This window comes from Lactuca virosa, chromosome 9, assembly GCF_052849685.1.
Source record: "Lactuca virosa cultivar CGN04683 chromosome 9, Lactuca_virosa_CGN04683_v6, whole genome shotgun sequence".
In the NCBI taxonomy this organism is placed as follows: domain Eukaryota; kingdom Viridiplantae; phylum Streptophyta; class Magnoliopsida; order Asterales; family Asteraceae; genus Lactuca; species Lactuca virosa.
In genome coordinates, this window is record NC_136434.1 from 179,796,988 (window position 1) to 179,869,076 (window position 72,089).

Consider the following 72,089-nt stretch of genomic DNA (forward strand, 5'->3'; position numbering starts at 1 on the left):
TTTATTATAACCATAATCACGAGACAAGGTTAGTGACAAATCCAAACCCATATGGATTGAACTTGTTCAATCTTAATTTCTTGCCACCTGGAAGTACAAGGGCCTACCATTGCTTCCAAGTTCTTATGCAAACAATTGAGCACTCATAGAACTCACATGCATAGTCAACTTTAACTGGAATGGGCACAGAAACAAGAATATGTCAACACGATAGGTTACAAACCTCAAGTCGTGTGCTAGTGATTAACAATCGGTTTATTCTTGATTAGTTCTTGAAGCTTTTCAAGATATTTAAGACTCCTACTTACCTCTTGACATATAAGACTCTCTTTGTCAATAAACATTACTTGACAAAAAAATATTCAAGAGTTAGTGCGGTTTCTTATCAAGACAAAACACTTCACACAATTGGTCTTAGTTGGTCTTTGTCTTATCCAAGACATCACAATTTACGAATTTCAAATGTACAAGAGTAAGAAACATTTTACTCTACATTTGATAAGTGTTATAAACCTTTCTTAAGATTATGTCACTCAAGTTACAATCTTGGAGTATGACTCTAAGACTTGATTTTGGAACGAAGTATGATTCACCTTAATTGATTTAACCATTTCAACAATTCCTGATTCATCTTCTTAGCCATCCAAGTGCACTAAGGCGTCCTTAGAGGATCAATTGTGTGACATCCCCATTTTCACGGCCAGAAAAGACCGATTTTGTTTATGCTTTATAAAAATCAGAGTACCCCTTTTAATAAAAATGTTGCGGAATTTGTTCCCAGTAAAACATGATAAATACGTTATCAAAGCATTTCCGAAGAAAAGTATTTTTATTCATTTTAAAACATTTGGGATGTCATCGTCAATACAGAAACATAAGCATAAACAGAACTTACATTCATTATCACTAGTGATTTATATCTCCTTAATCTCTCAGTGTAATGTGACTTCATATCAACACCTGTGATATAAATAGTCGGTCAGGTTGGGAAACCTGGTGAGTACATAGGGTTTTCAACCCACAATAAATAAGTTTATTAACTTTATCAAACCAAACAAACCCGATTACCCGTTCCCGTTATCCTCACTTTACGTCCCTAAAACATCTAACACAAGGGACCTAGTCTAAAGACTTTCATCGGGGTGACAACACATGCTTCGGGGGTTCCTCAACAATTCATGTCAAATAAGGCAACCGTGTGGGGGATGGAGTACTGCTGGTGAGCACACAATTCAAATAAACACCTACAGGTTGCGAGCTTGCTAGCGTTCCACTGGACTGTCTAGAATAGTCCGTGGTCGTCATCTATACTCCGCTAGATGACTAGATCATCAATAACATCTATATCGAGGCCTCTCATTATTTTATTTTGTCACACAGCAACTATTCATCTACCCATTTTTTACCCAACACATTTTGTAGATATAAAATACATATACAATTTAAATCATTTAAAACGTGTATAAAATCGTTCATCCAGCATAGATAGCAAGTATACAGATAATATGCACACACAACACGTAATTTATATAAAATACTTCATATCTATGTGTAAGCTGAAAGGGACCATGCACTCACTTGAAAAGGTGGTGATTCCGAACTCAGACAGCGCTTCGCTTCTTAAAAATAATTTCCTTCGATGAAACCTAGTATTATTACCACTAGAGTTTAGTCTATTATTCGCCGAGACTAATTAACAGTCTAGCTATTATTACTATTATATAAGCGTTAAACAATACTTATATAACCCATAATAATAGCCCAAGTACTTATTATAAGTTCCTAATAACGTTACTATAATTAAATAAAAGCTATATTAAAAATAGCGTAGGCGTAGCTCACTTACAGCGGGTTTTATAGAAAACCGGGCTTTGCTTGGAGCAGCGTTCCCGAGCCGAAAAGCTCTTATTCTCGGAGCCGTCGAGCACTCCGGGGCTTCCGCCTCGTGCTAGGGAGGTTCCCTAGGCTTTTCGGGGGGTTTCGGGGCTAGAGAGAGGTTCTAGAGAGAGAGTAAAGAGAAGAAAGAATGGGAAAGGTGTGAAGAAAATGAGGGTGGCAGAGGTTCTATTTATAGGGTGAAAAATGGCTGAACTTGGTGTCACATGTCACCATCTAGTGGCAAGACTTGGGGGGAAAGCAATGACCAAGATTGTGCCACATCACCCATTTTCGCACAGCACACTTCCGACTTCTAAAATCCGTAACTTTCACATACGACCTCCGTTTTTGACGTTCTTTATATCCACACGTAGGTAAAAATAAGATCTACAACTTTCATTTTGACTCCGTCGGCTAATTCTCGACCGATCTTAAATTCAACAGTACGAGGAGATTATACTGTTAAATGTCCGCGTAAAATTCATAACTTCTACATACATACTCTGTTTTCGTCTGTCTTTTTACCGTTGAGTTCCTATTAATGAGATCTTCAATTCTCATTTAGGTCGCGTAGGCCAAAAACCGCTCGATCTAAAATTCGAGTTTCGGGCTGTGCACTGCTAAGCCAAATCTTAGAAAATTTATAACTTCCTCATACGAAGTCAGATTTGGGCGTTCTTTTTTTTTTGTATGTTCTCGGTTTAACGTATACTACAAATTTTGTTTAGATTTCTAAGGCTAAAAAGTTATCCATCGTAAATTCACTATTTACGTCTCCCGGTGTCGTGCCGGTTTTGCCGTAAAACTTCGACGGACCATAACTTCTTCGTTATAACTCGAATTTCAACGTTCTTTATATGTATGGAACCCTTGAGACGTATTCTACAACTTGGTTAAGACTATTTATTCTAAATAATCTTTTGTCAAAAAGTCGTTTTCGACCCCTATTATCTCTAAATTGACTAGCCCGGATCTACGGGCGTTACAATTATCTCCCCCTTAGGATGATTATGTCCCGGAATCATCAACGAAACAGGGCTCACATGATGACTCCATACGTTATCTCTTCATCCTAAGTAATAACCGTAACTTTGATGTTTCTTCGAACGAATATCTAACTCTAAGACTTTCTGATTGCAGGAAGTGCTCGATCTTGCACTTGCTCCCTATCTCACGTTAGACTCCAAATTATGACCTTCAAGTCACAATCTCGATCCTTACTGGAGACTGCTTCTTATTCTTAACAAACTTAAGATAAGTTATTTTATTACTAAAATGGACCGATGTGTCATATTCTAATGACTTATCATCGTATGTTCCCACGCTTAGACTCAGGTCTCTTAGAGTCTTCCAGAATAGAGTATACATTTCTTCATGTTCTAATCACATCTTAAAAGGTAGCATTTCTAGCTACAAGCAACTATCGCGATACCTCTACCAATCACTTTGATTGTCTTTTATTTCAATATTCCGACTTAAGTCAGATGCTACATCAAACTTGGTTCTCTGAACCACGTAACATACTTATCGTAGTCGGACTCAATTCGATATGACCACTAGGGTTGGAATAACAATCATCCTCTTAGTCATTACCGAAACGATGGTAACGACATATTTGAATAAAACGGTATCAATTACTAGCTTCTTGGTAACCTTGTGACTTTCCCTGATCCAAGCGTGAGTCCTGTGCTTCCGGTAGTATAGGCCTCTACTACCTTTCACACCTACTCATACTCGTCACAAGTATTGTCTCGCAGTTCACCCAAGTCACCATACAAGAAAATCACATAACAACTTGACACATTAGATAACAAAACGAAGGTTTTATATTATTCCTTGAAACGATTACATAGGTGTTCAAGTTCAACCTATACTATGCCTCTAATAGGCTACACCACGTGGTACTACTTACACGAATACTTCATACATCCGCATTCCTTATCCATTTCATTTCCATCTTCTTCGTCAAGGATCATATGGAACGCTCTTGCCTTCGGTTTCGGTGGAATGTTTGGTCTTGCCGCCTCTTTCTTCTTCGGGTAATCCTTAGCAACATACCCTTCTTCACGGCATTCATAACACACCCTTTTGCTGGCGGTGCACTCGTTGGCGTAATGTCCGGTCTTCCCACACTTGTAGCAAGTCACTTCCTCGCTACATTTCCCAAAGTGCTTCTTCTTGCACTTCTCGCACCATTTCACTTTGTTTCCTCCTCCGCTAAACTCCTTTGAACCAGACTTGATCTTCTTATTGGGCCTCGTAGACCCCTCAAACTTCCTCTTTTCGCCAACCTCAATCTTGTTGGCAGCTCTTCCCTTAATCATTTCCTCCACAGACTTGGCAGCCCAGATAGCTGCCTCCAGAGTAGGTGCCTAACGCACTGGCACCGCGTACTCCCATGGAAGTCCCTTTGCGTACTTGTCGATTTTCGTCAGCTCATCCGGAACAAGACGCAAGGCGAACTTCATCTTCTCTGTGAAGTTGTTGGTGTATTCATCAATTGACATGCTTCCTTTCTTCAAGGTCAGGAACTGGTTCTCTAGCTCGAGCAGGTTTTGGGCTGAGCAGTACTTGCGTTTGAACTGCACCAAAAACTCTGCCCATGTCAGTTGCAGGGGCTCATTGGGGCTCACAGTCTTCCCCAGGGTATTCCACCAGTGCACAACACCTCCTCGGAATTGACGTACTGCAAAGGTGGTCTGTAACTTGCCTCTGCAACCACAAGTCATGAAAGCTAACTCCATCTCCGAGATCCAATCCATGACTCCGATCGGATCTTCCTTTCCAGTGAAAGTCGATGGCTTGCAAGTCAGAAAATCCTTGTACTTGCATCCATTCCTCTCGACTCCGTCATATTGGTTGTTTTGTCGAACTATTGGTGGGTTGGCTTGACCAACGGTCCCACTGTAGTTCCCTCCTTCTGACTGCCCATCGTTCAATTCGGGCTGTTCAACTGGCATTGTAGGTTCGTCCCTATTTTCATGCAACATTTGCCTCATCTCTTCCCGTTGTTCAGCCAACATAGCCCGTATCATGGCTTGTACTCCGGCCATTGTAATTGGCTCAGGAGCATCTGATACAACAGGTATTTGTTCAATCACTGGTGGTTGATTCCTGTTCCCATTTGCATTCCCGGCTCCACTACGGGTTCTTGCCATTTCGATCTATATACCAAATCAGACGTTTGGTGTGCAATGACGAGAATTAAGATAGGAAAGATTTTATTTACGATCAACGTGTAATTCTCCCTATTTCTCCGAAAATTTATATGCCAGTTCTAATACCGTAATTAAACGTTTAGAAATCTGAACACATAAAGTTTCTAGATCCGGTCGGCAACAGACCATAGATCCGATCATACAATGCATATCATGAATCATTTAGCACATAAAAGCATGTTAGGCATTTTCCCTAAATTAGCTAGTGCTTGTGTCTATTCAGGTGCTTTACCTAAATTTTATTAGTGACACTCCTCACAATCCTTGCTTACATTCTAAGTTTAAGTCTAGAAATAAATCCATATTCCTAGTTCGCTTAAACTAATGCTCTGATACCAACTGTGACATCCCCATTTTCACGGCCAGAAAAGACCGATTTTGTTTATGCTTTATAAAAATCAGAGTACCCCTTTTAATAAAAATGTTGCGGAATTTGTTCCCAGTAAAACATGATAAATACGTTATCAAAGCATTTCCGAAGAAAAGTATTTTTATTCATTTTAAAACATTTGGGATGTCATCGTCAATACAGAAACATAAGCATAAACAGAACTTACATTCATTATCACTAGTGATTTATATCTCCTTAATCTCTCAGTGTAATGTGACTTCATATCAACACCTGTGATATAAATAGTCGGTTAGGTTGGGAAACCTGGTGAGTACATAGGGTTTTCAACCCACAATAAATAAGTTTATTAACTTTATCAAACCAAACAAACCCGATTACCCGTTCCCGTTATCCTCACTTTACGTCCCTAAAACATCTAACACAAGGGACCTAGTCTAAGGACTTTCATCGGGGTGACAACACATGCTTCGGGGGTTCCTCAACAATTCATGTCAAATAAGGCAACCGTGTGGGGGATGGAGTACTGCTGGTGAGCACACAATTCAAATAAACACCTACAGGTTGCGAGCTTGCTAGCGTTCCACTGGACTGTCTAGAATAGTCCGTGGTCGTCATCTATACTCCGCTAGATGACTAGATCATCAATAACATCTATATCGAGGCCTCTCATTATTTTATTTTGTCACACAGCAACTATTCATCTACCCATTTTTTACCCAACACATTTTGTAGATATAAAATACATATACAATTTAAATCATTTAAAACGTGTATAAAATCGTTCATCCAGCATAGATAGCAAGTATACAGATAATATGCACACACAACACGTAATTTATATAAAATACTTCATATCTATGTGTAAGCTGAAAGGGACCATGCACTCACTTGAAAAGGTGGTGATTCCGAACTCAGACAGCGCTTCGCTTCTTAAAAATAATTTCCTTCGATGAAACCTAGTATTATTACCACTAAAGTTTAGTCTATTATTCGCCGAGACTAATTAATAGTCTAGCTATTATTACTATTATATAAGCGTTAAACAATACTTATATAACCCATAATAATAGCCCAAGTACTTATTATAAGTTCCTAATAACGTTACTATAATTAAATAAAAGCTATATTAAAAATAGCGTAGGCGTAGCTCACTTACAGCGGGTTTTATAGAAAACCGGGCTTTGCTTGGAGCAGCGTTCCCGAGCCGAAAAGCTCTTATTCTCGGAGCCGTCGAGCACTCCGGGGCTTCCGCCTCGTGCTAGGGAGGTTCCCTAGGCTTTTCGGGGGGTTTCGGGGCTAGAGAGAGGTTCTAGAGAGAGAGTAAAGAGAAGAAAGAATGGGAAAGGTGTGAAGAAAATGAGGGTGGGAGAGGTTCTATTTATAGGGTGAAAAATGGCTGAACTTGGTGTCACATGTCACCATCTAGTGGCAAGACTTGGGGAGAAAGCAATGGCCAAGATTGTGCCACATCACCCATTTTCGCACAGCACACTTCCGACTTCTAAAATCCGTAACTTTCACATACGACCTCCGTTTTTGACGTTCTTTATATCCACACGTAGGTAAAAATAAGATCTACAACTTTCATTTTGACTCCGTCGGCTAATTCTCGACCGATCTTAAATTCAACAGTACGAGGAGATTATACTGTTAAATGTCCGCGTAAAATTCATAACTTCTACATACAGACTCTGTTTTCGTCTGTCTTTTTACCGTTGAGTTCCTATTAATGAGATCTTCAATTCTCATTTAGGTCGCGTAGGCCAAAAACCGCTCGATCTAAAATTCGAGTTTCGGGCTGTGCACTGCTAAGCCAAATCTTAGAAAATTTATAACTTCCTCATACGAAGTCAGATTTGGGCGTTCTTTTTTTTTTTGTATGTTCTCGGTTTAACGTATACTACAAATTTTGTTTAGATTTCTAAGTCTAAAAAGTTATCCATCGTAAATTCACTATTTACGTCTCCCGGTGTCGTGCCGGTTTTGCCGTAAAACTTCGACGGACCATAACTTATTCGTTATAACTCGGATTTCAACGTTCTTTATATGTACGGAACCCTTGAGACGTATTCTACAACTTGGTTAAGATTATTTATTCTAAATAATCTTTTGTCAAAAAGTCGTTTTCGACCCCTATTATCTCTAAATTGACTAGCCCGGATCTACGGGCGTTACAAATTGTGATATGGTTTTCATAATCATTAAGATGATCATAAAACACGATACAAAAGTGCTCTCCTTTCCTCTTAGATTGGAGAAACTTTTATCTCTCTGCCTAATTGATTCTTCTTATTCGTTTTGTTATACATTGAAACTTTTCAATGATTCAGAATTACACTTAATCTTGTAAGTATAACCATATTTACTAAACTTTAGTAAATCATGACGAATAGTCTTATCGTTCTTTGTGGTGGACCTGACCAGCGCACAACCAAGTGTACCCGATCCCCTAGTCCTTCACTTGACTCACATATACATATGAACAAGGAATCAGTCTTAATTTCCCAAAGACGAAGGTTCTCATCCATCACACAATACAAGTTGCACGATTCCAAGTTTCTGAACAATTGAAACTTGAGAGATGAGAATCTTTCCTTATTTGATAAATTATGACACTACCACAAACAAAAGAATCAAATCCATATTGCTAAAAATAGAAACATACAAACATCAATTTTCACAAATGCAATTGCAAGAAAATATAAATAACATATAATCAAAATTTCTCTTTATTTATAAAACGCGGAAAATCTTGTCCTTACAATGCAAGTACATATGAAAACTATGTTTCTAAATATTCCTAAGCAATCTATCATAACTCCTAGCATCATGTCAAAAATCCGATCATCAAACCATGCGATCGAAATCCGTCTCTTCGCGATCAGACTCAACATGCTTTTCCTTTAAGCTTCCTTTGATCCTAAAAAACATCAAAATGTAATCTTATCACATCATGTATTAAGAATCTACAAATAGGAACTTGATAGAGTTAGATAGTTGACTTACCTGAAGTAGAACCATACAATTTGATTATACCCTCTCTTAGATCTCTCAGGTAGTCAGGGCAGCTTCGCTTCCAATGTCCATTTTCTTGGCAATAGAAACAAACAGACTCCTTTGGAATGGTACACGGGACAATCTCAGACTTAGCCTTTCCCTTTCCCTTGGGAAGAGAAATCTTTTCTGGACTTCCAATGTTTCCATTGTCATTGTCCATGGAAGTTTGGGAAGTAGATATTCCAATCAAATTTGCTTTACTAGTGCGCCAAATCATTGCTGATTCGACAACAATTAGCAAATAGGTAAGATCGATAAGGGACATGTCGCGGTCTGTCATATAGTAATCTTTAATGAACTCACCATATGACTCAAGAAGTGATTGAAGAACCCATTCAATAGCCAACTTCCTCGAGACAACGACTCCTAACATTCTCAGCCTGTCAATGTGTGACTTCATCTCCAAGACATATGCACACACAGACATTCCATCTTGGTGTTTGCTAGCCAATAAGGCTTGAGTGACCTTGAACTTTTCAAGTCTTTGAACTTGTGGGCCAGGGAGAACTATTGGAGGAGGTGGAGGAAGTGAAGTTCCACTACAGCACGAAGAAGAGATTAATCTTTCACCTTGATTGTCTTGTGGAATATCATCTTCGTGAGGAAAGCTTTTTCCATAAGATTCGGGAAGACCATAGTTGTCTGACCTAGACATCTATAATGGGAGAAATTCAATTTGGTTGATTTAAGTCCTTAATATAACACCCAACATGAAATATTAAGGCTAGGACCCAACACAATATTCTACAATTCAGAAGAGGGATGTCGTAATCCAATTGTAAAATATTTGAAGGTAGGTAAATGATGATTTACCAATTTCCACCATGAAAAACGAAATTGATTATTAAGTTTTAAATGAATTGAAATTCTTAGATTATTTGGAGATTCATTGAGCTTTTCAATGGCATGTTTAATCTCGATTATGCCCTTCAAGTTTGTGACCGGGATGCCGAGGATCACAAACAAGGTGTGAATAACCATGAAAACTAGCTTGGTACAGTTAATGTTACAAAGCATCCAATCAATGTGCCGGTTAACCACACACGCTCCATTGATCCATGATTAACATCAAGCTACCCTTTGCCACACATTGTCAGTCCCAGATTAGTGTGCCGGTTAACCATACACACTCCACTAACGAATTAACAAGGTGCAAAGTGCAATTTTATGGGTTAGCACCAAATTCACATTTTTCCTAAGTAACTAAGATTGTGAATTTATAAGTGTTCAGTTACTTGGTATTTTCATTATATTTTTAATGAGAATTAATGTCTTATCCCACCCGTTCGGCTAACGACCCTCCACCAGTCAAGGAAGCGGTGGGTGAGAGTGGACACCCATTAAACCATCATTTTATAGGCAGTAACCTTATACCCCCTTATAGACCGACTTCGTGAATGAGGCCTAGTAACGGTAAGACTGACATTTTACTTATACATATAATATATTAAACTTTTTAATTTTATATAGTATAAGGGTGTATTTTACACATTCAAAATACTTGGTGGTTTAATTTATTAATAAATTATACTCTTAATTTAATTAATCTTAAACCATGTTATTATGGATTTATTAAACTTATCTTTTAATTAAACACTTTAATTAATTTAATAAAGTCCATAAGGTGTAATTGAACTATTAAAGGCGTCTAGGTTATTAAAAATTCAAAATTAAAACTATTTAATTAAATTTTAAGTTATGAACCCAAGAGATGCATCTTTTGAAACCTTTCAATTACTAGATGTTTTGCAATTCAATATTACAAATTAAAACCTTTTAATTAAACATTTCAAATTCCAAAACTTGAGGGAAAGTTTTGTAACTCTTGAAAACCTTTTCATTTCCATAACTTATGAGTTTAATGTCATTTTAATGGATGAGACATTTCATGTTCCATAACTTGAGGACAAGTTATGGAAGTCATTAAGAAACATTTAGATCAATTTTAACAAATAGAATTATCATATAATCTAGGATTGATCTAATTTAACTCATAAGGCAAGATAATTCATATCAACAGTTTACAAGTAACTTTGTTTATCATATAACCAACAATTATCTTAAAACTTTGACAATTATCTTTTCATTGGATGAGTCTAATCACTATCATATCAGAAAAAACAGATTTTATGATACAAAACAGTTTGTGGTAGTGATCCTAATCCAATACAAGCCAAAAAACCCGAAATTTTGCCATCTGCCAGTGCAACTCGTCGAGCCAGACTTTGGACTCGTCGAGTTCATCATGAACCCGTCGAGTTCATCAATGGACTCGGTGAGTTCAGCCTAGCAGAAGGCCTTTTTCAGTTTTTTCAACTTTGAACAATTTCCAAATGCAACTATATAACAGAAAACTACACATGGCTCTGATACAACTATTAGGTTTTGTGTACTATAACACTCCTATGGTGCACATACAACCCTAATAGATTTGGATCTAAGTTTTCTCTAGTTATACATGCAATAAAATTTCCAAAGCATGAAGCCTACAACTAGCATACAATTTTGGTACATGAATCATAAAACTAGTTAGAATAATACCTCTTTATTGTAGCTTGTAGTTTTGGCCTTTCAAGAGCTTAGCACCTCAAGTGTGATGCCTCAAATGGTTCACAAACACCATGAATAAAGGAATACTTTGAGAGAGAGGCTAGACTCACTAAAATCAGTTATGATTCTCTTAGAATGCATAGGTCAACCGATTTTGGCTAAGGGGTAACATATATATATATATATATATATATATATATATATATATATATATATATATATATATTGTAGGATTCCAAGAGTCATGGGTAAACCCTAATCCATACACTTGGGCTATGATCCATATCTCATTTGGGCTAACTCTTCATGGATACTTACATAAACTTAACCCATTATGGATCAATAACCCAAACAATATATATCACTGATTTACATAATCAGTCCTCGTTAATTTAATTAGTCTCTTTTGATCACTAAATTAATTCCAAATTAATTATTGATCAATACTAATTAAATATTATGATTTCTCAATTAATATATTATACTTATAATATATTAGCAAATCATAAATAGCCTCTTTCTCAAATATCCATCATATCAGATTGTTCTGGTGAAGACAACCCAAATGGACCATGCTACTCTCGGGTCAAGTACATACCAATTATAGTTATGGGCTTAGACACCTAATCCAACAGTATGCCAGCACCCAGTTAAGCTAGGCAGTATATGACTTATGTATTTATGAGCTAGCATGTTATATGGTAGAAGTAGGGGGTGAAATAGTCCCCGGTACCGGTCGAAAGGACCGAAGGGGTAGGCCAGCACCCAGATATGCTAGGAAGTAGGAGAATTGTATGTATATGCTATGATATTATGTGGTAGTGGTAGGGGTGAAATAGTCCCCAGATATCGGTTGAAAGAGATCGAAGGGGTAGGCCAGCACCCAGATATGCTTGACAGTTACTAGTTAAAAAGAGACCGAAGGGGTATGCCAGCTCCCAGATATGCTAGGCAGGTTACCAGTTGAAAGAGACCGAAGGGGTAGGTCGGCACCCATATATGTCTGACATTATGTGATTATATGGTATCCGGTATGATGGGGGAACTCACTAAGCTTTGTGCTTACAGTTTTCAGTTTTGGTTTCAGGTACTTCGTTTTCTAAGGAAAGGAGCCGGCGATCGTAGCACATCACACTATGTTTTCCGTACATGAGATCTTTGGGATTACACTTTGATATTGTTTTATGATAACATGTTTTGATTATTAACACTTTGGGTTTTGACACTAAATATTATTATGGATGTTTTTATACTGTTGGCTTTATAATAACTTAATTAAAAATGGAATTTTTGGTAATGAATTTTGGGATGTTACATTATGAACCTATAAACAAGATTTATCAATGATTCCAAGTCGTTATACTGATTGATCTACTTATGGGGATGATGTCTATGTTGTGATTTGGTGAGGTGTTTAAAGTGAGATTTCCAAACAGTATACTTCGTATACCAAACGGACCCTACCTCCGATATGATCCTACCTGGTTGTTCTTTACTTGATAGATCATGAAAGTAGACTTTGATTTAATGATGAATCTAGACTAATACTTAGTCGCAATAAATATTAGACTAATACTTAGCGATAATAATGCTAGATTACGTCAAAGGAAAATATAATTGCTAGAAGCGAAGCGCTGCTCGAATTTCGAGTCGTCACTTTAACAGGTGAGTGCATAGTTACTTTCATCTTACACGTAGATATAAAGTATGTAATATAAATTACGTGCTATGTGTGCATATTATCTGTGTTCTTGATATCTATGTTGGATGAACAAATTATACATGTTTTATTCAATTTAAAGTGTATACGTATTTTATACCTATAATTATGATGGGTAAAGATGGGTAGATTAGAGATGGGATGAGATGAGAGATGAAAGATGAGATATGAAAGATGATATAAATGATGAGTAGCCTTGACCCAAACGATGACCCAATCATCTAGCATCGTATAGATGACAACCACAAACTATTCTAGACAGTCCAGTGGAACACTAGCAGGCTCGCAACCTGTAGGTTAGGGCTGACAATTCTCGACACGACCCGCGACACGACAAAAAATAAATGGGTTTTGGTTGAGTTTTTCAACCCGCCAACCCGCTAACCCGCCAACCCGTTTATTAAACGGTAATATGTGGGTTTCTCAAAAAATAAACGGGTTGACCCGCCAACCCGTTTATATTTTTAATAAAAAAAATATTTTATTTTTAAATGTATTTATGTATCAAGTATTAATATTTAATAAGTATTATATAATATATACCATTGATTCGTAGACCATTTGATTGTTTTGACATTTTGACTCATGGTGGATGGCCTAAGGTCGTAAGTTGTAACCTGTAAGGCTAAGTCTGTAACATGTTTCTATGAATATTTTAAAATTTCATTTGGATGTTTAAGACTTAAATATCTAAAATTTGGATATGTTTGCATCAACCATCAAGAATTTATTCATGTTTAATTGTCAATTTTATTTATGGAATATGACCCACGAATCCAAATCTGACCCACGAACCCGTATAAATAAATGGGTTGGCGGGTCATATATGAGTTTATCTTCCAAACCCGCCAACCCGTGACCCCCCAACCTGTGACCTATATATTTAAATGGGTCGTGTTTGGGTTGGCATATTTTGACCCGCCAACCAGCCAAACCGCGACACGCCAACCCGAACACGACACGATTGGCAGGCCTACTGTAGGTGTTGTGAACGATGTGTTCACCAGATGTACTCTAAAAACCCTGACAACTATGGACTTAGTGTTTCATAAACAAACATTGGCAGCTATGGACTTGGCGCCTTAAAAATGAACGTTGGTAGCTATGGATTTGGTACCCTATAGATGAACATTGGCAGCTATGGACTTAGTGCCTAACAGATAACATCGACAACTATGGACTTAATGCATGTTAGATAAACCCTAGCAGCGATGGACTTCGTGCCTATTCCTTAGGATAATCCTTAGGAATAAATATTGAGGAATAGATGATTCTTAGGGAAGATACTTAAGAATAAAGAAGATAATGGGGATGGGTAATCGGGTTAATTGTTTGATGATTAAACATAATAATTATATTATTGTGGGTTGAAAACCCTATGTACTCACCAGGTTTCCCAATCTGACCCACTCAGTTTATTTGAATCAAAGGTGTCGATAGGAAGCTACATTACACTGAGAGATTAAAGGAGATGTAGATCACTAGTGTAAATGAATGTAAGGTTTGTTTATGCTTATGTTTCTGTATTGACGATGACATCCCAAAGTTTTAATATAAACAAAATACATTTATTCGGAAATGCTGTGATAATGTATTTATCATGTTTTTCTGAGAACAAATTCCACAACATTATTCTTTAAAAATGAATACTCTGATTTTCAAATAAGCATAAATAAAAATTTTAAAAAAATGACCGTGAGTTTGGGGATGTCACAATTTCTGCTGATATCTTCAAATTGTCATAACTTCCTCATCATATGTCCGTTTCCAACGAACCTTATATCCACAGAAAGGCGGCGAGAATCCATACGCTTCTAACAACACACCCAAGCTTTAAAACTTCCCGAACAAAACCCAAAATTCATAAAGGACCGAGTTATCAAATTAAGATTATACCCTTGGCATCCGAAGACACAATCGAACACTTGGATCACTTAAACCATAACACCCACATCCGAAAAGACCAAAACCTTTCTTCCCCAAGGCCCTAAACCTCATGACAACTGAAGATTGGGCCGCAACCCCAAATAATGAAACAAATCCGAAACCAAGTGTTACAATAATGATGTTTATATAGTGTCCACACTTGAAAATTAGGGTTTTCATTAAACCATGCGTACGCCCCGCGTACAAGGCTGTACGCCCGCGTATGCATCCGGAACCCCGTCCAAGCCTTCGCATGAGTACGCTAAACGTACCATTTGGTACGCCCCGCGTACTCGCTTTACAACTTGTAAGCTAAGCGTACCTTGTAGTACGCCCCGCGAACAACTCAAGGACTAAAATGCATAAATAAACTCAACAAGGATATAAGACTACCTTAAGAGCTTCACAACTTGGAAATTGACTCTACAACTTGAATACTTCACTAGTCTTTCTTCAATATCATTTTTTCTAAGTGTGAAATTTCTTTAACAACCTTATCAGATATCATGTTTTTATTTAAAACCAAATATATCTAGAACATCTAAACCATTTAGGCTTTGAAATAATTCAACATTGAATCATTATACCACCACTTACAAAGTTTGACACCAAAATATTTCTACACATCCATAAAATCTTGCGGATTGCCTTAACACATTAAAGCAAACTAGTTTCATAATTGTGAGATATCCATATCATAAATTCTCTTAAATTATAATCTACAGACACAACGCCAAATTCATTTTATCAATCATCGTGAAAGTCAATGAAATTGTGCATATACAAATAGACTAAACTATTTTCACGAATACCTTATGCAGATGTTTTAATGCATTCTTGTTGAAGTGTACAATTCCAACGGAATATTATTATAACCCATTACCCATGAATTCCACATAATAATCAAAATCCACGTATCTATTTCATAGAAGAAAAATTAAATATATATTTCTATTCATATATAGTGGACAACAACAATTCTTTCTTTTAATCTCGCATCTTAATTTTCACATTTGTATATAGGAAAAAAATAAAATGATACTTGAATTCTCTTCATAAAAAAATATGGATGTTATTCTTCATTTTCAATATGCTTATCTGGTTTATACCGTATATAGGAAGTTTTACTATTAAAATTTGAAAATCAAATCAAAGTTTAGGTCCGTGATTTGATTCAACTTCGAATCTAGGCCGGACATTTCTGCTCTCCGACTCTCGAAATTTCTCCAACTTTTGCCACCATTTCTCTAAAACCCTAAACCTCTTCATTCAAATCAATCGATTCAATTGCTTTCGTTTTCTCCAGTCTTCTTCCGTAATGTTTTCTCCAGGGACCAAGAAATCCAACTTCAGTTCTAGAAAGGATCGAACAGTTCGTGAGCATCCGCCTCCTGTAGGCAATGGTTCTCCGGTCACTCCTCCTATTGAGAATAGAAATCCGGTGACGGAAAATACTATTCCGGAGCGACCGAGTACCGGCACCCCCGCTCCCTGGGCATCTCGCTTGTCTGTACTTGCTAGGTAAACTTTTGAACTCAGTTGATTATATATTTGTGTAGATATTTTGGATGCTTTATCATCTGTAACTTTCGTAAGTTGCTAATTCCGCTTTGATCAAATATACACAAATAGAAGCCGATCGTAGAGAAACGACGCGCAATGCACTTCATGTGGAAACATTATGTTCGTTTTGGGATGACGTTGGATTGCTAGTTTTGGATAAATTGTGTCCATTCTCTTTGTTTACTCATTCGACTCACAATAGGTGACCTGATTTACTTCTAAGATTCTAGATCACTCTCTGATTTTGTGTTTTGCTTTGATAATAACGAATAGCTACATTAATCCTATTTTATGCATATATAATGGTAATTTTGGTGTCAAATCTGGATAGTTAGTGTGGAGGGAGTAATTTTATTAGCACACTGCATATTTATCTGAATCGAAGCTTGAGTACACCATGCATATGGAATTTGCTGCAATGAGTTTATATAACAAAAGCTTGTGAAGTAGAGCGAGATTTTACCTTGTTATACATCATATGCGAAATATAGGACTTAGGAGTCATGAAGTTTTCTGAATCATACTTAAATCTAGGGTTTAACGTACAAATACTTGATAGAGTTCATCTCTAAATGCTCTTTAAGCATCAATGTATATGCATGTAAATGGTTCACATAGTGTACCGATGTTTACACTGTTTTTGTGTTCAATTACTGTTAGTTATAGAATCCGTGTTGCACATATAGTTACTAGTCTTTGTTTTGGACATATTTAGTGAATGTGATGATATTGATGGATTTTATATCACTTAGAATCCCAACTGCGAAGAAAAGTGACAAAGTGGATGATGTGGACCCCATTCAACCTGTATATGCTGGAGAAGTTCCACAAGTAGTTCGTGATGAACAAGCTAAAATGTTGCAGAAACGTGCTTCTGGTTAGTAAACACTACACTTTGTTTCCACCTTCTTAAAAATCTATTATGTGGTTTCATAAGATATCATGTTCACCTCATTTTGACAGGTGATACAAACAACTATGGTGGAATGGACAAAGGAACCTCTCTAGCATGGATCATATGTGGAAGCAGGCTTTTCATCTGGAGCTACCTATCATCAGCAGCTTCAAGAAAGTGTATCACTCTGGAACTTCCTTCAAGCATTCTAGAAGATGGAGATATCAACAAGAATTTAACTAGTCCTTGGTTGCTTTGTTTTCTTGAGTGGGATCACACACAAAAGGTTCACCAACAAAGAACTTCTACTGGTGTTCTTTTATGCAATAGGAAAACTCGAGCCCTTATATATTGGCCCAACATTTATTCTTCCATTCCTTCAGTCATTCATATTGATCGATCGAACTCAAATTCCTACAACTCTTTGATTGCTTCAGCTATACTCGAGAAGCAAAATTCCTGCATTGCCCTTGCGTGTAGCTCTCAAGGTCTCTGTAAATTCATCTGCACGCCAGCTGGCATTCATTGTCAAGAAACCATAACTGTTGGACAAATTCCTAGTCCGAAAGGGTATCCTAGGTCATTAATATGGCATACACCCTATCTGAAAGAGTCAAAAAGGAGGCTCCTTTTGTTAACAGATCATGAAATACAGTGTTTTTCTGTGGATCTTTTTCAAGATTTTACTATGTCAAAGATGTGGGCCCATGAGATAGTAGGAGATGATGGTGATGTTGGTATACAAAAAGGGTTAGCAGGGCAAAAGAAAATCTGGCCACTTGACATGCAAATAGACAATAATGGGAAAGTCATAACTGTTCTTGTTGCCACTTTTTGTAAAGACAGAGCCACAAGTTCAAGCTACACAGAATACTCTCTTCTCACAATGCAATACAAATCCGGTTTTGAAACATATGAAAAAGTTTTGGAGAAAAGATCACCCATTGAAGTGATAATCCCAAAAGCAAGAGTAGAAGATGAAGACTTTTTATTCTCCATGAGGTTAAAAGTTGGTGGCAAACCTTCCGGATCTTCAGTTATACTTTCAGGTGATGGAACTGCAACAGTCACACGATACTCACGAAACACCAGCCGTCTTTACAAATTTGATTTGCCATATGATGCTGGGAAAGTTCTAGATGCTTCTGTCTTCCCTTCTGAAGATGGTGAAGATGGTGCTTGGGGTGTTCTCACCGCGACAGCTGGTGTGTGGGCCATCCCTGAAAAGGCTGTTTTGCTTGGTGGTGTTGAGCCACCTGAAAGAAGCTTATCGCGTAAAGGAAGCTCTAAAGAAGGTTCTACACACTTCTCAAATTTTGCTCCTAGAAGGGCGAGTTCCGAAGCACGGGACACCGGAGATAGACAGCGGGCGGCGGTGTTTGCCGGAGTTACTCACCGGACCGCCGAAGATGAAGAGTCTGAAGCTTTGTTGACTCAGTATTTTCATGGTTTTCTTCAATCTGGTAAAGTTGAAGGTGTGAATGATACACTTCAAAAGAAAGGTGTGTTTGAAAGAGATGGAGAGATAAATGTGTTTTCTAGGGTTAGCAAATCAATTGTTGACACATTGGCAAAACATTGGACAACTACTAGAGGGACAGAGATTGTGGCTTTAGGTGTTGTGTCTACACAGCTTTTAGATAAACAGAAAAAACATCAAAAGTTTCTTCAGTTTCTTGCTCTTTCTAAATGCCATGAAGGGTTATCTTCTCAACAGAGTATGATTCCTGAATCCTGAATCCTGAATCCTGAATCCTGATCATTTTTGGTTACTAATTAGTAATAACTATCACTCATCATTTTTAATTTCATCTTGTAACAGGGAAATCATTACAGATCATAATGGAACATGGTGAAAAGCTTGCTTCCATGATTCAACTCAGGGAGCTCCAGAACATGATTAGGAACCAGAGCTCAACCGGAATCATGTATTCTGATTCCGATTCCGGTTCCATCAACGAGCTTTCCGGTTCCATTTGGGATCTGATTCAGTTAGTCGGTGAGAAATCCCGCCAAAATACAGTTCTTTTAATGGATAGAGACAACGCAGAAGTGTTCTACAGTAAAGTGTCTGAATTAGAACAAGTATTCCATTGTTTGGAAACAAAATTAAGTCTTATAATAAATGAAGAGATGCCATTCCCTTTTCAAATCCAAAGAGCATGTGAATTGTCAACCATGTGTGTCACAATACTAACTACAGCAATGAACTATAAGGATGAGAATCACATATGGTACCCCTCACCAGAAGGATTAACCCCATGGTATTGTCAAACTGTTGTAAGATCCGGGATGTGGACTCTTGCATCTTTCATGCTTCATTTGTTAAATGACATGGGTACCCTTGATAGATCTTCAAAGCTGGAGTTCCATTCTCATTTTGAAGTGTTTGTTAAAGTTTTACTCGAGGCATATTCAGGTGCTGTTACAGCTAAAGTTGAACGTGAAGAAGAACATGGTGGTTTATTGGAAGAGTATTGGAATAGAAGAGACACACTTCTTAATTCACTTTATCAACAAGTCAAAGGCTTTACTCAGGTAAAAAGTTAGTCCAAATTATGGTTAATATTTGAAACAATCACTGATACTATTTGTGTTGTTAGGGTTTGGTGAAAGAACAAGAACAAGAACAAAACAATGAGATTTCTCAAAAACTTTCGTCTAATTTACTGGCGATTGCTAAAAGACATGAAGGATATCAGACTCTTTGGAATTTGTGCTTTGATCATAATGATTTGGAACTACTCAGATCTCTAATGGTATGTATGTAGACAAGTTAACTTAACACACGTTTTTATTTATTTGTTTAATTTGATTTTTTTTTTTTTTTTTTTTTTTTTTTTAAAATGCAGCATGATAGCATGGGTCCAAAAGGAGGGTTTAGTAACTTTGTATTCAAACAAATGTACAACAACAAACAGTTCTCCAAACTCATGAGACTTGGTGAAGAGTTTCCAGAAGAATTAACTATCTTTTTAAAAGATCATCAAGATCTCCTTTGGCTTCATGAAATATTCCTACATCAATTCCCTTCAGCTTCCGAAACCCTTCACGCCCTTTCACTTTCAAATATTGACAATTCCACCCCTGAAGTCAACCAACCAACTTTGACCGACAGAAGGCGTCTCCTTAACCTCTCAAAGATAGCTTCCATGGCAGGAAACAACGGTGATTATGATTACAACACAAAATTGAAACGGATTGATGCCGATTTAAGACTCCTGAAATTGCAGCAAGAAATACTGAAACTCCTTCCGGAAGAAAAAGACGAAATCGCCCATAAGCTTCTCCCATCGGCGGACCTCATCCACCTATGCCTCGGGATCCAAAACAAGGAGCTTGCGTTATACCCTTTTGAAGTATTCGCGTGGAGCAGCGTATCGTTTCTCAAGGGCAATACGGGTATTTTGGAAGAGTGTTGGAAAAATGCTGCGAATCAAGACGATTGGGAGGCTATAAATGAAATGTGTGTGACAAAGGGGTTGAGTGATGAGGAAGTAATGGAGGTTTTGAAAGATACGACGCTTTTTGAGGCGTCGCGAAAGTGTTATGGAAGTGAGAGTTGTTGTTTTGAAAGTGGAGGATTTGAAGATGTGATGCCTTTAAGACAAGATGGGGTTGAAGGGGCTTCTGTTGAAGGGATATTGATGCAACATAGGAGTTTTCCTGATGCGGATAAGTTGATGGTGATGGCGATTATGTTGGGGAGTGTTGTGGGTGAGAATGATGATGATGGTGGAGTGGGTGATGCAATGTGTGATTGATTGATTGATTGTTTAGAGAGTTAAAAAAGTTAGTTTGTTTTTTATACTGTTGGGTAAGATGTAATTTTGATTGATGGCGTTTTTTTTTTACTGTTGAAGGTGAAAAGTTGTAACAAAACGGTAAAATGACGTGGCTAATAGCAAAACGGAGTAGAATTTTAAAAGTAAATTTTTTTTTTCTTGCAATTTTGGTTTTTATTTCGGGGTAAAATGTACTTTAATAAAAAAATAAAAGGTATTTTGGGTAATATATATTTGTTAACTAAATGTTTTTAAATATAAGTATGGAGATAATTATAACGTTTCTTTGACACTAGAAAGGTTTTACGGTTCTATATATACATTCTTCGGAGGATGAGTTCTTTTGTCAGGATGCTACATGATTGTGGTAAATCTTTTGACACCTCTGTGTTACTATAACGTTGATGAACAAATTATGGTATGTAAAGAAATGATGACCGTGTGGATATGAATGAGGTGAAACAAGTGATTTTTCTTCATAGAAAAGATGATTCGAATGATGGAGTAAGACAACACAATTAGGGCTGTAAACGAACTGAACGTTCAGCGAACTGTTCATGAGCTGTTTGGCGGGAAGTTCGTTTATGTTCGTTTATTTAATAAACGAACGAACATGAACACAAATTATCGTTCGTTTAGTTAAACGAACGAACATGAACAATGGTCTCGTTCGTTCAATTATGTTCGTGAACGTTCGTTTATGTTCGTTCATATAAGTTCATTTTTTGTTCACATATGTTTAATTGTGTTTGATTATATTAGTGTATTATATGTTAATTTATGTTTATATATCTTCAATTATGTTTTTTTTATCTGTGTTCATTTATGTTTGTTTGTTTATGTTCGTTTAACATGTTCACGAACATAAACGAACGAACATGAACAATGTAATTTGTTAAATGAACGAACATGAACAAGAAAACTTGTTCGTTTGTCCGTTCGTGTTCGTTTATTTGTTCGACTAACTTAAACGAACGAACATGAACAAGCTCCGTTCGTGTTCGGTTCGTTTACAACCCTAAACACAATAGTTCTTGTTGATGAATCTTTGGTTAAAGAATGACATAGTCCATATGAAACTGTCCAAGAAAGGCCCGAATACCTGTCCAGCCCATTACGTGATGCTCGTGACATGATTCATGAACTCTATCTTATGGGATAAAATCAACATATAATAAAATCAACATATAATGCTGACTAGTGTTTATCTTTAGAAGAATTAAAATCCTATATAAATCCTAGTTCGTGACCTTCAGTGCCTTGATTCGAATCAATAAATGCTCTTTTCGCGAGTTGACAATCAAGTAAGGTTTACATATTTTTCTGTAAAAACTCGTCGTTGAAGATTAAACTTTAGTGGCGGATTACATATGCATAACATGTGACTTTGGTTGGGTAGCTTGATTCATTCAGCTTTTTGCGATTTTTGAAACAATTACTTAATACATGTTCTTTACATGTTATTGGATTTATGGATACATGAAACGACAAGATTTTTAGGGAGAGTCGTATGCGTTTGGAGCATATTTTTGATTTAGTTATTGCAATGTCTTTTCCTTGGGTTATGTCTCGGTGTACTACGTTTAAAGGTTTTTTGGTCGGATTGACTTAAAGAACCAAAGCTCATTCCATGTATCATATGAAGAGGCTCATTCATTGCTAGTCTTTATTATGATCACTAAAATATTTGGGTTGTTTCAAACAATAAAAAGAATATTAAGTTTATATTGCTGTAACATATCATTCAAATGAATTGGAAGATGTTATAATACATTGACAACTAAAAATAGCCTCTTAATTTCGCTTTTCTAAAAGTTGCATGATGTACGAAAAAGAAAATAAAAAATAAGAGAAAAATACAAATATAACCTTTTTTTAATAAATGATTTTGCAAGTTTAGCAAAAATTAACATTAGCCATCAAAATCACAAGTGATTATGGTCACCTGTTATTTCACCATTCTCACTGCGATTTCGGCCCTTTTTAAACCCAATAGTCTATAGGTATAAAAAGCTAAGTTTCAAGACCGGTCATTGTTGATATCACATATGACATAGAACGACCTGCGATTTCCTCCTACCCCTGTGATTTCATGTGCTTTTTAATTTTTTTTTTTTTTCATTTTTAGAATAAATTTCCCAATAAAAGTATGACATTTGACTATGATTTCAGATATTTTGACTACAATTTTGTACGATTTATATAAAATGTAGAGTATGAGTTCTATTGACTATAATTTCAATGTTTTTTTCTTTTGAACAAAAAATGTATGAATTCTAATGAGTATTGCGTTGTGGCTTGCACTGTGGGAAATGAAAGATTGTTAATCATCAACTGAGATTTTCATCAAATATTAATTTATTGAATTTTATATTTGGTGACAAAGAAGAGCGGGTTGCTAGATAAATAAGAAATTAGTTTGTTTTTCCAACATCTTAAAAAATAATGTAATAAACATAGTTGATGATGGTGATGTTAGTCACTTAATCAGTGTAATTCAAAATGTTGGAAGAAACCGTATGCATGTGTATCTGATTGAAGGTGATGGTGATAACCAATACAACAGAGTTCAATAATACTCATGAGAGCTGTCTATCAATGTTTAAGACTTTCTATTATGTTATTTCTTTTTATTATGTATAAGCAAGTTACTTTATGTAACCATTGTTAGTTTCTAATGTTTAAGACTTTATTATATATCATGATAGTATGTATAATGAAAAATGCACCTAATAAATAAAATTTCACAATAAAACGTTTAAAAATGTCATTACTTAAGATCTTGTACGCTTAATGAACTTTCTGTTAGTTTTGGGAACACACGTTGCCGAAACTTCGATGAAGCTTTTGTATAATATTAAAGAATTTTCTAATATCTTTTGATGTTTATGGATACCAACCGAAATAAAACCTCGTATTCAAACAGATTTCCTCTGCTCCATATCACGTCTTGTATATATCTACTTGAAAATTTAATCTTTTTTTTTATTGTGTCTAATTCTATTGTTTCATTGGGGCACATATGATGGAGGAACATTCCATGAAGAAGCAACTCGTTCCTTGTCACTATGGGTACGTTCAAAAAGTGTCCAACTGCAGTCGTCTGAAATAAATCACAACACACACCTTCTAATCTAGTTAAAGAAAAGTTTTTCCGAACCTTTAATGTTTACGGTTGTACTAACACTTTTGTTCAAATGCTAAAAAAATCTTATACTATATATCATGCTTTAAAAATATTGTAACAATATATCGAATATGACATGTCATTTATGATTGTACAAGGCACTAATGCATGTGGTATGCATTAATAACTTATACCGTTTTAAAGCAAATCATGGGTGAAGGAGATCACAAGTGTACAAGTCATAATGCACGAAATACAAGTAACTAAAGCACGGAATCGCATGTCACATTCCTCACTTGCGATTTCCTCACAAAATTTTCCTAAATGTGCTATTTTTTACGCAAAACTAATAAAACGCTTTTCCTACTCTGTTCCGAGTTCATTAAAGGAAATACAAATAAAATAAAAGGAGAGAAAAGAAACCAAAAGGGATGATCTTTTTCTTTCTTTACAATTTCTCCCAATTTGGCAGGACATTTTATAAAGAAGATTAATATAAATCTTCTTTTTCTTTCCACTAACTAAACTCCGCAGCAATAATTTATTTATAAATCCTCCCGTTCCTTTTATTTTTCCTCCTTAAATGAAACTCTGGAGCAATATGTAAATACATGAAATGATTGAAATCGAATAAAACAAGATAATTTACAAAGTTATTGGAGGGTAAACCTTTTCGAGTCATTAGAATGTTGGGTGTGGGCAACGGTTATGAAGTTAAATATTACCACCTCATATTTTAACATGTTATAACATAAAGTGAGGGTGATATTCCCATGTTATAACATGGTGTTAAAAGGAGAGAGAAAAAAAAAAGAAATAAATGATTTGATTGGATGTTGCTTCTCGTGCTTGTCACCACATTTCATAACACCACAACTCATAACTTGAGGCTCGGGTGGTGTTCCAGCCATTACCACAACATTGAGGTGCCTCCACGTAGGCAAAAACGTCGCTTCACGGCCCATACCGAATAATCTTACACAGAGTGACTGAAAGTATGAAAATTAGGGTAGATTTCTAATTTTAGGTTTTAAATACTATGTGACTATGTATCGAAATCACAACCCATTTTCTGAAATCAAAGGTGAGAGGCATGAAATCACACGTGGGTACCTATAATTTTGATGGCTATTTTTAAAAAATATTAACTTTTTGCTAAAACTTGAAAAGTCATTAGGCTAATTTTGTGATTTTTTCAAAAAATAATACAAGGTACAATGATTTGTTTCTATTACATTTTATCAGTTACTCCAAGATAGTTTGATATTGCAAATTATAGAATTTTTTTTTAGCATCTTTGCGAAATAATGAATTCATACGGAATATCATATGAAATGCAAGAGTTTCCCGACAAAACAGCTTCATCTTGTAATATTGCACAACAGTTATCGAATTTACAAAGGATTCAATTGCACTCATTTTCCGGGCACAAAGTTGGTAGCATAAGCCCAAGCATTGTTAGCAACCGGGTCAGCAAGATGGTCAAACAAATTCTCAATCGGACCCTTCCCTGTAACAATAGCTTGAACAAAAAACCCAAACATAGAAAACATCGCCAATCTTCCATTTTTAAGCTCTTTAACCTTCAATTCAGCAAAAGCTTCCGGGTCATCAGCCAACCCAAGCGGGTCAAAAGACCCACCCGGATAAATCTTGTCAAGCCCTTCACCAAGTGGGCCTCCACCAACCCGGTATCCTTCAATGAGTCCCATGAGGACAACTTGAGATGCCCAGATAGCAAGAATGCTCTGTGCATGGATCAAATTAGGGTTTCCAAGATAGTCAAGACCACCTTCTGAAAAGATTTGGGAACCCGCCTTGAACCAGACAGCTTCACCGAATGTGACACCGTTTTTGGAGAGAAGCTCGGGGAAGACGCACCCGAGTGCACCGAGCATGGCCCACCGAGAGTGAATCACTTCGAGCTCACGGTTCTTGGCAAATGTCTCCGGGTCAGCTGAGAGTCCAGCGGTGTCCCACCCGTAGTCACCGGGGAATTCACCGGTCAAGTATGATGGGGTTTGCTCGGAGAATGGGCCCAAATACTTTGGACGATCTGGTCCATACCTGTTTAAAGATGGTAATTACAGTTAGTTCTAGTAGCGATATATGAATTTGGAAACAAGAAGAACATCGATTTGTGAGTTTTACCAAATGCTTTGTGGCGCACTTTTGACTGTGCGGCGCATGGTGAAGCGACCACCATTGAAGCTGCCAGTCTTCCTGACGAGCTCGTTCTGTGGCTTCAAGGCCTGTTGGCCGGCGAATGCTGACTGTTGGATTGCGGTGGTTGCCATTTCTTTGAGGGGTATGAAGAGGATGTGTGTAGATGGTAGAGGATTGGAGCCTTGGAGGGTTATATATGGAATTTACAATACTGATGGATTAGGATGAGTACACGTCAGCATCGTTTTATTGGTGTAGTGGATTTGGTTTCTGATTTTGAGGGTGAAATGGTTTCTTCTTTTGCCACGTGGGTCTCGAAATTCTCGTGCGTTGATTTGAGCCACAAATTAAAACGAGAAATAATAAAGCAAATTACAAATATGACCTGTTTAGCTATTATTTATTAAGGTTTATTATTTTTTTTGCGAGATTTGGCATTATTTCATTGTTGTATATAATTTTTGGTCCTTATATCGTTAAATTTAAAAAGAGTAAACATTATGAAAGGTCATGCGTTTATGCAATTTTGTTAGTTTCAGCAACATTGAACTTGATTGAACTCTATACAAGTTAATGAATTACCACGTCATGAATTTTACTTTACATTCAACTTTATCATTCTTTCAACTATATAAAGTTTAATAAAACATATTTAAGAAAGTTCAATGATCGTTGAACTTCAAAAACGACATCCAAGAATTGCCAAGTTTAATAGAATGCAAACCAGGCATTTCCAGTTTATTCAACCTTTCTATTAAACCACTAGTTGTGACATCTATGTATTACACTGGTTAATTTGAAAAAAAAAATTTAAATATAAATGTCAAAATATTTGAGAACTTTGAATTTATAAAAAAATAAAAAAAAATAATGAATTATTATAATGCAAATGCATGTTTTTTACCTTTTAAATTTAAACAAATAATTTAAATAAAGAAAAGAAACTAATGAGCTTTAATTTTAGGAATTTTGAAATTAAAATGTAAGTTTATTAATGAAATTGATATCCATTTATTACTACATTTATTGCAATTATTACATTAAAATATTATGTGAAATTTAATAAAATAGAAAAACTAATAAAATGACATGTGAAAAAAAAATTACTTCAAAATAACCATAAAATGATATTTGGCAAATTGAATGAGAGTGTGACAAGTGACAAAAAAAACTTTCATTTATTAGAGAGGATGTATCATGGATGCTCTTAGTCAAAATAGAAATCTTAGGTCCCGTTTGATAGTTTCTGTCCGGAAAAGTGCTGTCTGGGAAAGTGTTGTATGAGAAAGTTTTCTGATTGACAATAAACAATGTTGTTTGATTGTACATCTGATTGACTGTGCTGAATGATGAAAAATGACAATGTTACCCTGCTGTTCTATATTGTGATGGATGAAGTTACTGAATAATTATAAAAACATGCAAATTGTCATATAAAATCAAAATTACACAATAATCATTTAAAAATCCAAATAGAATGTCGATTAAGTTGTTTTTATTTTATTGTTTTTCAAGTTGATGTTATGTTGTTATTCTTTCTAATCATTTTAGTTTTTTTTTTTATTTTTTTTTATAACTCAACGTGTGATTCTTGATCCGGTTTATGTCCGATAGTGGTGGGATGAATATAATTTTTTAGAATATATTAGGATGGTGGTGGTGTTGTCCAAACAAAATTAATCTAATAAAAATGAATTAAACAATTTAAGTATAAGAAATTAATAATCCAATAAAATAATATTTATTAATATATAATAATCTAATAAAAAATAATTAACCCATAAAAAGGAAATAAAAAAGAATTATTTAATAGAAATTAATATTCCAATAAAATAATATTAATTAATATATAAATATTATATATTAAAAAATAATATTTATTAATATATAATAATCCAATAAAAAATTAATAATCCAATAAAAAAGAAATTAAAAAAAATTATTTAAAAGAAATTAATAATACTAAAAAGAAAAAGACGGGGTTTGGGGCACAATTGTCTTTCCAACCTATTCAGCCAGAAAGATATGATTTTGTGGCTTTCTGGGAAAGACATATCTTAATGGGAAAGACCAATTTTTGTGTGCATATCAAACAATCTTTCCGGTCCATTCAGTCAGAAAGATCTGTTTGGACCTGGAAAGATGTCTATCAAACGGGGCCTTAGTCTAAGAAAGGTGCTTATTGTTAAGCTTCATTTCATGTTTGGTTCCTCCCATTAACCCTATTTAATTTTGGTTGTAAAGTGCCCCCACACAACATGCATGCTAGGGTAATTTTGTCATTGCACGTAAAACTCTCTTTTACTTTCCATTTTTGGTCCTCCGACTATAGTCTGCCTACCTTTATGTCTTCTCCGCCTCTTTCTTCTTCTTCCCAAAGCTTCTCCATATCATCATCAGCAATGACAATTTGTTCACGTGGTACAATTGACATAATATGAACATATCGTGGACTTCTTAACACCCACACAGGTGATTTTGTGGTTTCCTAAAAATGTATTCTATTTCATGTATCAAAACATATAAATCACAGACCCAAAAAACCTAATTTTCCTATATGCACTAATTTCAATCGAGGTTGATGCTGAATCTAGAAATTTGTTTGTATGTTGTAATGATTTTTTTTGTATACTTTACAAATTTACCTAAATGAGCTATAAAGATCAATTTCAACATGTTTTTTTAGTGGAACCTACGGTCTCACTTTTTTCCATGTTGTAGCAACCATTCTCCATAGCAAACTACTTTGCCCACTGCGCCATGGCGCCCATACACCACGCCGTGGAGCAAAGTACGTTGCCCACGACTTATGACGGAGAAACACCAAAATTACCGCCTCACTCACCGCGCCGTGGTGAGGCTAGAAATAACCTTTCCATTCCTTTCTTCAACCAACATAACACATTTGACAACTTCTAAACATATCATAAACCCATCTAGTACACATAATATCATCCTACAATTTTAAATATCATCAAAAGGACCAAAATGCCCTTGACATCAAAAATATCATTCTACAATATAAATATCTCAAAAATCTCGGTTCTTACGGTATCTCTAAGTCATTATTCCATATATTAGACAATATTTTTGCACAATCCATGATGCTAGTGTCTCAAGAGCAGTCAATGATATGGATTTCATAAGGATTTACTACTCTTAGATATGCCATAATTTGTCCCACCTAGGCTTTTGATAGTTCATCACCCTTTTAAGTTATATTCTGCTGAAAAGCATGTCTTAATTAGTGATGGGGGATAACCCGAGTGTTATGTAGAGGCCATGTACGATAATCATGATAAATAATGGGTTATAGTAAAGGACGAGACCAATACCTTTGGATCAGTGATGATTTTTAAAGGCAATATATTATTGAAGAACAAGTGGATCTCAAAGTAAAGATAGATTTATGGTCAAATTATGTGTTTAGTCAAAGAAAGGTGTTAGATGTATTTTGTCCATCATTCAACATATTTATTTCAATAATTTCATTGCATTTAAGTGTTACATTTCATGCATTGTATATTTTGGAAATTTTTTTGTAGATTGCAAGGAATATTCTTATTTACAAAAGATGTTTTTTCAGGGCACATTAAGACTGGTTTATTCTTGGAATATTATTAGGGAGTTGCATGTCAAGTTTTGGGAAGATCAAACCAGTAGCATAAAAGTTGAAAATATTGAAGAAAGTGGGCTGAGTGGGCATTCCTCTTAACCTCCACTATGTCGAGGTGATGGAAAATGTTGAATACTCATGTTGTTGTTGAAGACCACCTTGTCGAGTCGAATCACAATGCAAAATCCACTTGGAGGAGTTGACCCAAATGCATGTTTTTCGGGCCTAGAAATATCCCATTGGGTCCGATATGTAGTTTATCTTGACTTGAGACAAGTAACATCGATTTGGAGAAGACGAAATTTGAAGAACTCATTCATAGCATTGTTTTGTATTTTATTAGGTCAATTAACGGATTACGCTTGTAGAATTATAATTTTGATTGTTTGTTTTTTAGCCATGAACGGTTAAAACCCTTATTTTTCTAGTTTCTAGTTTGACTCTCATCTATGTGTGGTTAATTCTGTTGGATCGATGTTCTGATTCATTTTAATCTAGTAATTCTCGTTTTGTTTGATTTTTACTCTTATACTTTCACTTGGTTCATGATTCACCACTTTGATTAGTTTAATTCTAGCAAATTTATTAATTATTTTATGAATTTTGTAATTGTTTTATGAATTAAAACTTGTAACAAACAATGAGTTGGTTGTACGTTTGAATTAATTATCATTGCAAACTTGAATCATATAGTTTTACCTTTGTGAGAGTATGATAATTGTTTGAATATTGTTTTGGAATACTTAAAAAGCTTAGAGGAACTTTCAACTTTATCTAAAAGTTTGTTTAGGCTAAAAAACTATTTTTCATAACTTTAAAAGCTTAAAATCTAGTTTTTTTTAACAAATATAAAAATTAAAAATCCAACCTTACAAAACGATAAATGGAACAAACTTACAAATATAAAATACGACAAAAAGTATGACATGTCTAAAAATATATGACCAATTCACTATCGTATCGTCGTACGATATGAAGTGGAAGAAAGTAAAGAAAACTTAAATTAGATCATATATTGTCTATATATATTTTATATAAATATACAAGCGGGGCCCCCACAGGAGTACGTGACGAAAATACCTACTCCCGCCCCCGGTCCCGAAAATAAAACGGGGTTTAATCCCACTCCCGCCCTCGCCCCCGAATTTTTTAAAAAAATAATATCGTACGGAATCGGGGTCCCACAGAAGTTTTTGACATCCCTACTTGGAAAGAGACAAATCCTAAAACTAGAGACGATAATATTGTGGTTTCAGATGAAGATCTTGTGCATGTGAGTGCTAAACGTTCAAAGAACTCCAATATAGTTGCCATTGTTGCTCAAATTGTAGGTTTTTAAAGGTTTAATCCTTCTACTCTATCTATATAAAGCAAAAAAACGTAATCTCTCATCAACGTGACAGAAGCAGAAGGTCTAATCATTCTTTATTTCCCATAGAAAGGTTTAATCCCTCTTTATTTCCGTTATAGATAGCGTATCTTCTGGTAGCACTTCAAAAATCCAAGAAAATAGCGGTTTAACTTTAAATCGTTCAAGAATTGGGCCTAGAAGGATTATTGTGTCACCAAAATTTTGGCAAATAAACTAATAGTAGAACAGAGAGATTACAAGATACAAGTTCACCACTTTCAACAAGCCCAAAATCAAAACTCATAACCCCACAAAAACTTTCAATCTCTAAAACATTCTTGCCTAAAAGTAGTCCATTATCATTACCAAGAACAACGGCTTCCCCAAATCGAATGAGACCATCATCACTAAGTAAGTTGATAACACACTCAAAATCGCAATCGGATAAAAACAAATGCATCAGAAGTGGTTTCGGTTCCAGAATCGGAAACACTGAATCCCACTTAACGGAATCCGGAAACTTAATTATCTCCGTTCAAGTGCTTAAAAACGTAACCAAAAACTTGGTCAAGTAATAATCCATGTTAGGGATGTGCGTTTGGACCGAATATCCGAACCGAAACCGAACTGAAACCCAAACCGGACCGACCCGAATTAGGATTGAATAAGTTATTTGGGTCGGTTCACAGGTATCTATTTTTATCCAATTTGGGTTTCGGGTTATTTGGTTCGGTTACCAGAATAAAGGTTTAATTGGGCCAAAAAGACCGACCCGAAAAATGAATAGTCACTTGAACCGTATAACAAACTAAACCGAAATGACCCGAATAACCCAAATAAACCAAATGACCCGAATAACCAAATTAAGGAAATTTTATATTTAGTTCAAGAAAAAAATATTAAATTAATATTTTTTTTCTTGAAATTGATATAGAATTTCCGACAATTTCAGTTTATTTGGGTTATTCAAATATTTGGGTTATTCGGTTCAAAAGCATAATATAAATGTTTATTTGGGTTATTTCGGTCCTTTCGGGTTAATAACTGAATCGAAACCCGTATTAATCGAACCGAACCGGTCCCGTATTAATATAATCGGTCCAGGTTTTGATTCCCACTTTTCTTCCAATTCGGGTTTCGGGTCGGTTTCCCCCGCCCGAAGCACATCCCTAATGCATGTGAAGGACCTTGGCAGATGCATCGATCAAAAAGCGACTTTGATTCACTTAAATAATTTCAATCTTTCTGGACCAATTCTGATCACCATAGCTTCCGGCAGCAGCAGGGTCGCTGTTCTTGAAACCAACGCTGATGTGCACTGACGCTTCCTTATTTCTTGATTCCTTTACTTTCCTTCTCTCGCATCTGTTACTCAATCGCAACTAAAATATCAGTAAACACTCCGATTACATCTTGGTCGTGGATGCTCGCGGAGAAGAAATGGTTCCAAATGGTTGCGTGCCTTGTCTAGGTCAGATAGAAGGAGGAGGAGAAAACGAGGTAAGATTTTTTGTATTTATCTGCCACATAGATAAATTTCAATTACTAATTTTTAGAGTGTCATTTTCCATCTTTCAAAATATAATACTTTTCGCTTTTCCAAATTATTATATTAATCAGTTTTAATAAATTAAAAACTATAAATACATTCTCTTTTCAAAGAAGTTTACCACCTTCCATAATATGACAGAAACTAACCATAAGAGAATAATAAAGATACTAATAACATGAACTCAATCTAACAATGAAATGGCAAAATGGGAATCCAAAAACTAGAAGAATAGACTATACATGCCTTCTCTTTTGGAACAAGTTTACAACATTCCAAAGCAAAATCTCTTGAAGTTCTGTAACTGAATTGTAGGCGGATACTTCCCAAATACGAACCTATATATTGAAGGTTCTAAAAAACTCGTCATGGCTCCAAGGCTTGTATGTGCCGCCAAGCTTTACCAAAACGCCGCCTTGACTCATATATGTGTATAAAAATGAATAATAGTAGAAAATACATATAAAAATATGAATTATATACAAAATTGCCGCCTTAAGTCACGCCTTACAAACGACGTGGCTCACCAAGGCTCGGAAAAGCTTGAGGCTTGACATTGCCGCCAAGTCACGCCTTACATTATTTAGAACATTGTATACATTAATTAAACACCACCAAGAAGAAATTGGTGAAACCTAATAAATTATTTTGAAAAGGATTTTAGAAGGCATGGTGAAATTGGTAACTTTTGGACTTAAACTAGAAAGAATTTGTCATGGAGGGGCCATTTGGTAAATATTGGATCAAAGTTGAAGGGATTTTAAGGAGTCAGTGGCTAAATAGTAATTTTGGGACTTAATATGAAAGAAAAAGGGGAGGAGGGATCGGTTTTGTCATTATGGATATTAGTTTTGAAGGGAGCGGGTATAAAACTGTTTCATAAGCCACGTCCAAAACCCTAACCCTAATTCACTATCCAGCCGTCACCCTCTCCACCCTTGTCCCTCCAGCCGCCACCACCCCCTTCTTCCTCCGATCTCCGGTGTCGCTACCCCCCCTTATGCCGAGTCGCAACCACCGTTGCTGGAGTTGTCGAGCACCACCAACATAACCCCTTGGCGGCTGTGACGTCGTGAATGGCCGGAGAACACCCCACCATGAGCGAAGACGCCACTGATACCTCACTCTTTCCGACTAAGCTGTCGTAGGGGATGCCCTTCTGCCACCGTGAAATGGTGGCTGAGCTTATGGACTCGTGAAGTAGATGCATCGTGGGGCTGTAGCAGGGAAGAAACGATGGCGTGAGCGTTTTCCGTTGAGGAGCTGCGAACTGACGGGAGCTGCTGCCGTTTTCGCTCTGACTGCCATCGTAAACCTCTTTCAAGTTCTATGAAGAGCTGCTCGGTGGGTGTTTCTACACGTGTGTGTGTGCGTGGTTCTGTACATGTCGTCGTGTGGGTGTGTTTTTATGGGCTTGCCGGAAAGCAGTTGGAACCACCATGGCGGCCAACCATAGTGACTGTCGGCCGGATACTGCTCTTCTGCCACCATATACCACCACCGGCCACCACAAAGGGTGGCTGTGTGTGTGTGAGTTTTTTTTAGTGCGTGTGTAGGTGTTATTGTGTGTGTGAGGTTATTGGTTTTTGCGTTGTAACATTGTATTGATCAGAATAATAAAAGAAAATCTGTCACCACCACCGTTAAGTGGTGGCCGCCGCCGTGAGATGCCGTTGACCACCACTACCCGAGGTGGTAGTGGGTGGTGCCCAACTAGTGAAGCCCTAATGGACCTAAAAGCCCAACCATGTGACCAATGGGCTAATATTGGGTTGGAAAAACCCTAATGTCATGAAACCCTAATTTTAGGGATCGATTGGGACCCACATCAGAATTAAAAAAAAAAACTTAAAATATTATAATAATCATATGCAACTAACCTAAGTCAATATTGGAATTAATGGATTAAGTCTTTAATGAGTTAAGTAGGAAAACTTAACCCTAATCTTCATTTCATGTGAAAACTCTAATTTCACTTGGGCATTAAATTGGGCCTTTCTACTGGGATTTGGTGATTGGGCTACTGATGGACTATCCAAGAACAAGTAAATGAACTAAAATAATTGGATGGGCTTTAGAGTAAGGCCCATGTGAAGGACTTGGGCCCAATTTGGAAAATTGGGCCATAGATGAGCCATAATTGGGCCTTTATGATTATGTGATATTGGACCATGGAAATACCAAGAATTTGGACTAGAATAGTTGGATGGGCCTTAAGGAAAGACCATGTTGAGGTCTGGGTCCAATTTGGAAAATTGGGCCATATGTTGGGCTTTAACCCATATTGACTTTTGGGCTTTTGTAGTGTGAGTTGGACCTTGGGCTTGGAACCGAATTATTAATTGGGTATTGTTTGATGTTGGCAGTTCGGGAATCTGTCAACCAACAACTAGAGTTTTATCCACCGGACTTCAGCAGTGTTAGGTGAGTCTTTTCACCATACCCATGGGTCTAAGGCACCAAGGCCGACCCATTATGTGATTATGGTATATGTGGTAGTCATTCTGTGATTTGATATGCTATGTGATTATTGCATGGAAGACCCCGGGGGGAGCCCGTGGCATTGGATGTAAGACCATGTGGGGTAGCCCATGGCATTCCTAGGTAAAGACCATGTGGGGTAACCCATGACATTGTATGTAAGACCATATAGGGTATCCCATGACATTCCTAGGTAAAGTCCATGTGGGGTAGCCCATGACACAATGGTGTAAGACCCTGGGGGGAGCCCACGGCATCCTCACAGGTTTATTTGTGTTATGTGTAGATATTTATGTGATATAAGATATGTTTATGTGATGTTTGTTATGCTAGTTGTCTTTGTGATACTTGCATGGAAGACCCCGGGGGGAGCCCATGACAATCGGATATAAGACCATGTGGGGTGGCCTATGACATTCCAAGGTTAAGACAATGTGGGATAGCCCATGACATAATGGTGTAAGACCCTGGGGGGAGCCCACGACATCTTTACAGGTTTTTGTAAGAATGGCTTATGTGATATAGGTAGCTTCTATAGATAACATGATATGTGATATGTAGTTTGTGTGTGTGGTATGCTCTGGGAAACTCACTAAGCTTCGTGCTTACAAGTTTGTTTATGGTTTCAGGTATCATTGTTTTGGAAAGGAAGGGCTCGGATTGATCGCAGTGCGCACACCTATGAATTCCGCAACGAATGATTTTGGGATGAACTCTGATAATGTTTTACTTAATAATGATTTGAAATGTTTGGGATAAATGGTATCAATGTTTTAGCTATACTGAAAATGAAATTTTTACCCTTGATTTTTGGGTCGTTACACAAATACAGAGAAAATCAAACTCTGAAACGAAACATTCCACAAAATCTCATATAAAATATGCTAAAAGAAATTAAAAAACATAACCAAGACAAATTATTACAAATCAACAAATATACAAATTTGCCTCCTAAATTTGGAGTTGTGTTAAAATTGACCACCATATATGGTAGTGAAGGGGAAGAGCATGATTCATTCATAGAGATTGAAAACTCGCATATATTTTATCAACTTCCACCGTTATGGTGACTGCCAAAATCTGATACCAATCGGAGGGTTAGGAAGGTCGGTCGCGGTTCCGATTCTCTTGACGGACACAATTCTCAAAAAGTTTTAGAAGACTGCATATCTTTCTGTTTCTTTTTCAAAATTGTCATTCTTGAAGTACAATCAAACCCTAACTTCATCAACTTATAATCTACATTCCTTACCTCATAGGAAAGCAATCGAATGACTGGAATGAGCGACATGAACACATATCACATACACACGCACACACACACATAGATACATAGACATTAATAAAACATTTAGAATAACTCAAAGAATTGTATCAGAACTAATAAATAAGCAAGATGTTGAAAACACAAAATAATTACTAAAATGATAATCGAATTTAACGAATAGTTAATATCAACATTCGAATTGGCTGGTCTATTTATTTTGATTGCTTGGAGTAATTATTCTCCAATAAAGATTATACATGAAGTTTTGTAGTAAAAAAATGGGTATGATTTCAAATTTAATTTTTTATATAATAGTTTTCGGATTTATTGACTATGATGTAAATACTTTCCGAAAATATTTGAATTTTGAAATACAAAATTAAATATTAACTGATTTTATGTGATATGGTTATATCTTGGAGCTTTAAGAAAATGACATGTAACAAACAATAAATAAAGATACGTAATAAAATGACACATAGGAACCTAAAACCATTATTTTGTTAATATAAATAGATAGAGAGATATAACTTATTAATATTTAATTGTATTGTAAAATTCTTTTTATGCCCTTATATATTGATTGGTCCAGAAATGTTCTTGCGTTCTCAACCTTTTTATGTTCTCGATTTAACCTCTCCCTTTCTTGCATTTAGCATTTCCAAAAGTTCCATCATATGCAACGTTGACAAGCAATACGAAGTACATGAGTGCTTTTTTGTTACATTCATGTAGCGTCTTGAAAGCAGTTCCTTATTTTTGGAAAGGGAGCTTCCGAGGGTTTCCGGGCCAGCTTTCGCGCACCGACTAATCCCCCGCTGCAAACATGAGGCTTTTGTCTCATGCCCTGGAGTCACTGCAGGCGAACCTCCATGGCCACAAGGGCTGAGTAGTGTCAGGATTTGAACATGGGTCAATAGGTTATCCACCATATCTTCCACCAACACCGTAGTGTTGCTTTTAGTATTTTTGCAAAATAATAGTTAGCTTGCAACGAAAAGTCACTTATGATGATCCATTGAGCACATTTCAATATCGTACTTTTAATGAAATAAAATAAGTCATACTCTATCCGAAGTTTATTTCTTGTGTAACAATATTGCTACAACATGAACCACTTCCATAAGATAATCATAAAGATATTAACTCAAGAAAATAAAGATCAGAAGATTAAGTGAAATAATTTCTTGATATTGCATAAGGTTTAAAATCTACACATATTCAACTCATTTTCCGGGCACAAAGTTGGTAGCATAAGCCCAAGCATTGTTAGCCACCGGGTCAGCAAGATGGTCAAACAAGTTCTCAATCGGACCCTTCCCTGTAACAATAGCTTGAACAAAGAATCCAAACATAGAAAACATCGCCAATCTTCCATTTTTAAGCTCTTTAACCTTCAATTCAGCAAAAGCTTCCGGGTCATCAGCCAATCCAAGCGGGTCAAAAGACCCACCCGGATAAATCTTGTCAAGCCCTTCACCAAGTGGGCCTCCACCAACCCGGTATCCTTCAATGAGTCCCATGAGGACAACTTGAGATGCCCAGATAGCAAGAATGCTCTGTGCATGGATCAAATTAGGGTTTCCAAGATAGTCAAGACCACCTTCTGAAAAGATTTGGGAACCCGCCTTGAACCAGACAGCTTCACCGAATGTGACACCGTTTTTGGAGAGAAGCTCGGGGAAGACGCACCCGAGTGCACCGAGCATGGCCCACCGAGAGTGAATCACTTCGAGCTCACGGTTCTTGGCAAATGTCTCCGGGTCAGCTGAGAGTCCGGCGGTGTCCCACCCGTAATCACCGGGGAATTCACCGGTCAAGTATGATGGGGTTTGCTCGGAGAATGGGCCCAAATACTTTGGACGATCTGGTCCATACCTGTTTAAAGATGGTAATTACAGTTAGTTCTAGTAGCGATATATGAATTTGGAAACAAGAAGAACATCGATTTGTGAATTTTACCAAATGCTTTGTGGCGCACTTTTGACTGTGCGGCGCATGGTGAAGCGGCCGCCATTGAAGCTGCCGGTCTTCCTGACGAGCTCGTTCTGTGGCTTCAAGGCCTGTTGGCCGGCGAATGCTGACTGTTGGATTGCAGTGGTTGCCATTTCTTTGAGGGGTTTGTAGAAATGGTAGTTTGTAGTTGATGTGTGTGGTGGAGAGTAATGGAGGGTTATATAACAAATTTAATAAGATGGATGGATTAGGTTGAGTACAAGTCAGCATCATCTCATTGGTTTACTGGATATGGTTTCTGATTTTGAGAGGTGATATGGCGGTCCTTCTTTCTGCCACGTGGTTCTCTGATTTCTTGATGCGTTGATTCTCAGCCACCAAAAATAAAAACGAATAATACAGTAGATTACAAGCTCCCCACCCCACCCCCGGGACTATCTAGTTGAAGAGCCTATTCAAAATCAACAATGATATGCATATAAGCCTTCATCTGCAATTCACCCGACCCGACGAAAATCACCAATGAGAAATTGAAAGTGTACAAGGAAAATAGAAAATCACCAATGAGATGCATATGCTTCTTCATCTGCGATGTGATTATTATATTAGTCTTCCACAATGAAAAAAGAAATAAAATAAAATAAAAATTGTTGGTGCAAGTGTATGAACTCTCAAATTTTTTTTTATTCTGTAGCACTTAACAATTTCATCTTGTTTCATAATCACAAACGAAATGGACGACCTCTAATAGTTACTAATTTTACTTATTTCATTCTATTTTGTAAGTTAATTTTGTACAAGTAGTTAAAATTTGAGTGTGAAATCCACTATCTTGTAGTGACTCCAAAATTCGATCGTTACCATTTGTAAGTGCTTTAGTTTTAAGTGGAATTATGTTGAGCTGTGGAGTCTGATTCTCCATTTTCCACATTACCATTACGAATACAAAGCATTAGTTTAATGAAGAACTAGAAATTTATCCAAAAGCCTTAGGATTAGGACGAGTCTAGAATAGAAAAACACATGGTTTATTAATTTTTCTATACAAATTCAAAGATTTTATAGGTAAAGTAGGTCCTAATTTTTTTTAAGATAGGTCACTAAAAATTTTCTATAGAAACTTTAGATACATTAAAAATTTAGGTAGGTCCTAGGACCCACCTTACCTATACCTAGCATCGCCACTGCTTAGGATAAAAGACACCAAATAGTGGAAGAAGGCGATGCAGATTGAGTACTCCTCTTCAAATTCATAAAGCTTTTGTTGTTACAAATATTAAGGCTCACATACTCATCCTTCTCTATCTCGGTCGACACAATTATGATATGTGGCGCGAATTCTTCAATGCTTATTGTGAAGCCTATGATGGCCTTGACCACATCGACGAAACCTTCGATGATCCTGTCATTCCATCCATCGATCTTCAATGGAAAAAGGTGGACGTTGTCATCCGTACTTGGATCTACATGACTCTCTCACAAAACTTAGTCAACACCGTCATCAAAACCAACACTACGGCTCGTCAACTTTGACTTAATATCGAGAAGCTATTCTAAGACAACAAAGATTCTTGCATCATGCAACTTGATAGCGAACTCCTAACCATCTCCATGGGAGACCTCTCCGTTCAAGCTTACTGCACAAAAATCAAAAATATTGTCCATCTCCTCGAAAACCTTGATGCATCCTCCAAAATATCGGACAAACACTTGGTAATTAGACTATCAATGGTCTATCTTCTCATTTTGACAACATTGTGACATTGCTTCGCCATCGTAACCCATTCCCCACCTTTTCAGAAACAAGACCAATTCTTGCATTGAAGAAGCACACTTCAATCAAACGTGTGTTCATGTTGTCCCGGCTCACTCCGATAACTCATCCTCTCCTAAAATTCTTCACACTACCTCGGGGACTAACACTCGTCGGGCCGACCACTAGAATGATTGTCGCCAGCAACCACGGGACCACCGACAATAACCAAATAGCGGCCAGTTACAACGACAACAACCAAATAGCGGCCAATCACAACGACAACGACAATAGGTAATGTGTCATGCTTCCCTTGCGTCGTCATCAGCAGCCCAACAATATGGTTGGGTATTTGTGCCTCCACCAGCCGACATACAGTGGACTCTCATGCCCACTTCAAGCTACTGGCCGCACAGACCATAACAACAGCAATAGGGGCTTTTTGTCTTATCTCCACAACCTCCTCAAGTCCATCATTCTGTTGTTCTTTTGAAGTCAATCTCGGGACAAAATCAGAACTTGCACACTTCAGGAAATATCCCACCTCCTTGGGAATGGTTTGGAAATCAACAGTCGACATCTCTCCCGCAAATGTTTTCTTGTATGCCGTTGTAAGACCCGACTTCAAACAAATAGATCATGGATACAAGAACAACTGATCATGTACATGCAAATGAAGGTATTCTTGAATCTCTTAGTCATAATTGTACTTCTCATTCGGTTTTAGTCGGTAATGGATTCCCAATCACTGTAACAAAGACCGGACACTGCCACTTTCCTTTAAAAAATCCATATCGTCCCCTTCATCTTCACAATATTCTTATCATACCCACTATAATAAAAAAATTAAAAATTAAAAAATAATAAAAAAGAAACTTATCTATGTTATAAAATTCACTCGTCAAAATAAATGCTCTACTGAATTTGAAGAATTTGGTTTTACTGTCAAGGATTACAGGACCAGGCAAACTTTAATCTGTTGTGATAGTGACGACCCTCTCTACCCAGTTCTACCATCTACCCCTCAAGCTCACGTTTCCGCAGGCTACTCTCTTTGGCACCAACGCCTTGGTCACCCCGATACCAAATATTTGCAATCTTTAATTTCTAATAATTTCATTTCATGTAATAAGAAAAACTTTGAGAGTATTTGTCATTCATACCAACTTTGCAAACACATTAAACTTCCATTTGTTTTATTTGTACACAATGTTTCCAATATTTTTGATATTGTTCATTATGGTGTTTGGACCTCCCCAATTTCTAGCGTTAGTGGTTTGTGATAATATGTTATATTTCTTGACCATTATTCTCAATTTCTTTGGGTGTTTCCTATAAAACAAAAATCAGAAGTGTTCTCAAAATTCTTAATCTTTCCCAACCATATCAAAAACCAATTCGGTAAAACCATAAAACTTTCCAATGTAACAACGGGGGTGAATATAACAATCAATAATTTCATAACTATTTTGCAACCCATGACATCTAATTCTGCTTTTCATGCCCACACACATCCCAACAAAATGGAAAATCCGAACAAATGCTTCGCACAATAAATAACTTCATCTACTCCCTTCTCTTCCAAGCTCATATGCTTCCTATATATTAGGTAGAGACTCTTTACATGACCACACATTTACCAAATATTCTTCCATCCATATTCATCAAAAATAACACACCTCATCTCCAATATCACCCCACATACACACACCTCTGTGTTTTTGGATACCTATGTTACCCTCATCTTACCACCCCACTTAAACTCACTCGTCATTCCTCTCATTCTGTCTTCTTGGGCTACCCAACTAACCATCATGGTTACCGATACCTTGACCTATCATCCTGTAAAACCATCAACCCCGTCATGTCACCTTCGACGAAACCACTTTCCCTTTAACTCTGTTACACCCAGTAAGGCACCATCCTATGATTTCATTAACATCTCCTCTATACAATTACCTATATTCAACAACCAAACATGTCTAAATTCTCTAACCCCCACCCCACCAATGTCACCTCACTCTTCGGCTCCACCCCCATCTCCTACTCCCCCCTCTCCCTCCTCATCCGAATCATCACTCGATCAACCCTCCTCATTGCCATCCTCCACTAATTCTGAAATTGTGGTTAATCCACCCATTCATCACATGACAACTTATTCCAAAAGTGTTATTGTTAAACCTGTCCAACACCTCATCTTTCACACATCCACCCTCTTTCCCATCAATCATTCATATTTACATGCAATTAAGGACCGTAAATCGAAAAAAACCATGAATGATGAATTTAATGTTCTTATAACTAACGATACATGGCAACTTGTACCTCGACCTCAAGAGGTCAATATTATTAGGCCGATGTGGCTTTTCGTCACAAGTTTCATGAATATGGTACCCTTACTCACTACAAAGCAAGACTTGTTGCCAACGGAAAAAGTCAACATGCAAGACTGGATTGTGATGAGTCTTTTAGTCCAGTTGTTAAGCCAGAAACGATTCACACTATTCTTAGTCTTGTAGTTTCTCACCAGTTGCCCATTCACCAGCTAGATGTAAAAAATGTCTTCCTTCATGTCCACTTTCATGATATAGTTTACATGCACCAGCCTCCCGGGTTCCGCAACCCCCAGTTTCCCGATCATGTTTGTCTTCTTCAGAAATCTCTATATGACCTAAAACGGGCTCCTAAGGCCTGATACCACTGCTTTGCTCAGCATGCAATAAGTATCTATTTCAAATAAAGTCTCACCAACCCATCTCTTTTTATTATGCAGACTGTCACTACCAATCATATCTTCTTTTGTAGGTGGGTGATATTATTCTCACGACTTCTACCACCCTCCTACTTCAGTAAATGATCGCTCATGTCAACATCAAGTTCTCTATGACTGATCTCGACCCTTTGAATTATTTTCTTGGTATATCTATTGTTTGATCTAACAATGGGTTATTTCTTTCTCAATGGAACTATGCCGCATATATTTTGGAGAGATCAAATATGCTCAAATGCAATCCAGTCGAGCCACTTCACAAACTACATTTATCCGTGCCCACATGTAACACACGTTTTTTCAGGGAAAATCCTTATTCATTAAGTGTTTAATTATGATGTATAGAGACCAAGTATGTTGGGCGTACCTCAAAGATCATTGGACATGGGGTTAGCTCCCTGGTACGCTAGGAGTACTAATGGTACACTGGGCGTATGTCAGCTAGGGGAAAACCCTAATTTTTAGGGTTTACACCCTATTTAAACACCTTATGTCCCAAGGCTCTCTCCTCATCAGCCTCCATTACCCCTTTTGAGCACTATCTTGAAACCCTAACCCATTTCTCAAGAGTTTGACCCTTGTATGTATTTTGGTGTGTGTGTGTGGTGCATATTGAAGAAGAAGAAGAAGAAGCCTTGTATAGGAGCATTGAACAAGTTGGAGCTTGTAGATCTAGGGTTTATTCACTCTTTTCAGCTTATTGAAGGTATAAAGTCTTGATCTTGCTTATCCTATGTCTAAATCTAGAAGTGGTTGAGATTAGCATATTTTGGTCCCATGAATGAGCTCTTGTGAGTAATATTACTCCAAAAGTTATGATATGTTTCTTTTTGATGTTTCTGAGGTCCTTAGTCCATAAAGTTTGCATCTTGATGGTTGTAGATCAAGCATTCATGAGTTAGTGATCATTTAATGGAAGTAGAATACTAAATCTAGGGTTTGAGTCTCCTTTAGCCATGCAAAGGTATCAAAATGGTAACTTTATTGTTTAATACGTCCCTAAAGAGCTAGATCTGAAAGATGGACGTTGGACTTGAAGCATTAAGTGCTTAATGAAGTCTTGGCTGGATGGGGCGTACGTCGGGCGTACCTAAGCGTACCCAGAGCGTACGCGGCTGAAGCCCCGATCTTCCTCGCTACAAAGTAGTACGTCGGGCATACGTAGGTGGTACGCTAAGCATACTCACCAGGGACCATTTTTGAGGTTTTGAGCCTTAGGTATCGGGCCATTATTGGGCCGTAGGTATTGGACCATTATTGGGGCTTAGGAACTTTGGACTTGGGCCATGGATTGAGGGGCCCATTAGAGGAAGGGGTAAAATGGTATTTTACCCCTTGGCATGTAAGGGGTAATTTGAACCACTCATGGTTATTACCCTGAGTATTGATTAAGGTTAATTGAAATGTTCAGTGTGGGGAGCCATAGTAGCAGCAGCCTGGGAGTGTGATTTGTCTATCTTTAGACTGAGGTGAGTTCCTTCATTGTACTCGTGGGTCGAAGGCACCAATTTCGGCCCACTGGATTATGTTTGTAGGATGATATTTGTCTTCATGACAATTACTGTTATGCATGTATGTGCTTGTTGTCTTTGTGACTCTTGCTGATATGATTGTATACTAGCTGTAGGGGTGAAATCATCTTACATCATCCGCTTACTATATATTAATGACATGTTGGTGGTTATATCCAACATACAATACATCAACAAAGTGAAGAAGCAATTATCCATCGAATTCGAGATAAAGGACTTTAAAGTTGCTAAGCAGATTCTTGGCATGAACATAGTAAGATATAAAGCTATTGGTAATCTAAAACTTTCCCAATAGAAGTACATTTGGAAAGTATTTGAGAAGTTATGTATGGAAAATGTTAATGACATAAACACACCTCTTGAAAGTTATTTGAAACTCTCTAAGAAGCAATCCGTGAAAACAGAAAAAGCCACATGGAAAATGATTATAGTTCCATGTGCCTTAATCGTTGGTAGCTAAATGTATACGATGGTATGCACTCGACCATATGTTTCTCATTTAGTAGGATTTGTCAACAGATTTATGTCAAATATAGGGAATGAGCATTAGGAATAAGTCAAGTGGTTGTTACACTACTTAAAAGGAAATTCAAAGGAAGGTTTATGTTTCAAGAGGAAGAAGGACGTCTTAAAAGGCTTCGATAATATTGACTTGGAGGGATATATAGATTCGAGGAAAAGAACAACATGTTATGTGTTCACAATTAGGGGAACAACCATCATTCGGATGTCTAGATTATAGAAGAGTTTTTCTCTTTCTACCACTGAAGCGAAGTATATGGCTATATCAAAAGCTAGAAAGGAACTTATTTGGTTGAAGAATTCTCTATCAAAGTTGGGCATGAAATGAGAAGATTGTGTCCTATATTGTGATAACCAAAGTGAGGTTCATCTGGTGAAGAATCAGGTGTTTCATGGAATAACAAACACATCAATATTGGATACCACTTTATTAGTGAATTGATAAATGGCAGTGCTTTTAATTTGGAAAAGATCAATGGTATAAATAATTCAGCAAACATGTTTACCAAGCTAGTGATGACAAAAATTTGAAGCTATGTATAGCTTCAATTGGCCTTCTAAAGACTTAGAATGAAGGAAAAGACTTGAAAAAGATAGGGTTTACTCAACTTGGATCGGCCCCTTATGAGGGCTAGGGATAGTCTCCTAGGAAGAAAAATATCTTGAAACAATTCATATAACAGAATCCAAGGCGTCAGAAGGAGTTGTTAATGAAAACTTCGGCCGCAAAGCGAAGAAGCTTGGAAAAGTTGTTGAGTGCTTGAAGCTTCATGAGAAAAGTTTTAGGAGCGCAACTTTAAGAGAAAAGTTATATACTACATATGAGATCATAAGTGTTGTAACATCCCGACTCCCATGTATTATATATATATATATATATATATATATATATATATATATATATATATATATATATATATATATATATATATATATATATGAGTTGATTGAGCAACTCGACGAGTTGGATGCCCCAACTCGTTGAGTAGAGACGGATTTGGCCACGTGGGTTTTGCGACCAACTCGACGAGTCGGAGGGACCTACTCGACGAGTTGGCGCTGTGAGAGGAAACCCTAAATCTCCGGGGTTGGGTCCTATTTAAAGTGTTGGATTAGGTGTCTAAGTTCATAACTATTTCTGGAATGTACTTGACCCGACTAGCATGGTCCATTTGGGTTGCATGGCATCATGCATTTGGATAGACTAAAATGAGAGAAATAACACTTAAGGTTTATTAATATATTATAAGTTCTTATATATTAATAGTATTATTTAGTTAGTATTGATCTAGAATTAATTTGGAATTAATTAAGTGATCAAAAGAAGACTAATTAAATATATGGGTTGATTATGTAAATCATCCATACTTATATAGTGGGCTAATGCTTCATGGATTATCAAGTTGGGCTAAAACCCATTGATGCTCCATGGTAGTTATAGAATGTGACAACCGTCAAATTTCGGTCAAGGCAAAGTCAAACTAAGTCAACAAGTCAAACCGGTCAACTCCCTTAACCCTTGTATGTTAGGGTTTACGTTATGTAATAACTGTACAATTCGCTACTTTAATGAGAAAACATCATTTGGAAAATTCGTGTGTTTGATTTTCCTTAGCCTTTACAGTGCTAAACAACATTGAAAATTTAATAAACCCTACTCAAGATTACTTGACGCTAATAGGATCAAAACCCATACACTACGATATAAATTGACGTTAATAGCAACATAGTACAGTACAACGTTATAACTATAATCCAATTAAATTATGATACCATATTAAAATCAAATCAAAGTATAATGCTCTAATTAAATTAAAAGAATCAAACTTGAATGCTATAATTAAACTTCAAATCAAAGTAGATTGTTATAATCAAATAATAACCTATCTTTTATAAAACTTTATTTTTATAAACTTTACATTAAATTTTATAAAACTCTTATATTAATTATGTAAAAGATGCTTGTGTTAGTGGGAAATTATGAAGACCACCAAAAGCAAAAAAGATTATTCCCATGGTCTCCCACTCACACCTCCCATCCACTTTCCTTTCCTTTTTCTCCCAACACATTATTCTCTTCACCACTTAAACCTTCTCTATTCTTTCTCTCACTCTCAATCTCGAAATTCATCCAAGAAATACTCATATTCCAGCCAAGAACAATCTATTATACTCCAATCTTCATCCCTCTTGAAGCATTCAACAATGTATGTTGTTAAAAGTTTCAAATTCATACAAGAAACAAATTAAATCCACCAAACTATCTAAAACTCATTTTATGCATAAACCTGATTTTTCTCAGAATCCCATCAATAAAATAAGAAGTTCTGGAAATTTTCAGAAAATAACTTATTTTTATTGAATTACTATAATTATTGCAATAAAGTAGGGCAATAATTCACATAAAATACTTTTTGCATTCAATAAATTCTAAGAAAATTCTGGGATGACCCATATATTGATTAAACATAATTTATGAAGTTTCATGCATTTATATTACTGTTTACTATTATTTATGGTTTTATTGATTAATTAATAATGAAATATATAAAAAATACTTCTCATAGTCACAAATATCCGAAACTTATACACTGGGCTCTATATCATGTTATAAAACTATGGTTAATTTTACAGAATTTTTGCGAATCATTTATTATTTTTCCCGAATTTTGTTGTTGTTTAATCATTAAAGTATTAAATAAATACTAAAACAGTTCAGAAAAATATAAAAATTTTACAGTAATTAATATTGTATGAAATAATGATTTCCTAATAATTTCATAATTTTTCAATACTGTTTACTATTTAAAACCATTTTCCTAAGTATTTAAGCATGTAAAAATGCATTTTAATGATTATTTCATATAAATAATTGTTAAAATCTGTAAATAATTATAATTGGGCAAGTTATTATTTTAATAAGAAATTATTAAAATCTGGCCTAAATTGAAAATATAAATTAATTATGCAAAGTAATTAATTCAATTTAAAATTCATTTAACAAATGAATACCTTAATATTCTAATCAAAATGAATTATTGTTAATTCATCTAATATAAGAATATGTGTCTAATTATTTGTATTAGTACTCTATTCTCGTTTAGCAGTTCCTAAACCAAAACTATTAATTATATTAGGTTCTACGCCATTTTGACCCGAACCGTCTATCGTACGACACACGCATGTCGTTTTGGGACTAATGTGAGTAATCTACCCCATATTTTATAATTTTCAATACTTTTGGGGTGTATCATGTGGTTCTAATATGTTCCAACTTCATTTTATTGTTTTATCACAATTGAGACATTGTTGGGACATTTATACGTGAGTCATTAATTGTATAACTATTGTTTGTTTACGCTACATGTACTTGTAGTGCATTACCATTTTTAGTCTAATCTCCATGACTATGCCCGTATTCTTGAGGTACGTTATGGACAATAATAGCGCTATTGGGTTGACCACCCCGCCTTGGGACGCTAAGGTGATTGATCGCACGTGGTTGAGTGTGTTTGATGATTAGATGCTTCATCCTATATATATATATATATATATATATATATATATATATATATATATATATATATATATACACATAGGGTGAGGACTTATTGTTGTTGTTATCATTTGTTAATCAATTTTTGATTTATAAACCGTTATCTCAAATACAATTGTTTGCCGACTTCAAAAGAAAACAAATTTCAAATTATAAATGTTTCAACTTCACAATTTTCTCTACTAAAATTAGATTACTCACCAACTCTCGTAGTTGACCTGTTTTTACCCATGATGCAGATTTGAAGAATGAAGTTGATGAAAAATAGGTTGTGCCTTAGAAATCCACAAGACTATTTAAATTTGATGTAATAAATGTTGTTCGTATTTGGATTTGTATTTGTATGTTGTGGATCTTGTTTGCATACTTAGTACTTAATTGAATCTAATCATATTATAACATAGTTGTCATGAGACTTTGAACAATATATCACGCCTTGATCGATTCCGACAAGGATCGGGGTGTGACATAGAACCCATGGGTCATGGAAATGAAAAGTCATGACAATTAGGGTTTACATGGTGTAACCCTAATTGTAACACACTATATAAGCTACATGTTATTCACCAAAATCGGCCACTAAGATATACAAGTGAGGGCTAGCCGATTTCTAAGTGTTATTCATTTCTCTCTAAGTCATTCCAAGTGCATTTGGTGTTGTGTGAAACATTTGAGGCATCACACTTGAGGTGCTAGGCTCACAAGGTTTTCAAGGAATCCAATCTACTACAAGGTATGTTTTCTTGCTTACTTTTATGATTAAAAGTTCCCAATGTATGCTAGATAGGATATAAACCTTGGAAAAACAAGTTTTGCATGTATCATAGATAAAACATAGATCCAAGGTTTCTAGGGTTGCATGTACACCATAGGAGTGTTAGAATGCTCAAAACCCTTCAATGGTATCAGAGCCTAGGCTTGTTTGTTTGATACTTGATGCAAAATTGTGTAAAAACTCAGTTTTTCTGCACTCTGCAGCATGAACTCGCCGAGTCCATGGGGGGACTCAACGATTCCATGAGTAAACTCATCCTACTCGTCTAGTAGGTTCTTGCACTCGACGAGTATGAGCCCCTGAGTGCAGATTTTCGAGTTTTGCTGCTGGAAATGGACTAGAAACATTACCCTAAACTGTTTTGGTGTTATAAAACTTGTTTTAGATGGTGTAATGGTTATGCTAATCCATTTTCAATAGCTATTATCAAAATTTCAAGTTTTATATGGTTTATTTATGATTCTTGAAATTGTTGATATGAACATTCATGAAATTATGAGTTTAGAAGATCATTGGAATTATTTGTAACTTGCTTGTTAGTTTAATTCTTGATCATTATGTGTTTTAATGGAATCCATAATTTGTCCTCAAGTTATGGATTACCAAAAGTCTCTCTTTTAAAGTCCATTATTAAACACATAGGTTACATAAAATGAAAAGTCTCTCATTTTATTAATCCATTACCTCATAAGTTATGAAAGATGAAAAGTTTTGAAAGTTACAAAACTTGCCCTCAAGTTTTGGAACATGTAAAGTCACTTTAAAAACTTTAGTTCCAACCCCTAGAATTTTAAAAGTTCAAATTCAACCCTTATACTTTATAATATTATAAGTTTAATAAGATATATATATATATATCTATATATATATATATATATATATATATATATATATATATATATATATATATATATATATATATATATATATATGTATGTATGTATAAGAACAAGTCGTCTTACCGTTACTAGGCCTCATTCACGAAGCCGGTCTATAAGGGGGGTATAAGGTTGTTGCCTATAAAATGGCAGCTTCATGGGTGTCCACTCTCACCCACCGCTTCCTTGACTGGTGGAGGGTCGTTAGCTGAACGGGTAGGACAAGGACTTATAAATCTTCATTAAAAATATGATGAAAAATAAAGTAACTAAATGTTTTTATAAATTCCCACTCTTAGTTACTTTAGGAAAATGTAAATAAGGTGCTAACCCATGAAATTACACTTTGCACTTTGATTAAGTCGTTAGTAGAGCGTGTGTGGTTAACTGGCACACTAACCTGAACTTAACAAGGTAGGAAAAGGGTAACTTAATATTTATCATAGTATCGATGGAGCGCGTGTGGTTAACCGGCACATCGATTGAGGGGTAAATACTAAGGGTACCAAGTAATTTGCATGGTTACTTCACACCTTGTTTTGTGATCCTCGTCATCCCAGTCACAAAACCTGAATGGCACACTCGAGATTGAAACATGCCATTGAAAAGTTCAATGAATCTCAAAGAATCTAGGAGTTTCAAAACCAATTAAAACCTAATAATTTATTTCGTTTTTCATGATGGAAATTGGTGAATCGTCATTCACCTACCTTCAAATATTTTATAGCTTGGATTAGGGCATCCCTCTTCTAAGTTATAAAATATTGTGTTGGGTCCTAGCCTTAATATTACATTTGGGTGTTTTATTAAGGACTATCTTTATATCTAATCTAAACTTGTCTTTCTTCTTTTCAGATGTCTTCCAACAATGCTGCTTCTGGCTCAAACCCTACCGGCTCCTTCTCTCTCATGAACCTTTGTGGGAGAGTCATCTTTGATGGATCCAACTTTATGGATTGGATCAGGAACATCAGGATGGTCACTCGGTATGAGGACAAGGAATACGTCCTCGACAAGGAGCTTAAGGAACTTGATGAGTCATCTGTTACTCCTAAGGAGATCGCTGAATATCAGGCCCATGAAAGAGATGCTACCAAAGTGGCATGCATCATGTTGGCCACTATGACAGCCGAGCTCCAAAATTCCTATGAGGACTACTATCCTTTTGAGATGCACCAGGATTTGATGGACTGCTACCATCAGAGTGCTCGTCAAGAGCGATATGAGATCATCTCCTCTATGATAACAACCAGGATGAAGGATGATGAACCCATCACGGGCCACATGCAGAAAATGCAAAGGTATGTGGACCGTTTGCTGAAACTGAATGTGAACTTCCCAAAGGAGTTGGCAATTGATATCATTTTGCACTCTCTACCTTCGTGTTATGATCAATTCCGCATGACATACCACATGAACAAGGAGGAAGTTACACTCAGCAAATTTCAAGGACTTCTAAAGACCACAGAAAGTGGTCTTAAAGGTAAGTCGGATGTTACTAATCCTACTCCTCCCGCGGCCCCTGTCTTGGCAATCGGGCAAGGCAAAGGAAAGAAGAGGAAGAGCCCTTCGAAGGGTACCAAGGGAAAGTCCCTTGATGGCTCCTCTTCAAGTGGAACCAAGAAAGGTTTAGTCACTCCTTCTGCTAACCCTAAAGAGGCTGAATGCGTCTATTGCCATGAAAAGTCGCACTGGAAGCGAAACTGACCAAAGTACCAGCAAGATGTGAATGATGGGAAAGTTAAACCCAACCATGCAGGTATTTACACTACATTGTCTAATAACTCACCCTATTCTAATTCTTGGGTCCTTGATACAGGTTGTGGTATTCACATATGTTGTGATTTGCAGGGACTAAGAAGAAGTGAGAATGTGGAGCATGGGAAGATAAACTTGATCATGGGATATAGGAAAGTTACACCTGTCACCAAGATTGAAGTTTATTCTTTGTTGCTAAGTAGTGGGTTAACATTAGATTTGAATAAATGTTGTTATTCGCCTGAAATGGCAAGAAATATTATTTCCTTTCATGGTTTGTACAAACAAGGTTTTACCTTTTCATTTGATAATGATAGTGGTGGTATTAATGCTTTCATTAATAATGTTCTTTATTTTAAAGCATTACCTTGTGATGGTGTGTAAGAAACTGTGTCGGTTGTAGATAACCTAGGAAATAATGTATTGTGTATCGATTCTTCCACTAGTTTGGATAAAGCATCATTATGGCATTGTCGTCTTGGACATGTAAGCAAGAAACACACAGGCCAACTCCAAAAGGATGGAGTCTTGGAGTCATTTGACCTAAAATCAGATGATAGTTGTGAATCTTGTTTGCTTGGGAAAATGACAAAGTCACCCTTCACTGGTACTTGTGCTAGGGGTGAAGGTTTGTTGGATCTTGTACACACTGATGTGTGTAGAACCTTTAGAACTGCCACAAGGGATGCTAACCGCTTCTATGTGACTTTTACTGATGATTTTAGTAGATATGGATATGTCTACTTAATCAAGCATAAGTCAGAGACCTTTGAAAGATTCAAAGAGTTCAAACAGGAAGTGGAGAATCAGTTGGGCAGAAACATTAAGATGCTTCGATCCGATCGAGGTAGTGAGTATCTTAGTACAGAGTTCCTTGACTATCTTAAGGAATGTAGAATTATCTCACAATTGACACCTCCTAGGACACCGCAGTTGAATGGTGTGGCTGAGAGGCGCAATCGAACCTTATTGGATATGGTTTGTTCCATGATGAGTCGAGCTTCGCTACCAATCTCATTCTGGGGGTATGCCTTAGAGACTGCCGCCCATATCCTTAATCTAGTCCCTACAAAGAAGGTTGCCAAAACACCTCATGAGATGTGGACCGAAAAAGTTCCTAATCTGGACCACATCAAGATTTGGGGTTGCGAGGCTTTTGTGAGACGTGAGTCTCACGATAAGCTCGAACCTTGAAGTGAGAGGTGTATTTTCATCGGCTACCCATAGAGATCCCCCGGTTACATCTTCTACAGACCCAGTGATAATGTGGTCTTTGTAGCAAGGAGATGAGACTTTCGAGAGAGAGAATTTATAAGCCAAGGAAACAGTGGGAGGCAAATTGACCTTGAAGAAATTCAAGAGTCAAGTGGTGAAGGAACCTCAAACCCTAGCAATCAACCTGAGGAGGAAACTCCTGTTGATCCGACAGAAGAGTCTGTACCTCTTAGACGTTCCACAAGAGTTAGGAATGCACCTGAGCATTACTATGGTTTCCATATTACTGCGGAAGGTGATACACTTATCAGTGATAGTACACTGGTGAGTCTGGATGAACCTAACAACTACTCGGAAGCCATGGCAGGCCCTAAATGGAAAGAGGCTATGGACAGCGAGATACAATCCATGTATGACAATCAAGTTTGGAACTTCGTTGACAATGTACCAGGTCGTAAGATAGTTGGGTGCAAGTGGATCTTCAAGAAGAAGACCGATATGGATGGTAATGTACACACTTATAAGGCGTGACTGGTTGCAAAGGGCTTTTCTCAAACTCCGGGAGTTGATTATGATGAGACATTTTCACCAGTAGCGAAGATTAAGTCTATTAGGGCTATGCTAGCCATTGTTGCATTTCATGACTATGAGATACGACAGATGGATGTCAAAACCGATTTCCTTAATGGAAAGTTGGCTGAGGATGTTTACATGAGTCAGCCAGAGGGTTTTGTCAGTACAGAGTACCCTAATAGAGTGTGTAAGCTTGAGACATGAACGTTTTCACACTGGTTTGAGACAGCCAAAAATTATACGAAAATTTATGAACACAGTAGACTCTTTTTCCAAACTCTCAGAGTTTACGGATTTAGTTTTCGACTTACGATGATTTTTTTATAAATATTCTAAAACAGGGACAGTAAGGGTAAACCTGTCAAAGCAAGTTTACTAGTTATTCACACCTTGTAACATGTTGACCAAGGTGTGTAAGTTTTACACATAGTATTTTCGATGTCATTTTTATTGAAATACAAAGTCATGCATATCAAAGTTTCATTAAATCATAAAACACTCTTGATAAACTATAATAGGTATAGTTTGAACACCTCGTTTAACAAAGAAACAGTAATACAATCGATTTACAAAACAGGTATTTCATTACAAACTACGTGAACTTGTTAATGAATAAATTTGTGAGACATTCACCTTCAGGGTACTCTTAAGTACAATAGAAAAGTCCTGTAGTTATAACCAGAATCTCTTGTAGGGAGAGCGTGATAGTTGTGTATAGATCTATATTAGGTCTCACAAACCCGCACCTAAGCTGCTTGCAACAGCTAGACCGGCAGGTCTGGGGTGACAAATGTCATAACATTCCGATGCCTGAAGAACGTCGAGTACGAGGCCTTCGAGTTTTAGCATGGTTATAACAACTCACATGGGGAATTAACAAAACACACAGTTCATGGGGATTCAAAAACCTCACAAAAAGGAGTTTTATTTAAATATAAAACCACACATAAGTATGACGATTTACTTACATATACTAAGTCTTGGTTCAGTTAAGACCACAATAAACCTTTTAGAAAATATTGGATTTTCTGGAAACAAACTTGCAACAAACTTTAAGGAACAACGTCCCTTTTTCATTCATAAATTGCTTATGAACTCACCACCTTAATGCTGATACTCTTTCAAAAACAACTTGTATTCTCAGGTATTCAGTAATACAGGTAACCACAAGGTTTTGAAGGCAAGACGCTAAGGCGCAGATTATTTTGCACTATTTTGACATCATATGTAATTTATTTGGAAACATGTATTTTTGCAACGATGTAACCTTTTAAATTATATTTATGATGGTTGTGTTTACTTTCTTCACTATGGTTATGATACTGAGCATGACGTCCTCCGCCCCCGAACGTTTCCGCCGTTTCGGTTTGGGGGTGTGACAGATTGGTATCGGAGCTTTGTTTATAGTGAACTAAGTATATAGAACCATGTAAGATATACAAACTATAAATACAACGGGACAAAAATTCTCTGACGTAGCTTTTCAAAAGTACTTAAAAAAATTGTATTTTTATAAAAGTATACGTACAATCGCACTCATTAATTCAGTATCATAATGGCAATAACATAAACGTATTGAGACAAGTTGGACACCATGATCCAGCTTCGGGGTATGTAGTCAGATCTTGGATGAATATAGCCTGATCAACTATATTTAGCCAAGGTATGACCAACGTATGCCAAAGAAGAATCATGATGAGCAACAAGTCTTCAACTTACCAAAAACCTCGAGAATCAAACATAAAAAAATACTATCGGAGTATTTTAACACAAAAACCGTAATAATCACATTATAAATTGTGATAACTAACTTCTTATACCAAAATTTCTCGCGATATTCCTCTTATCCCTATTCTCGTACAGGCGCAATGGCAGGATTTCACTTACCGGGTGATCCCTACTTCCCCATCCAAGGGAATGTCGGTTGGATTGTGGAAGATCCAGAGGAAGATTCCGAAGAGGAACTCATGGAGGATGAAGAACCCATGGAGGATGAGGAACCCATGGAGGATGAAGAACCCATGGAGGGTGAAGAACCCATGGAAGAGGAAGAATCGGTAGACGGTGAAGAGGAAGAAGACTCAGATGGAACCGACTCAGAACCCGAAGTTTACAATCCACACCCTGCCCCTATCCCTCCGTAACACTTCAAAGGCCCGACGCCCCGATGGGCCGAAACTATACATAGATGGAGCCGAGAACAAGGTCAACGTCCTCCCTATGGCATGCAACGAGGTTTTTACGACCTCAGCAGAGGAGGGTCAGCCGACAGAGCCCTTCCTATCATAGTTCACTGTGTCGCACGCCACGAGGAGCAAACAAGGATAAACACCCGCCACCTCATGGAAGTTGGCACCACCAGCCAAGTCAACTTCGTTCGTCTTCGTCAGTTGGATGATGACCACGATCGGACTCGAGACCGCACCGAGGTTCTTCGACGGGAAATGGCCGCGACTCGAGCTGAAGTACAAGAGCTTCGAGAACACCGAGCCACTTTAGAAGGATGTGGCAGAAGTAGAGCGCCAAGCGGCAGAATCCAGAGCTGAAATGAGGGAAACAAGGAACTTCGTGTCTTCACTTCGTGATCCTCAGAGCTTCAACCGCCGCAAGTAGTGTTTGCACTGCTCGCTTCAGTTTAATCTAGTTTTGCGGATAAATATTACTATTATTTTCTAGTATTTTATGTCCGATCTCGCGATTTAAGTGTTTACACTTCCGGGATCTGTTAGGCGGTCAAAAATTTTCCATACATCGATGTAGCATAGACCCCTCGTAGGCTCAAATTTTCCCAAATATTGTATACTAAGTTATATCAATGAAATTGACACGCCGTTTGTTTTATTGGGAACATTGCATCAAATTCATAACATGGATTATTTTCAGATTAAATTTACTGGTGGTCAATCTATGATTGCTTGATGTATGAATCAATGTTATATAATTAAGACCATGTCGACCTAAAAATGGTGGTTCCACCTTAGATCCTGTTCCTTGTTTGGTTGTGGGCCCAGGGCAGACCCATTAGATTCGAAAGTTTATTTAATCTTAATTATATGTAAATATTATACATCAAACGATTGTCGGATAGGCCCGGTATGGATTCTATCACGGACATTTCATGTGAATCAAAAATATTTGAATTCATAAAGTCTATATTTCATTATCTATGGACCTCTAGTATGAATGGATTCTTACAATATCTTTACAAGTCGGAATCATGATGCATATTAAAGAACTAATAATGTTTAGTTCTAACTCTCGACTTGTGAGGGTTATCAAAGACTTATTCTCTTTTCATTCTTGATATGGCAGAAAATGCCACCTCGTAGAAATCCTAGACGTGCCAGCGCCGCAGGGACTGCAGTGCCACCACCGCCACCACCCCCTCAGTTCGACCCAGTAATGTTCCAAGCTGCCGTAACAGCCGCAGTAACAGCCACAATGTCCCAAATCAGCACCAATAATGTGGGTGGTGCGGGTAATGGTGCCACAAATTCTAACCACGGGGACAGTCAGGGACGCTTGAGAGAGTGTACCTACAAAGACTTTACAAATGGCAGGCCCAAAACCTTCAACGGAAGCAGAGGTGTCATAGCATTGCTGCAATGGTTTGAGAAAACCGAATCCATCTTCGAAATATGTGCATGCCCGGAAGCAAGCAAGGTCAAATTTGCAGCATGCACATTCTCTGAAAGGGCCCTTACCTGGTGGAATGGCCACGTCAAAGCATTGACACTTCCGGTGGCTAATTCGATAACATGGGAAGACCTGAAAACCATGCTAATGAAGGAGTACTGCCCAAGGGGCGAGATACAGAAGTTGGAAGAAGAACTTTGGGGTCTCAAAATGACAGGCTCTGACATCCTGTCTTATACCTCCAGGTTCAACGATCTATCCATGCTGTGTCCCGGGATGGTTACTCCGGAAAGTAAAAAAAGTGGAAAGATACATATGGGGACTATCTCCCCCAGTTCAAGGAAACGTATTGGCCTCAAAGCCAACTACCTTTGACAGTGCCAAACATCTGGCCCAACAACTAATCGACCATAAAGCCATCCATGACACTGTAACGACCACCCCCGAGCCAGCGAAAGGGGGAAGCAACAAAAGGAAGTTCTGGAACAAAAAGAAGGGTCAAACTGCTCAAGACCCTTCCAAAAAGAAACAAGCGGTTGTTGTGCACGCTGCCACAACCACTGCCACCCCAACTCCGATAAGGCAATACGCCGGGAACCTACCCAAGTGCAACAAGTGCAACTTTCACCACAACGGCGCATGCCGTGAAATACATTGCACCAACTGCAACAAAAAGGGGCACACCGCTCGATTTTGTAAAGCTCCAGTCCAACAAAATGCACAAGCTGCCAACGCCAGAGCAAGTCGAACTTGCTATGGTTGTGGAGAAGCAGGACACTTCAAGCGGGACTGCCCGAAGGCAAGAAACCCCAACCCTGGTGAAGTGGGCAGAGTTTTGGCGATAGGTCACGAGAAAGCAGTTGCAGATCCAACTGTGGTCACCGGTACGTTTCTCCTCAACAATACATACGCATGCATTCTTTTCGATAGTGGCGCGGAGAAAAGCTTCGTGAGCCATCAATTTAAATGCTTGCTTAAACAAAAACCACAAACACTAAAAGACACATTCACCGTAGAAATGGCTAATATAAAAACAAAGAACACTAACGACATTTACACCGGGTGTACCCTCACCTTAAACAATCACTCTTTCCAAATCGACCTTATGCCGGTCACCATAAAAAGTTTTGATGTCATCATTGGCATGGATTGGTTATGCCTTCACCATGCTGAAATCCTATGTCATGAAAAGGTTGTTCGCCTTAATCTGCCAAGTGGCGAAACCCTCGTCGACTATGACGACAAACCTAGCACGAACTTTCAGATCATCTCTTGTGTCAAGGCTCAAAAGTATCTCCGCAAGGAGTACCACGCCTTCCTAGCCCACGTCGTAGACAAGAAACAAGAAGTGAAAAACATCAAAGACATTCCGTAGGTCTGTAATTGTTGGGTTATGAGCATTCTAACACTCCTAAGTGTACATGCAACCCTAAATACCTTGGATCTATGTTTTCTCTATTATACATATAATTATGAACATCCAAGGTATTATCCTAATCTAGCATACAAAATAATAAATATAACAAGATAGAATACATACCTCTTTGATGTAGAATGTCTTCATGAAGCTTGAGTGCCTAGTGCCCCAAGTGTGACACCTCAAATGGTTCACACAACACCAAATACACTTGGAATAACTTGAGAGAAACTTGAACACTCCTTGAAATCGTCTAGCCCTCACACTCACACATTAGTGTCCGATTTCTTGAGCCATGGGATTCTTTTATATGGTGGCTATTAGGGTTACACCATGTAACTCATAACTTTACCCATTCCTTATGCTCCATGGATTTTAACCTCCATGGAGTATCCATGGGTCACCCCATGGACTTAGTCCAACATAAGGAATCTTGGATCACAAGCCCACATATATAAGAATGAATGATTTAGACAATCAACCCATATATTTAATTAGTCTCCTTTTGATCACTTAATTAATTCCAAATTAATTCTTGATCAATACTAATTAAATAACCTTATTAATATATATTAGAACTTATAATATATTAACCAACCTTAAGTGTTATTTCTCTCATTATAGTCTATCCAAATGCATGATGCCATGCAACCCAAATGGACCATGCCGGGTCAGGTCAAGTCTTACCAATTATAGTTATGGACTTAGACATTAATCCAACAGTCTCCCACTTGGATAAGTCTAAAACTATTATTGCGTATGACTTCAGGAACCGATCAGCAATCGTAGCTCTCAAAAGCTTCTGTCGAACTCTAACCTTGTCGATGAACTCTGACCTTTGTCAATGACTTGTCCATTAGATAAGGGATCATATATTCCTCCATTCTAGATATCATATGGACTGAGACATGGATTATCAATCATTCTCTCTGTCCATTTGTTGTTTCCCGATTTCCGATTCATGATGACTGACTGATTGAACAAATCAAATCAGTCCTGGCTTGGCCAAGCACTCACATGTATCATCTTTAAATCATTTAGGGGCCCACAGATATCGCTTTTATCCCGAAGGTAAAAGGAATGGATAAACTTCGACTCATATGGCTTGTTCTACTACTTGTTGAATCATACACAAAGGCACGTTTTATAACATCGAGTTACCAATGCGTTTTCGTGCAATCAATGTATAACCAACTCATAGTAACAACTCATATCTCTAGGTTTGAAGAATATAAGATATTATCATCTCATGATCACTCGTGATAAAATCCATGAAGTGATTCAAATGAGCGCGGGTTGAATCCAATACTCAGAACTTATGAGCACTCATGAGTGTTGTAGCACCACTTTTGTCCACCAACTTGGACCTCTACAAACCAACCCATGACAGTCTTGATTCATATCTACTTCTAACATATGACCGACTGTGGATGGTTTGAATAACTTAATCATTCAGGAAGAGCGACTTAGTTATTCTGGAAGTCAAAACATGCAAAGTGAAACACAAGAATAAATGAATCAAATATGGTATCAAACCCTATGAATATAAATAAACACTTTTATTTATCACCATACTGATTACTCATTATTCATTGTTTCGGTTTTATCAACTTTATACTTGAATTTAAAATAATAGTTGTCCCATGCTCCAAGCATGTACACTATGTTTTCTAAACACTAGTCATGCCATACACCAAGTATGCATACTATGTTTGTCTATGATCTTTACTTTGTAAAATAGATCAATTGAACATCACTCCAATGATCCTCTTTTCACAGTCCCAAATCCTTAATGCAAATGCAAGAATTCCAAATTCATGCCATTTACTGAAATCTGTTAGATTCTAAACTTATATGCATTGATCCTCTTAATGATTATGCACGAAGTCAGAAAGACTTGACAACAATCATTACAGAGCATTCCAAAGGAGATCAGCTCCTTGGAAACATCCTTCTTTCATTAAGTTTCCTAATCTTACACAGATTGAATAATTTCTAACTTTGAAACATTTCCATATTCCATTTTGACTATCACTTCTGAACAAGAGTTGCCTCCTTACAGATTATGTCAATATGGTCCTTCCAGAATTAACATTATACTTCCAACTGTCCTTGAGCAACCAATCTTTGGTAAACCTTAGATTGTCCTCGACAATTGCTTAATCATTTTAGTCATATCCAATTCTAGACCTTTTCCCTTCATAATGCCCCAGGCATTTGGAAAATTTTAGAAGGGATGAATATAGCACATGTAATCGATCCTATATCCGAAGCATATGGGACACGATTCATGATGTCTCACATAAAGACTAAACCAGTCTTTTGCTATAATATTTCCATTTCAATTTGCCAAATTCTCAAAATTCAGATTATGAAAAGGGATGCCGTAATCATAATCGAATTTTAGAACGCAAATAATGGACCCATATATAGAATTTCCTTATGTTGAGCCATTCCAACATGAAATTCATATATATATATATATATATATATATATATATATATCCTTGATTAAATACGATTAAAATCTCAATCTAAGCTTTTAGAATTGAAATGAAGTATAATTTCCTCTCCCTTAATTATAGCAAAACAACTTTTTCAACCCCTACAACCTCACGAATTGAAACTTTTGTTTTCTATAATTAACATTGCTAACTTGCAACCTTTGTCATAATTATCATGCTCCCACTAACATGATGATTATTAGCATAACACTTATGCTCCCACTAGCTTTGACATCTACTCAGAAATCAGCTGACTTTCTTACCAAAGTTCAGATTTCTGATACTAGATTGTTTTGATAAAACTTTATCAAAATCATACACCTCTCTTAGATAGCTCACATGTGTGTCTAAACAATTTTAGAACTATGAAAAGGGATGTCGTAATCATAGTCTCAATTGTTTAGACCTTTGCCACTTCTCACAAGTCCATGTTAGTGTGCCGGTAAACCACACAAGCTCCACTAACGACTTTGAGAATGCAAATATCACAATTGCTATCTAGCTAAAATCTACTTAGTGAAAGTGTTTCCTCACCATCATTTTCATGAATCGGAGAGAAACCTTATGACCCTTAGATTTTATGGTGTATGTGTTCTTATCCATGTGAATCGTCAAAACCATAGTCACAAGACAAGGATAATGACAAATCCAAACTCATATGGACTGAACTTATGCAATCTTAACTTCTTGCCACCTGGCAGTACAGGGCCTGCCATTGCTTCCAAGTTGTTATGCAACCAATTGAGAACTTTCAGAACTCCTATGCAAAGCCAACTTTAACTGGAATGGGCACAGAATATGTCAACACGATAGGTTATAAACCTCAAGTCGTGTGCTAGTGAAGGACTTTAGGTTTTATTCTTGATTAAGTCTTGAAACTTTCAAGAGCTTTAAGACTCCCACTGTCCTCTTGACATATAAGACTCCCTTGGTCAAATATTCAAGAGATAGTGCGGATTCTTTATCAAGACTAACACTTTACACAATTGGCCTAAGTTGGTCTATGTTTTATCCAAAACATCACAACTTACCAATTTCAAATGTACAAGAGTAGATAACCTTTTACTCTTACATTTGACTAGTGTTAACAAACCCTCTTTAAGATATGTCACTCAAGTTACAATCTTGGAGTATGACTCTAAGAATTGTTTTGGAACGAAGTATGACTCATCTTTTTGATTTAACCATTTCAACAATTCATGACTCCTCTTCTTAGTCATAAGAATGCACTAATATGACTTTAGAGGACCAATTGTGATATGGTATCTTAATCATTAAGATGATCATAAACATGATACTAAAGTACTCTCCCATCTTTTCAGATTTGAGAAACTTTTATCTTTCTGCCATACTTTGATTCTTCTTATTCGTTCTATCTCACATTGAAACTTCTCCAATGCTACAGACTTATACTTAAACTTATAAGTATAACCATATTTACTGAACTTAAGTAAATCATGACGAATAGTCTTCTTGATCTTTTGTGGTGGACTTGACCAGTGCACAAGAATGTGTACTCGATCCCTTAGTCCTTTCCTTATTCACATAAGGAATTAGTCTTAATTTTCCAAGCTGAAAGATCTCATTCATCATACTATACAACTTGCATGATTCCAAGTTTCGGTCCAATTGAACCTTGGGTGATGAGAATCTTTCCTTATTTGGTAATATTAGACACTACCACAACCGAAAGAATCAAATCCATTTTTCCAATATTGCTATCAATGAAATCTTATAAGCAACAACTTTTCACAAATGCCATTGTAAGGATACTTAAAATAAATAAAATCAAAACCTTTTTCTTTTATTTTAAAACTTTGCGGAAAAACTTATCCTTACAATCCATATGAAAACCTTGTTGTTATCTATTCCTAAGCAATATAAATATCATAACTCTTAAGTAATAGCCCAAAATTCTGATCACTGAACCATGCGATTGAAATCCATCTTCGCGATCAGAATCAGCATGTACTTAATAGAGTTAGACAATGGACTTTACCTGGAGTAGAGCCAAACTTATTGACTTTAACATCCTTAGGTAAATTTGGCAGCTTCGTAACCAATGCCCCTTCCTTTGGCAATAGTTACCTATGGACCCTTGATAATGGGACTATCTTAGACTTCGCCTCTCTCTTTACCATTGGGTCAACCGAGTTGACTATGGCCGATCCCTTTCCATTGGGAAGAGAGAGCTTTACTGGATATCCAATGTCATCATTGTCAATGTCCATAGCGTTTTAGGAAGTTGATCTTAGCAAATAGATAAGATCATTAAGGGTCTTGTCTTAGTCTGTTTCATAGGATTCCCAAAAGAACTCACTATGTGACTTAGAAAGTAGTTGAGCCACCAACTTTCTCAAGACTTTGACACCCAACTCTCTCGGCTTGTCAATATGTGACTACATCTCCAAGATGTGATCACACCTAGACCTTGCCTTGCCAATAGGGCTTGAGTGACCTTAAACTTTTTAGGAACTTGTGGGTTAGGGAGAATAATTGGAGGAGGTGGAGGAAGTGAAGTTCCAAGAGATTTGGGAGGATCATAGATGTCTGAACCAGACATCTTTTTGGGAGATATTCAAGATAGTTGATCTAAAGTCCTTAATATAACACCCAATATGAAATATTAAGGCTAGGACCCAGCAAACTATTTTATAACTTGGAAGAGGGATGCCGTAATCCAAGCTATAAAATATTTGAAGGTAGGTGAATGACGATTCACCAATTTCCACCAAGATAAACGAAATGTATTATTAGGTTTTAATTGGTTTTGAAACTCCTAGATTCTTTTGAGATTCATTGAACTTTTCAAAGGCATGTTTCAATCTCGAGTGTGCCCTTCAGGTTTTGTGACTGGGATGCCGAGGATCACAAAACAAGGTGTGAATAACCATGCAAATATACTTGGTACCCTTAATATTTACCCCTCAATCGATGTGCCAGTTAACCACACACGCTCCACCGATACTATTGATAAACATTAAGTTACCCTTTGCCTACCTTGTTAAATCAAGCTAGTGTGCCGGTTAACCACACACGCTCCACTAACTGACTTAAGCAAAGTGCAAAGTGTAATTTCATTGGTTAGCACCAAATTCATATTTTCCTAAGTAACTAAGATTGGGTATTAATAAGAGTTTAGTTACTTAGTATTTATCATTAATACTTTTAATGAAAGGAGAATTATAGTCCTTGTCCTACCCGTTCGGCTAACGACCCTCCACCAGTCAAGGAAGCGGTGGGTGAGAGTGGACACCCATTAAACTGCCATTTTATAGGCAGCAACCTTATACCCCCCTTATAGACCGGCTTCGTGAATGAGGCCTACTAACGGTAAGACTGACTTTACTCTTATACATATATATAAATATTATTAACTTATAATATTATAAAGTATAAGGGTTGAATTTTAACTATAAAAATTCTAAGGGCTAACTTGGAATTAAAGTATTCATAAGTGAAAACTTTTCAAATTCCAAAACTTGAGGGCAAGTTTTGAAACTATTCAAAACTAATTAATTCCATAACTTATGAGTTTAAAGTAGTTTTAATTAAAAAAAAACTCTTCAAGTTCCATAACTTGAGGACAAGTTATGGAAGACTTTAAACTAATTAATAAAAAAAATAACTTTTTTTTATTGTAACTTATGGAACTAATTAAGGTTACACTTTTTTTTTAATTTAATGAAGAGACTCTTGAACCTCCATAACTTGAGGACAAGTTATGGAGTCATAAAACCATTTAATTAGAACTAGACTCTTCATTTTGTAACCTTTGCCAACTTTTATGAGTTTTATGATTCTTAAATGTGACTTTTCATATAACTTGAGGACAAGTTACAAAAACACACTTTGGAATCAACTCTTAGATTAAAATGGATTGAAAACAACTATTTCACACAACTTTTCTATTAATCTAAGAACCTCATAAGAACAAGATAATTCAAATCATCAATCTTCAAGAAATTAGCATGAACATACAAACTAATACAAATCTTGAAATTATGACAATTATCTTAGAAATTGGATTAGCATGAACATTACCACATCAAAAACAACTTTATAAGTCCAAAAACATCTTAGGGTAATGTTCCTAGTCCAATTCCAGCCAAAACAATCGAATATATGCATCTAACTCGATTTTTCAGCTACTTTTGCAAGTATAACAAGAAAACAAGCCTAGGCTCTGATACCACTGTTGGGTTATGAGCATTCTAACACTCCTAAGTGTACATGCAACCCTAAATACATTGGATCTATGTTTTCTCTATTATACATACAATTATGAACATCCAATGTATTATCCTAATCTAGCATACAAAATAATAAATATAACAAGATAGAATACATACCTCTTTGATGTAGAATGTCTTCATGAAGCTTGAGTGCCTAGTGCCCCAAGTGTGACACCTCAAATGGTTCACACAACACCAAATACACTTGGAATAACTTGAGAGAAACTTGAACACTCCTTGAAATCGTCTAGCCCTCACACTCACACATTAGTGTCCGATTTCTTGAGCCATGGGATTCTTTTATATGGTGGCTATTAGGGTTACACCATGTAACTCATAACTTTACCCATTCCTTATGCTCCATGGATTTTAACCTCCATGGAGTATCCATGGGTCACCCCATGGACTTAGTCCAACATAAGGAATCTTGGATCACAAGCCCACATATATAAGAATGAATGATTTACACAATCAACTCATATATTTAATTAGTCTCCTTTTGATCACTTAATTAATTCCAAATTAATTCTTGATCAATACTAATTAAATAACCTTATTAATATATATTAGAACTTATAATATATTAACCAACCTTAAGTGTTATTTCTCTCATTATAGTCTATCCAAATGCATGATGCCATGCAACCCAAATGGACCATGTCGGGTCGGGTCAAGTCTTACCAATTATAGTTATGGACTTAGACATTAATCCAACAGTAATTTCCCCGACATATTCCCGAAAGACCTTCCAGGAGTGCCCCCTGTTCGACAAGTCGAATTCCGAATCGATCTAATTCCTGGAGCTACCCCTGTGGCCAAATCGCCATACCGTTTAGCCCCAGCCGAAATGCAGGAATTGTCCAGTCAATTGAATGAACTGCTAAGCAAAGGTTTCATTAGGCCAAGCTTCTCACATTGGGGAGCACCGGTCTTGTTCGTCAAGAAAAAGGATGGATCGTTCCGTATGTGCATTGACTACCGTGAATTAAACAAACTCACCATTAAAAACCGATACCCTTTGCCTCGAATCGATGACCTCTTCGACCAGCTACAAGGAGCAAGTTTCTTCTCAAAGATTGACCTTAGATCAGTGTACCATCAACTACGAGTTCAAGAGGAGGATATTCCCAAGACAGCCTTCAGAACGCGCTATGGTCCCTACGAGTTTGTAGTGATGCCTTTTGGCTTAACAAATGCACCCGCGGTGTTTATGGACCTGATGAATCGGGTGTGTCGACCTTACTTAGACAAGTTCGTGATTGTTTTCATCGATGATATACTAGTCTACTCCCGAAGTAAGGAAGAACACGGCCAGCATTTACGTCAAGTCCTGGAGACACTGAGGGCGGAGAAATTGTATGCAAAATTCTCAAAGTGCGAGTTCTGGATTCGAGAAGTGGATTTCCTCGGACATGTAGTCAGCAAGGAAGGAATACATGTGGACCCTTCAAAGATCAAGGCAATCGAAAGCTGGGCAGCACCAAGAACACCCACAGAAATCCGACAATTTTTAGGACTCGCCGGTTACTATCGAAGATTCATTCAAAAATTCTCCAAAATCGCAAAACCACTCACCACCTTGACTCAAAAAGGAGTGACTTTCGTCTGGGGGATAAGCAAGAGGCTGCGTTCCAAACACTGAAACGAACTCTGTGCAGTGCTCCGATCTTGTCCCTACCGGATGGAACAGAGGACTTTGTGGTTTATTGCGATGCTTCAAACCAAGGTCTAGGATGTGTGTTAATGCAACGAGGAAAGGTCATTGCCTACGCCTCAAGACAGCTGAAGACGCACGAGGTAAACTACACGACGCACAATCTCGAGCTGGGAGCAGTAGTTTTCGCCCTAAAAATCTGGAGACATTACCTCTACGGCACCAAGTTCACTATCTTCACCGATCACAAAAGCCTTCAGCATATCCTCAATCAAAAAGAACTCAACATGAGGCAAAGACGATGGGTGGAATTACTAAACGATTACGAATGTGAGATTCGTTATCACCCAGGAAAAGTCAATGTGGTTGCAGACGCTTTGAGCAGAAAGGAATACTCGGGCCGCCGAGTAAAGGCGTTAACCATGACCACCCATTCACACCTGTCCGTACAAATCAAAGAGGCACAGGAAGAAGCCTTAAAACCAGAGAACGTGGCAGGTGAAGCGTTGAGGGGAATGGACAAAAATCTTGAAGTCAGGGATGACGGGGTTCGTTGTCTCATGAACCGGATCTGGACACCAAAATTTGGTGGATTCAGGGATGTTGTCATGAACGAAGCTCATAAAACTTGTTACTCCGTGCATCCCGTCTCAGACAAAATGTACTTAGACCTCAAGAAGCTGTATTGGTGGCCAAACATGAAAGCCGAAATAGCTACCTTTGTGGGCAAGTGCCTGACTTGCGCCACGGTTAAGGTGGAGTATCAGAAGCCCTCGGGACTACTTCAGCAGCCACAGGTACCCGAGTGGAAATGGGAGCGGATTACGATGGATTTCATTACCAAGTTACCTAATACAACGGGTGGACTTGACACCATTTGGGTAATCGTCGACAGATTAACCAAATCCGCACACTTCCTACCAATAAAGGAGACAGACAAAATGGAGAAACTGACAAGGATCTACATTAAAGAAGTTGTGTGACTTCACGGAGTACCGATATCCATTATCTCCGATAGAGATAGTCGGTTCACATCACGGTTCTGACAGTCACTGCAGAAATCTATGGGAACTAGACTGGACATGAGTACAGCCTACCACCCACAGACCGACGGGCAGAGTGAAAGAACCATTCAAACGTTAGAGGACATGCTAAGAGCTTGTGTGATGGACTTTGGTAAAGCTTGGGATGCTCACTTACCCCTTATCGAATTCTCATACAATAATAGTTATCACACTAGCATCAAAGTTGCTCCATTCGAAGCCCTTTATGGCTGTAAGTGCAGATCACCCCTGTGCTGGGCTGAGGTGGGCGATACGCAACTAGCAAGAGGGAAAGTTCCTAACAGTGCACTCACTGGCCCGAAGATCATAAGGGAAACAACAGAAAAGATCGTCCAAATTCGAGAACGAATGAAGGCTTCGCAAGACCGACAAAAGAGTTACGCGGATAAGAGACGGAAGCCTTTGGAGTTCCAAGTTGGGGATCGAGTACTACTAAAAGTATCACCTTGGAGGGGATTAATACGTTTTGGAAAACGTGGGAAACTAAATCCAAGGTATATCGGACCATTCGAAATCCTCGCCAGGATTGGCCCGGTGGCATACAAGCTACGATTACCACAGGAACTCAACGACGTTCATCCTACCTTTCATGTGTCAAACTTGAAGAAATGTTTGTCTGATGAGACCCTTGTCATTTCTATGGAAGAAATTGAGATCAATGAGAACCTCCACTTCATAGAGGAACTTGTTGAAATCATGGATCGAGAGGTCAAATCGACGAAACAAAGCCGCATTCCCATCGTAAAGGTCCGCTGGAACGCCAAGCGAGGACCCGAATTTACTTGGGAACGTGAGGACCAAATGAAGCAAAAATATCCACATCTATTCCCCAACCCTTGAATTCCCACTCAAAATGCAAATTTCGGGACAAAATTCCTTCTAACGGGGGGATAATGTGACAACCGTCAATTTCAAGTCAAAGTCAACAAGTCAAACCGGTCAAACTTAGCTAGTACTTCTATGATAAAAGTTATTCTATGTATAAAAATGTGCATTTGTATGTCAAGAATTCAAGTGTCTCAGAGAATTTATGTGTTTAACAATGTAAAACCCTAAGAAGGGAGTTAAATGCATCAAAACACGACTATGGACCCTTTTGGGGACTTAAAATAATCATAAACAAAGCATAAAGGGGTTCACAAACCTTGCATTGCGAGGCTATACACTAATATTGACTAAAATCAAATCTCTCCCAAATCTCTCCTAAATCTCACAACTTTTTATAGTCATCCGGGTCATCCCGACCCTTAACTTGGCCAAAAATCGCTCAAAACGGGAAGTTTACTTGAAAAACAGCCCTATAGGACCGAAACCCTAATGGAACCGAGCCTCTTGGAAGCGAAACCCTAAGAAGCGAAACACCTCTTTTGGACTGAAGCTTCTTATGAACGAACTACATAGAACCGAAGGTCCCCTTCAGAACCGAACTTAGTCTAAGACCGAACCTCCGTGAGGACCGAAGCCAGTCTCGACCGAACCTCCTTAGCAACCGAAATGAACCGAGCCTTCAGTCCATTTCGCTTCCATCTCCCTTCGGACCCGAACTCCATTTCGCTCCTATCACCTTCGGACCCGAGCCCTCCTTCGGTTCCTTCTTCTCACTCTCGGTCCTCAACACCAAGAACCGAACCCTTGCAGGTTCGCTCCTTTTGTCCGGTTTTCGACTACTTTCGCCTGTTAAGCCCGTTTTTGACGGGGATTTTTCACCAAATTCATATTTTTATCATTTTAAAGTCCCTAAAATCATATTTTATTCATATCTCAAGGATTTATTAATTATAAATCATTATTTCATTAAAGGAAATATCAAAGGATATTCTACCCCACAAGCGGGTCAAGTGTGCCCACTTGCCTCCATGTGTCACCTTCTCATTAGCCCAACCCTATCCACATCACACAAACCAAGACAAACATCCTCTCAACCTTGCAAATTGCTCCAGCAACTTTCTATATAAGGAAATCCCTAGAGGATTTCTTGAACTTCCTTGATCATCTCCTTCACCATCAAACACTTACACTCTTCTTAACCATCAAGAGAGCCTCTTTTTCTCTCTGCTTCCAGCCACTTTTTGAAGGTGTTCTTGAGCTATTAATTCACTTTTTGGTAAGTATTTCATCTAAACTCAAGTGTTATTCCATGTTTTCATAACATCCTTGAATCATCTACATACATTTTAACACCAAAAATCATTCTTAGGATAATCCAAAACTTCACGTATTCATCAAGTGTTCTTGACTTGATACTTCTCATCTTCAACCATCCACTCTTCAAGAAATCACTCAAGGTGAGTTCATACCCCTACATTTTCCAGTTTTCTTTAGTTTTCAGGGAGGATACAAGTTAAAACACCAAAACATATTTAAAACTTAACTTGACAGCTTACAAGAGAAAAGTTGTGACCTGTTCACGAACTGTTTCAACCGACTTAAACTTAATATTTTTCAAAAGTGTACAATATGAAAGTAGTTCAAGTTTATACCTTTCTAAGGACTACTCTCACGCGTTTATACGATTTTTCTACAATTTATGGCGATTTTTACAAAACTACCTATCACCGCAGCAACAAAATCGGACCAGGCTATGAAGATGAACGTTTTCACACTGGTTTGAGACAGCTAAAAATTATAAGAAAATTTATGAACATAGTAGACTCTTTTTCCAAACTCTCAGAGTTTACGGATTTAGTTTTTGACTTACGATGATTTTTCTATAAATATTCTAAAACAGGGACAGTAAGGGTAAAACTGTCAAAGCAAGTTTATAAGTTATTCACACCTTGTAACATGTTGAGCAAGGTGTGTAAGTTTTACACATAGTATTTTCGATGTCATTTTTATTGAAATACAAAGTCATGCATATCAAAGTTTCATTAAATCATAAAACACTCTTGATAAACTATAATACGTATAGTTTGAACACCTTGTTTAACAAAGAAACGGTAATACAATCGATTTACAAAACAGGTATTTCATTACAAACTACGTGAACTTGTTAATGAATAAATTTGTGAGACATTCACCTTCAGGGTACTCTTAAGTACAATAGAAAAGTCATGTAGTTATAACCAGAATCTCTTGTAGGGAGAGCGTGATAGTTGTGTATAGATATATATTAGGTCTCACAAACCCGCACCTAAGCTGCTTGCAACAGCTAGACCGGCAGGTCTGGGGTGACAAATGTCATAACATTCCGACGCTTGAAGAACGTCGAGTACGAGGCCTTCGAGTTTTAGCATGGTTATAACAACTCACATGGGGAATTAACAAAACACACAGTTCATGGGGATTCAAAAACCTCACAAAAAGGAGTTTTATTTAAATATAAAACCACACATAAGTATGACGATTTACTTACATATACTAAGTCTTGGTTCAGTTAAGACTACAATAAACCTTTTAGAAAATATTGGATTTTCTGGAAACAAACTTGCAACAAACTTTAAGGAACAACATCCCTTTTTCATTCATAAATTGCATATGAACTCACCAGCTTTAATGCTGATACTCTTTCAAAAACAACTTGTATTCTCAGGTATTCAGTAATACAGGTAACCACAAGGTTTTGAAGGCAAGACGCTGAGGCGCAGATTATTTTGCAATATTTTGACATCATATGTAATTTATTTGGAAACATGTATTTTTGCAACGATGTAACCTTTTAAATTATATTTATGATGGTTGTGTTTACTTTCTTCACTATGGTTATGATACTGAGCATGACGTCCTCCGCCCCCGAACGTTTCCGCCGTTCCGGTTTGGGGGTGTGACAGATTGGTATCGGAGCTTTGAT

The 72,089-nt window shown here is 37.1% G+C and overlaps 3 protein-coding genes across 3 annotated transcripts; 1 reads left to right on the top strand and 2 right to left on the bottom strand.

Annotated features, from left to right (window-relative positions):
- The first annotated feature begins 15,830 nt into the window (after positions 1–15,830).
- On the top strand, positions 15,831–21,092 carry LOC145136599 (Nucleoporin, Nup133/Nup155-like protein). The gene is made up of 6 exons (XM_079070710.1): positions 15,831–16,222; positions 17,017–17,141; positions 17,228–18,877; positions 18,982–19,697; positions 19,763–19,918; positions 20,012–21,092. The coding sequence occupies exons 1-6, from the start codon at positions 16,020–16,022 to the stop codon at positions 20,921–20,923; spliced, it is 3,762 nt and encodes a 1,253-aa protein (XP_078926836.1). The 5' UTR covers positions 15,831–16,019; the 3' UTR covers positions 20,924–21,092.
- Positions 21,093–25,414: 4,322 nt separating this feature from the next.
- LOC145137165 (chlorophyll a-b binding protein 5, chloroplastic-like) lies at positions 25,415–26,410 on the bottom strand. Its single transcript, XM_079071302.1, has 2 exons — positions 26,223–26,410; positions 25,415–26,138 (listed from the first exon to the last, which is right to left on the bottom strand). The coding sequence occupies exons 1-2, from the start codon at positions 26,366–26,368 to the stop codon at positions 25,487–25,489; spliced, it is 798 nt and encodes a 265-aa protein (XP_078927428.1). The 5' UTR covers positions 26,369–26,410; the 3' UTR covers positions 25,415–25,486.
- Positions 26,411–37,671: 11,261 nt separating this feature from the next.
- On the bottom strand, positions 37,672–38,670 carry LOC145136764 (chlorophyll a-b binding protein 5, chloroplastic-like). The gene is made up of 2 exons (XM_079070879.1): positions 38,464–38,670; positions 37,672–38,379 (listed from the first exon to the last, which is right to left on the bottom strand). Exons 1-2 carry the CDS (start codon positions 38,607–38,609, stop codon positions 37,728–37,730), a joined length of 798 nt encoding a protein of 265 aa, XP_078927005.1. The 5' UTR covers positions 38,610–38,670; the 3' UTR covers positions 37,672–37,727.
- Positions 38,671–72,089: the final 33,419 nt, after the last annotated feature.

Bases quoted from the DNA above. Each gene is read 5' to 3' on its own strand.
- LOC145136764 (XM_079070879.1), bottom strand. From the start codon at position 38,609: ATGGCAACCACTGCAATCCAACAGTCAGCATTCGCCGGCCAACAGGCC. The intron at 38,380-38,463 runs GTAAAATTCACA...ATCTTTAAACAG, and splicing joins AGTGCGCCACAAAGCATTTG to GTATGGACCAGATCGTCCAA.
- LOC145136599 (XM_079070710.1), top strand. From the start codon at position 16,020: ATGTTTTCTCCAGGGACCAAGAAATCCAACTTCAGTTCTAGAAAGGAT. The intron at 16,223-17,016 runs GTAAACTTTTGA...TATATCACTTAG, and splicing joins CGCTTGTCTGTACTTGCTAG to AATCCCAACTGCGAAGAAAA. The intron at 19,919-20,011 runs GTATGTATGTAG...TTTAAAATGCAG, and splicing joins AACTACTCAGATCTCTAATG to CATGATAGCATGGGTCCAAA.
- LOC145137165 (XM_079071302.1), bottom strand. From the start codon at position 26,368: ATGGCAACCACCGCAATCCAACAGTCAGCATTCGCCGGCCAACAGGCC. The intron at 26,139-26,222 runs GTAAAACTCACA...ATCTTTAAACAG, and splicing joins AGTGCGCCACAAAGCATTTG to GTATGGACCAGATCGTCCAA.